General features: G+C 35.7%; 1 protein-coding gene across 1 annotated transcript; it reads left to right on the top strand.

The window, feature by feature from the left end:
• Positions 1-1,374: 1,374 nt before the first annotated feature.
• Positions 1,375-28,874, top strand: LOC129233668 (FAS-associated factor 1-like; the record flags this gene model as incomplete). The annotated part of the gene is made up of 12 exons (XM_054867643.1): positions 1,375-1,461; positions 2,661-2,750; positions 4,254-4,374; positions 5,530-5,593; positions 10,668-10,746; positions 13,759-13,913; positions 14,423-14,559; positions 15,543-15,631; positions 16,931-17,011; positions 22,854-22,964; positions 24,283-24,489; positions 28,521-28,874. Coding segments are annotated over 12 exons (1,302 nt in total), but the record flags the coding sequence as incomplete, so codon positions are not given.
• Positions 28,875-61,140: the final 32,266 nt, after the last annotated feature.

The raw sequence follows: 61,140 nt of genomic DNA, 5'->3' as shown, positions 1-61,140 counted from the left end.
AAAATTAAAATTTTTTTGAAATTAGTCATGTTGCATATCCCATTAAACAGCAACTAATGTACTTTAAAATGCTTTTTACCAAATCTTTCTATCTATATTTGGTGCTGAGTTATCGTCCATTTTATGTTCAAGCATCCATGAAAAAAAGCGGGTTTTTCAAAAAAATCAAAGTGTCATAAATAAAAAAATAACAGAGATAAAATCTAAAAATTTGGACTTTTGATTACCTCAAAGGGTACAATCGATGAGCCAAATTTCAAAGAAATACAAAAGGGTGAGGGAAAAAATTTCCCAAATTTTGGATCACTTGACATGGAATGAAATGACCCTGCTACATATTATAATATACACTAGTAATATGCATATACATTGCATTAAAATAGTTATTTACCAAAAACAGCTGGGGAAATTAAATATTTCTAAACTTGTAGCATTTTCTATACTACGGCTAATGTTAAATCAAGGGGTCATTGAGCACCCTCTTCAAATTTGAGTTAGAAGCTAAAACTTTTACAGCTTTATACTATTAGTAAGTCTTTACAAAAAAGGGGGGGGGGGTCTTGGACTTGTACTCAAAAAACATTTTTGTGAACTACCCTAATGCCCATATAATCATATAATACTTATGCCATCAGATGTAAATTCTGCTAATAAAATGCTAACTTGACATTTTTTTTTTGAGCAATCACGATTGTTTCTTGCTTTCATTTAACTGTTTTGGCGTGCTATCATTTTATTTTCCCGCCAGCACCCTCTGCAGCATCACCGTCGACCGGCCGCCTCACGATGCTGCTCCTCTAGAGAAAACCGTCTCCAGGTTGCGCCCATATAATACACACACGCGCATACATACACGCACGTACACATACATACACCTACGCACACTCAAACACACACACATACATACAGACTCCTACACATATATACACACACACCTACATACACACACACTCGTGATTGCGAAAAACATAATTTGAATTCCAAACGTCAAAATTCAAATTATTATTTTTTTTTTTTTTCCAAATTATAGACCAAGAAGGAAAAACATGTCATCTAGCATTTAAACTATATAAATGCTTAATTTTGATATATTTAATTTTAAAAAAAAAATGTTTTTTAAATATTTTGTCTGTTATTTTTCAAAAAGTTTCCAGTTAAAAACTGTTTTTCCTTCATTTATTTTAAGCAATTAAAAACTTGATTTTCCAAAGCATTCTGTCCATTTTTTTAAAAAAACTTCTTGATGCTTCGGCTCCATTTAGTTCAAGCAGTGATAAGCCCTCAAAATCTGGTTTTAAGTTATGTATTTATTGTTTATTTATCCCCGCTTTAGATATTTTTCTTATTATTATATAATTTATTTTTTCTGTGCAGGTGAAATTAGGCTTACGTGACGTCACAAATATTCCAGTCAGATTCCAGAGGTGGGTAGGTTGGCCAGAATCTCTCAAAGATGAAAATGTGAGTGTATTTTCCTATTTCATTTGCTCATTTTTATCTGTGAAGTATAATAATTAATGATAATCATATATAATGCACTCATGCATACTTATCTTGAAAATCTCTCTATTTCAAAATTCAAATGAGTTTTTATTGGATTACAAATCTGCTTTTTTATTTTTGTTGGCTGATTTGTAAATCAGGATTAAAATTTATGCTTGTATGCTAATCAGGGTCGTAATTAAGGAGTGGGTTTTTTGAGTTCAAACACCTCCAAAAATTTTCAACACTATTCCAAAAAAAGCTTTTCATTGCCCTTTTTTTTTGCTGAAAAGTGAAATTATTATTGTTGAAGAATTCTACAACCTCAGTGTTTTTATTTTTATTGCAGTTATTGTGAACATCATTTTTATAAAACAATACAGCATTTCTTCAGATTTTGAATATCACTAACAAAAACATTTGAAAATGCCAATATCTTAAATAATGTATTTTAAAGGCATTAAAATATGGTTATTCAACAGGTAGTGTATTTGAATGGGTATGCACGAGTAAACACATCTATTCTTTTGAGTTAGAAAAAAAAACATTGAATTTAGCAGGAGTAATACAGTGTACTTATCAGTTTTTTTTTTTTTTTTTTTTTTTTTTTCTGAATTTAATCGATGCATCATCTTATACATTTGCTCATGCTAATGCCCTTAAAACAGGGCCTCATTTTGATAAACTATTGTAACAAAAATCATTAGAAAATTATGTGAATGCAATATAATTTTATTGATTATATCGTTGCCTCAGAGCAAGAGTAGAACATGTGCAAAAAGAGAATTTCTACTAAAATTGATTTGGAGTTATGATGTTTTTTTCAATGCTGAATATTTGAGGTTGTAATTCATTGATTTAAAAAAAAATTAGGAACTCCCCTAGCTTTTACTATGCATTTTAGAAATTTCCTTTTTTTCCCAGGACTGTACCGAATTCACTTAAGTAGTTAACTGTTAGGTTTCTGTTATCATTGCCACTCGTTGTCAACAATTATCGTTTACTTCTATGTGTGAAAAAAATACTGATACATAAGATCATAATTCAGTAACTAGAAAAAAAATCTATCAAACTAACAGTGAACTTCAAAGAAAATTCAGTAATTATGTGTTGAAAGTAAACTTTGTCAAAGTGATTTATTATTATTATTATTTTTTAGTGTATGTTTTTATTTTTAGACAAAACTTGCCGCTTTAGATCTACCCAGTCAATCTCTGGAGCTCATTCTCAGTCGAGAAGAAACGACACCCAAGCCTAAAAAAACACAGGTAAAGTTTCCTTTCCGTTTTGAGTGTTTTGTATAAATCAGAAGTTTAATGACATACATATGACTCATAATATTTACTTTTATTTTATGCAACATAATAATACATTATACATAAATGACTTTTGAGTAGCTTATTGTAGTTAAATATTCAAAAATTTATTGATTAAATTTCTTTACTAATGATCATTCAAGTCAAAAACTTGCATTTAGTGACTGCTGCCCAACCACAAAGCCAGTAAAACAGTCAGGCAGAGCATGTTGACTGCTTGAAATGATTTCACATGACCATACATGATAAGTAAAAAATATACAGTCATACCTGCCAACATGTCTATTTAGAAAACTTTACAACCTCCTGTAGAAAACCTTAAAATGAGAAACTTACAGTAAAACTCCAATTACTCGAATCAATTTCAAAATTTCAGACAAAAAATAGTAATAATAATAAAATAGAATGACACTAAAACAAACTGCTATTCCCAGAATAAAGATTCTGTCTACGTCTGCCTTGCCATTTCATTTGATTATTTGAAAACTCCGTTAAAAAAAGATTTTTTCTCCCAATGGGCAGTGATTAATCACCAAAGTAAACCGCTTTTTCGTAACAATCCAAGTATCTGAAATCTTGATTGTCTAGATGGGGGGCACTCCTAATTGATTCAGATGATTGAGTTCTAAATTAAGGTTTAACAGTTTGAGGTTTTGGAGCAATTTCACACGAAATCGTACAATCCCAGTAGAAACTTACAATTGTACAATTAATACTCAAACCGTAATTTGTAAGGCCAAACCATACAAGTTGGCAGGTATGTACATTTGTTTAAAGTTCAAATAGGAGTGAGTTCTCTGGCGCAAAGCAGATTTTACCTCTGTCAGCTCATTTTTATCACAGACAGCAATATGTTCCCTTTTCGAGGACAAAAATTTGAACTTAGTTGAAGGGAGACTTCTCTCCAAGCGTAATGTATAGAAAGGATCTTGGTACTTTAGCGGAGAAAAAGTCACAGTATTATTTCACTGTTTCAACCTTTTGTGCATTCTCACATTCACCAATTATGCAGTCAGTGTGTTGCTTACTTTTATGGCATGGAAAGTACACAACTTGCCAAAATTTAATTAGTTTGGCCCTGAAATAGCACAACATTGCATCACTGCAAGTAACGTCATGCATTCATCGGTATTGGCTTAAGTGAATCTTCTTCCAGGACAATTTTCAAAGAGTGGAACTGAGAAATTCGGGCAGTATTTCTGCCATCTTGCCCTTAGTTTTAATCTCTGCTTTTAATTTTACAATGAATCCTCTCTATATAACAAGCTTTATTGAACATCCAAAATTTGTTAAAGCAATTCCCTGAGATTGAATGTTGACTAATTAATCTTGGTCATAGTTCCCGGCACTTTCTCTAACAATTTTCGACTCATGACCAAGTTTTTTAAAGAATAAGGGACATATTAGAAATAATAATAGGTGATATATTTAAGATAATTTTTCTCCTCCCATCAGCTTGTGGTGGATCTGACGTCTAGCGAAAGTGAGAATGAGTTTGAGGATGCAGCAGAATGTTTTGGTGTGGACGACGACATGTTCCAAGCCAGTTCCTCTTCACGTAAAATGCAACACCTAAGTAAGTTATCACCTGATGAATGTCATTTACTTAAGAATGTGAATAATAGGAGAGTGGAGTTATGTTTTCAATTACAGTAAAACCCCTTTAATGCGGACACTAATCGGGCAAACGTTTGTGTCTGCAATAGAGGGGTGTCTGCAGGCAAGGGGTTTAATAATATTATTTGCCTTGGAATCGGGGAATTAAAAATTGTTCTCATAAGAGGGGTGTCCGTTAGAAGGGGTTTTACTGTAATTACAAATAATCAACATTTTTTCAAAATGTCTTATATTTATTCTTAAAAATAAAATTATATTTGTTCTTAATGTTTTTCATTAAATGTCAGACTGCAATCTAGACTATTTCATCATACAAACTGCTTCCTACTGCCATTGAATTTGAGTGAGCAAATATTATCAATGCTCTCCTAACTTCCGGTAAGGAGATCACTCTACAGTGGATTCCTAGCCATTGTGACTTATGGGTAGTGAAAATGCGGACAATCTTACAAATGCGGCTTCTCTCTTGACTCCTCCTGCATAACCTGCGAAACATCAAACTTTCCCTCAAGAAAAAAATCGTAAACACCGCACAAACTCCAGTAGGGAAAAAAAGTCTTGGCAAATCTTGCCTGAGACTTACCTAGAGCTAAAGGTATCTCTTCCTATGTCCTGCTGGCAAGACATGGCCTTTCAGGCTCATCTGATCTGCACTCTGAAATGCCCGCAGTTCTTCTTTTTTTCAAGACGTTCCCCCTTCCTGGGAATTCTTCATTTTTGTACTGGACTGCAAGATTGTATGCTCGAAAAGAAAATATATATATATATATATATGTGTGTGTTGCTTTTGCCCAATGTAATCCTGAATGTTGACTTTTTCGGAATTTGACATCCTATTCTTAGTTTTAGTATTAAAATTTTTGTTTTTTTGACCATAGGATGAAGTTTCCACTGCTGAAGAGTACTGGCTTCATCGCTGTCATTTATCTGTGTTGTAACCTTGTTTGTTAATTGTTCTATAGATGTTTATATATATATATATCACTTTTTTTGAGAATTATTTAACCTTGCTGCACAGAAAAACTTTAAGCTGATGAAAGATTTTTCTTTTTCTAATTTAACTTACTGAATGTTAATAACTTTCTGAAAAAAATTTTGCCTATGATTTTTCCAGTGCCTGATGAAGTGGAAGATGAATCAGTCGCCATCAGTCATTTCGAAAAAGAATTCACCAACAGGTAACTGTTTTTATTTAAAAAATATTTTACTTTTTACTTTCTTGTATTGGATTCATACAAATTTTCGAATTTCAATGGATTTGAATGTTTTGAGGTGTGCTGAGTCCATTTCGACCATTTTTGGAAAATGTCTGTCTGTGTTCCTCACGTAAGTGTGACCAGTTTTTTGTGGCCGCTCTGCAGCAAAAACTACCGCTTGAAATCGAACGAAATTTGGTACACATGTGCCCCTATGTGGACTTGTGCCCATTGGTTTTTGGCTCGAATTCTTCCAAGGGGGGTAGAGCAATGGGACATTTCTTTAGTTATTTGTTGTAGAAGTTTGTGTGTTGTTTTTGCATTCGAATAGTGTTGTAATTAATTGTATGTATGCTGCTGTATGCCTGGTTATCAAATGATTCTTTGGGACGTTTTGGTAGCCCAATGATATGTTTTTGGGAGAAAGGTGTTAGCGAATGAACACATGGACGAGTCTATGGGTGATATGAGTTGTGTGTCCTGGTGGTGGAAGCAAAGATTGGGGGACGCTAATACGTTTCTAACTTGAGGAGCATTAAAACTAAAATTATATTTCATGTTAAAAGGAGGAATACTTTAGTTAAAACCTGAGAGGACCTCTTCCCCCATACGTCCACCTTCGACTACACCATTGGGTATTGAAACCTGTAACACGTGTCTGCAGTAATCTGTATATTTGTGCTACAAATGTTGGTTATTTCCTGTTACTTCTTCGCACAAAAATATTTATTTATTTCCTAATAAAGCAAGTAGCTTAGTTCTTGTGTAATTCATTCGCAGGGGGGTGACAGCCAGGAAGGGGGATGGGAGTTAAGATGCAAACTGGGATTGTAATTTTCAGGAGATTTGATCTCTTTTCAGGGTAGTGCTCTTGGAATAGAACTTCCTACGTGCAGGGGTGTGCACAGGGCAAAGGGGAGAAAAGGGACACCTGTTAACCCGAGCCTGAAGGGGGCTCCAAGATTTTTAAAATGAGAGGTGAAATATATTAGGGATGTAGGGGTAAACAATATGGAGGGGCCCCCTCAAAGTCATTTGTGACGAGTCCCGAAATTTCTTTGCACGCCCCTGCATATGTGGTGCGTCATCGCTCTTGGAATTGATGGATTTAGAATTGTTTTAAAATCAAATGATTGTTTCTTGTGTGCTTTATTCTGATGGGTTGTAATTTAATGTTTGGTGCTGAATTTTCGATTATCGAGATATCTCTTTATAATTGAACAACATATTTTCGAACGAAAATTATTAAGGAATTATCATATGAGCGGGTTAAGGGGGGGCATGGTTGTGTGTTCCGTTGGTAATTATTGAAATAATAGGTAGAGAAATGCCTTTTCATATTGTTTTCCACTTGACAGTTATTTAGATCAAAAAAAAAATAATAATAAATTTTAAAAAGTGGAGGATAATGATAATATGGACATGAGTTTGGGCAACACAAACAGGTTTGAACTTGAGAGTTGTTTAAATTAATAATGTATTGAAACTAAAAAGTGGGAACAGTTAAGCTAAAAATGGAGGGAGGACACCTTCCTTCTATGTCCCCCCCTCGAATGTGACTCTGAGTAATTGAACAAACCTCAAGAGGTAAATTTTCAAGTGATTCATTCGCAGAGGGATCATTCTACGTCAAAAATTGCCTAAAATAAATAGTCGGCCGTGTTGTCTCAGACAGTCATGTCTCAGATTTTATCCATTATTTTTTTACAAATAGATATCTATGAGATGAGCTCAAATTATTTTTTTTTAGATTTTTTGAATGAAAATTACGCTATGGAGATTTTTTTTCAAAAATTCGATTTTTGATCTTTTTTGGAGTCACCATTTTGGCATGACTTTAGAAAATCTCTCTAATTTCTTTATTTTTCAACCAATTAAGCTGCATTTGGTATCAATTTCAAGCTAATACAGTAAAATCCCTCTAATGCGGACACTAATGGGACAAATTTTTTTGTCTACAATAGAGAGGTCTCTGCAGGACAGGGGTTTAACAGGGTTTCCGCTACGGTCGCATTTTTCGCAAAATGCGAAAACACTATCTAAATTGCGAAAATTAAGCAATGCATTTTCTCTTTTTTGCTCAAATAAAAAATAAATTATTTTTTTTAAATAAAGAAGAAATGTATGATCCTAGAGAGGAAGCGTGCATGGCGATAATCAACTTAATCTTTTTTAAATCTTAGCTAAGATGTTTAAACTACAATTAAGTTCAATAACTATTAGTCTCATCCAGCATTATGTCCCCCCAATAACTGCTTTATTAGGAGGAGGAGACTGCAACGTTCTAAACACCAATCGTGTTTTCTTTCTTTATTTTATGTTTTAAAAAAAATAGCTGTTGTACTTATTTCTTCAAAGATGTCACAAATGAAATATGAATTTTATTTTCAACTGGAGATGAAACACACTGAGGCATATATAAATATATGAGAATGTGTAACATTTTAGCATTTTGCTAACATTTTCCCATCAATTTTAGCTTTTATGCTAAAGAACTTTTGAACCCAGCTTAAACCCTGGGGTTTAATAATGTTATTTGCATTGGAACTAGGGAATTAAATATTGTCCGCATAAGAGGGGTGTCCATTAGGAGGGGTTCTGCTGTACTTTTCTCTTTCAGTGTGAACGACAGAAAGTATTCTGTGAATAGTTGGATGTTGCTACTTTTTATCTAAAGTCAGTTTGTATGATTTTTCATTTGAAAGATTAAATAAGTTATATCTCCGGAGTACCTACTATGAGCTGCATGAATTTTTTTTATAGCATATTCAAACCATTCTCTTGCTATGTAGAAAAACATAGAAGGGTGTTTTTGGTTGTTTGAAATAAAAAAATAAAGTGTGTTTTGCAGAAAATACAAGTTTCCTATTGCTTTAAATCCTTTTTAAGTTTAAAAAAGCCCAAAAACATTTCAGAATAATTTATACTGGGCTGTCAAAGGATAAAAATTGATTTATATCAATAGTTAATCGCTATAAAGTTGTTCACTTTGGAAAAGAATTTTGCAAAAACCTCAGTTTCAGAGTTCATAAAAAAAAAAAAAAACACTTTTGATTGAAAGTATACTAAATATTAAAAATGATTTGAAGAATATTGTAAAAAATACTTGTAATGGCATAATTTAGCTTTTTTTTTTTTTTTTTTTGACATTAAAAGATGAAAAAAAAATTTACTATTTAAAAGTTTTCAAAGCATAATCTTGTTTGGATTACGTTACACCTGAGGATAATCCTCCACACTTTCAATACTCATGCAGGGCAACTCTAGATTCCTCTGAAGAAGATTATTTTTGCTGATTGAAGTATATTTTAAAATCTCTTTGAAACTTATTGATAGAAATTCTGTTTTTCTCATCTTTTGATACAGAGGAAATAGTAATTTTTTTAATTAAATGTGATCCATACAAGCATGCCTTTCATTTCACGTTTTATAATAGTCGAAAGCTATGTGTCGATTCACTTTCAAAGCGAAAGAAGAATGATGCATATTGCATGAGTGTTTTAAGAGTATGTAAATAGGCGTTGGTTCAATTTTGGCACCAATCGCTCCAAGAGGTGCTGATTTTTTTTTTGGGGGGGGGGGGGGGAGGGGAACAAAAATAGCTATATTAATGCAACAATAAGAAAGATAAATTGCAATAAACTGTCGTCTGTGTATTTCTAGTGATTTTAATTGTATGGAAATGATCGGAAATATTATCTCAAAATGATTTTTAACTGTTGCCATCTTATGTTCGTTAACAAATAAAATATTTGTAATTAATTCAAGCAAGTCTTTTAGAAAAACTTTCAATTTTCGCTCTTTGCTTTGATTATTGTCGTCAAGTTTTTGTATGTGTAATTTTGTTTTTGTTGGGAATATTTCTTCCTCGTCAACCATGGGGAGGAATCAGAATTATAAGAAAGATATAGAAGAAAGTTTCGTGATAGCCTTAACATACTAGTTTTATCTGCTGCAGCTTAGGTGTATTTATTAAAAATCATTTCATTGAAAAAGGACAAATATGTGATATAATATTTTAGTATCATATAATTTATCATTCATTCTACAGTTAGTAGAGTTCATAATGTGGAAATTTCTGTCTCATTTTGTTGTTACAAATTGTTCTTTCAAGAAGTGTTAATATTATTCTCGCAGGGTTTCCACTGCGGTTACAATTTTTGCAAAATGCTATTTAAATTACAAAAATGAATCAAGGCATTTCTGCTTTTTTGCACAAGAGAAAAAAGAAAAAAATAAACAAAAACGATGCACGATTCGAGAGAGGAAGCAAGTATGACAATAGTAAACTTAATCTTATAATAAATTTTAGCTAACATGTTTAAACTACTAAACTTCAACGGTACTTTGTCTAAATGGGTATTATATCCCCAGAATAAATGCATTATTGATGTTTTAAAAATCAAACTTGTGTTCTCTCATTGCTAAATACAATTCTAAATGTTTTATTTCAAAATTGAAAAAAATATTAGCTGCTTTCTTTAAAGATGTTTTGTTTGAATTAAGGATTACACCTTCAACTGGAGATGAAACACATAGAGGCAGATAGATTTGTAAACATATTCTTTAATCATCAACATTTTAACATTTTGCAAAAGCTTTTTTTCCTAATTTTTGCTGAAGAGCTTTTGAACTCAGCTTAAACCTTGCATTGTTGACAAAACTGTGAAGGTATTCGTTGATTGCCTCAAATGAATGAGTCTCATCATTCATTAACACTTTTCAAATTAGACTCTGGTGTTCAGTTCCTTATAATTAAACATTTTAAAGAAATACTGCATAGGTGTCAATTATTATAGTTCTAACTTTTGTGTTCAATCTTAATCACACTTTTTTTTATTTATTTATTTATATTTGGCCTTTTCCGTTCAATTTTGATATTAAAGATTCAGTTCTAAGCATTTACAACACTATTTCAATATTATGTACCCAATCAGATTTTTAAATCTTCTACAAATCTTTGTATTTAAAATATTTGTTTAAGAACTTATAATGCTATGTCCAAGTGCATAATTTGTCTGCTGGCAAAAGGCACTAAGTATAGTTTTTTCTCCAGGTACAGTTCTTGTCATCCCCCTTTTCAAGGCACACTAGCAGAAGCTCTCCAAGCTTCCTGTCACAAGCCAGCAAAAGAGGTAAATTTAAGTTTCTCAAGAAGGCTAGTGGTTTTGTTGTCAATATGTTGAGTAATAAGTGAATTTCGAAAGGGCACTCCTATGCTTTTGTTTTTAAAGAATTTTAAGACACACTGTAAACATGTTTGTAGACACGTGAAATGTTTCTGTCTTGGAACATACATTTCAAAGTATGCATTTGAGTTTCAGAGAATATATTCAGGTATCAGATGATCCTTTTGACTAAAACTTGATATTCGGAGAGCCTAGGGCTGCCAGACCTTTTTATTTATTTTTTGAGTAACTAATTGTATGGGATAGAGTAGAGTTAGGATGCACTTTGAACAAATGCATGCCTGCTGGCTTGGGCCATGGGTCTATTTACAGGTACAAGAGGTTGAATGTGCAAAAAAAAAAAAAATTGAACTTATTTTTACGTATGTTTTACAGAACATTGTCAATAGTTAATAAAAAATACTGTCAGACACATCCCATGGTCGAAAGTTGCTGCCAGACGCTCAAAAGCTCGCATTGATACCATATCTTGCTTATTCCATGTCAAGTGAACTAGTGCTTCCTCGACCGACTATCTCCGATTTGGATACAAAATCATGGTACACAAATTGGCAATAAGTTTCTCTGTTAAATTTCAGAACAAAGTTTTAAAATGTATGCTAATGTCAATAGACTGCTTTTCTTATTCTTCTGCATAAAAGAAAACGCTGTTTTCTCTAAACTCAAAAGCGTACTTGTCAGGGTTTGTACGGGTCATGGAAATCCTGGAAAGTCATGGAAAAAAAATAAGCGAATTTCAGACCTGGAAAAGTCATGGAAAATTGAAATTTTCATTGAAAGTCATGGAAATTTATCTCAAGTCATGGAAAAATGTCCTGGACAAAGAGAAAGTAACAGTAACTAAAGTAGCATTAAAAATCTTGAGTGATTTAACAGTATAGCACATAAAAGCTATTAAAAGTGGAAAATTGAACAATCCCAAAATCAAATCTGAATTTTGAAATCTCATTGCATCCACTTCTTTCGCAGCTGCTTGCCTTTTTTTGCGACGTGATTTTACTGCTTGGACATGACTTAAAAAGCAGTTCAATTGCATCCGAGTAAGAACTTTATTATTAAATTTATCAGAGTTTATCTTAATTTGTTGAAGGTTTTAGAAAATAAAGATCTTTAGTCAGACGAAAGAATACAGAAAAAAGAAAAATTCTAATACTCTAAAACAGTAGTGCCCAACATACGGCCTGCAAAACTAATTATGCGACCCACTGCTATGTTCAATGTCAGGAATCAAACATGTTCTGGAATTTGTGAATCTATCAATTTACACGCATTTGAAAATGTGCAAATAAGTAAGCAAAACAAGTATACTTTTGAATCGGAAGATTGATTCATTACTGAATGGTTCTATCAAAAAAGATCTGGTTTAGAAACATAAAAAACTAAACTATATGCCTTTACTTTAAAGAACCAAAATACTGTCAAGTTACGTGAATGATTAAATGCACTGTTGGATACTAAAAGGCAACTTTTGAAACAAATTTTGAAACGTAGTTGATGACTCATTCAACCTTTGTCCTATTCATTATCATTCTGCCTGTTTATAAAACAAATATCAGACATTTAAGCATCATCATATTCGTTTCACTGCATTTTTATTTTTTACTTTATTTAAATTTATATGTTGAAGACAAATAAGAATAGTTTAGTATTTTAAGTGTACACTTACATTTTGTCCATTACGAGTAAGTGCTTGTAATGAGGCTGTGGCAGTCACGCAAACATTTTGTTAATACTCATTTCCAAAAAATAGCAAGTTTGAGATTAAATAGTGTGTAACGAGGTCATGAAAATTTTTCATTGAAGTAATGAAAAAGTCTTGGAAAAGTCATGGAATTTTTTCATCCAAATGGAGTATGAACCCTGACTTGTGGTTTTCATTTAAATTTTTCTGATTTTAGTCATTTCAATACAAACATATAATTGACTGGAAGGAAATGATTTGCAATATTTCTTGCTAACTTTAAAGAAAAAAAATGTTTTCTTTCGGTCTTCTTTTTTTTTTCTTTTTTTAAGACAGTTATTTGAAAAGTTATCTTGCAAGTTAATCTCTGAAATAAAGCTCATAGAAATGGATGCTTTTGTAATTCAAAATGTAAGGAATAAAAGCTAATTTTAAGTTCTAAACACACGATTGGTTCCCAATAGCTGTTCTCAAAATGATCATGGTTTTAAGCGTTAAACTTCTTCAGTTGGTTTTTAAAAACGTAAAATCTTTCAATGTACTCTTTGCCATTAAATAAAGTAACATCTCAGTAATTCAGCAATTGAAGTCTCTAAAACCTAGAACTACCTTTAGCATTATAAAAAATTCTGAAATACTTAAATAATTTAAAACGTGTTTTCAGGACCAAACAAAAATGCTAATTAAAAACTAATTCTTTTTTAAAATTTTGTTGTATTGAGAGAAATTAGTGCGCTGCAACTGGATTTCAATACAGTTGCACTGAAGTGTGAAATTTATGGTAAATGCTAAAACAATGAATAACAGAAATACACCGCCAGCTCAGTTAATTCCAGCCGATGCAGTCCTTGACTGAAATTGACTGAGCTGGCGGTGTATTTCATGTATGTAATGTCTTCTGCCTTAGCCCTGGCTATAGGGCGGTAACTTACTGAATGAATAACTGATTAAGAAACGAAAAACATATTAGTGAGTTTAAGAATCATAGTTTCATTTTACACTTGTTCTGTAACTTTTTTTAAAGAAGATGCTGATAGATTTTTTTTTTTTTTTTGAAGGCTTGGCGGTCTTTCTGCTATTTGCCACTTTTATGAATGACTTATGCTGTTGATACTTTCATTACACATTTGTAAATCAAGAATCAATAAGAATTTAAGTTTAAAAAGAGTACAATTAATTGATGGTTATTATTGAAATTGGAAAACAAAATTCAAAAATGTGAAATAATTTGTACTACTTTCGTGAAAATGACCTAAACATATCCATCGTGTCCTCAGAGGCGCCCACTGGCCATCTACCTCCACCATGACGCAAGTGTCTTGACGAATGTGTTCTGCACACAGCTTCTCTGCTCAGACACAGCGGCTTCTTACCTGACGTTGAACTTTGTCACCTGGGCATGGGACTTAACCTGCGAGTCCAACAAAACATTGTGAGTATGCCAATGTCACTTTGGTTTCATGATGTCCATGTGATTGATAAATGATAAAATCAGTCAGAAACATTTTACAGCTTCAGAGCTAGAGTTCTTTTGCGTAAAGGTCGATTTTGTGTTCCCTTTTTGCAGGTTTATCCCTTCTTTTTTTTGAGAATAGAAATGCTTTCAAACTTTCAGTGTTGAGCAAGGGTTGTGTTGATTTTATCATTGGTCAGTTTTACACAAAGGTGTATAATTTAATTTGTATGCAAAAAGTAATACATCAGAGATTAACAATCTGTTACAAATAGTTAATTGTAACAAATAATATTTAACTTTTGTGTGTGTATGCTGCTCTCAAACTAAAAAAAGATGGAAATGTTGCTCCCTAAATAAAACGCAATACTAGCAATTCTGCTTCTGTAATAATCTAAATTTGAAAAAATGCATATTCAACATATCTTCTGTTGGTGAAATAATTTCTTTTGTAACTAATTTAGTTAAATTCTTTCATCCCTTTGCAGTTTGTTAGCCATCCTCTCTCAAAATCTGGGAATGGCTGCGGCAAATACGGTGAGGAGCATAGCTCTAAATAACTTACCAGCATTAGTCATCATCACCAAAGTCAGATCCACACCAGAAGTCTTGACGGTAATACCTGGTGAGTTGTTACAGAGACTTTCAAAGCTTTTGTGCAGTATTTTATGATACAACTTCTGTATGGACTCTTATTTTGGGGCTAGAAACTACATTTAAAAAGGAAAATAATTCCTTAACAAGAAAATATCCTTCCTCCAATTTCATCACACTGTTTCTTTTCCACTGTATTGAGGGATCTTGCAGTACAGGGAGGATCTGGAATTGTTGAAGAATTTTATTAGCTGTTAATTTGGTCTAAAAACTGGAAATTCATGAAGAGAGACTTATAAAATGCTCTTCGCATTACAAGCTTCAGTAGTAATGCATTGTCGTGTATTACTTATTTGGTCTTAATAAATTAGACTTGCAATCAGTTTCTTTCAAGAAGAAATCTTTGATTTGGCAGATTTCTCCCTTCTGATTGTTTATGCACTTTTCTCCTAAAAACGAAATCCCGATCAATTATCATGGTATAAGTGCCCCTTTCTTTCTACTCCCTAAAATGTTAATTTATTCTCGCTACTTATTATCTGTTCTTTTCATTGGTATGCTTTTTTTTTTTTTTTTTCAAATTTGTTTTGTTTCATAGATTTGTTACCTTTCTCATTTCCTCTTTTTCTTCCCTGTTTTAAATTGTATAAAAATTAATTACTGTTGTTGATACATGTATTAAAAAAAAAGTTTGAAAACTTATTTTAAAAGTAAAATTAAAACTTCATTCACCAGGGTGTGTTTCGTTTTGTAATTAGACTACCCTTCTACCCGGCAAGATCGACGGTTTTCCTGTACCATTTCCTAATATGAAATTTCAGCTTTTTCCTCTTATTTCTCTCATCTCGATTCCTAACACATTTACTGTGATGCAATATGTTTTTGATGCATTAAGTTTTCTTTCCCATAGTTTAGCACAAATTACAATTTATATTTATTTAATCTGATATTATGTGAATTTTTTTATCCATCATGTGTTGACTATTGACGTAGCACAATTTTCTCTCCCCAAAGGCAACGTCGGTTTAGATGATTTGATGACACGTCTGATTCATGCAGTCGAAGTCTTCAATAGTGAAATGCAGTCAGAAATCTGGGAAGAGGTAATATATTTCTCTTGCTTAAAAAAAATAAATTGAAAAAACACTTTATTTACTTTTGCAAAACTTTTGTTTCACCAGAATTTTCATGCTTAATATATTGTGTGGTGAATTATTTTTTTAAATTTAACTCTCCTTAAGTTGAATCCTTAATAGCCAATCATAGCTTATGAAGCACGAGCATTACTCTTTGAAGGTTACAAAGAATGAAAAAAGGTTGTGCAGTTTTAATTAAGAAGTTTGTGTACGAAAGACCCTTCCAAATGCTGAACTTTTAATTAAATTTTGTAATTATTTATGCATTATTCTTTATTTTTTCCTAAAGTCCTTTTTTGGCAAAAAAATCAAATAGTGTCGTCTCCCCCTCCCCCCTCTTTTTTTCTTTCTTTCCCTTTTTTAATTTTGAAACTGATCATTTCTTATGCTAAGATTTAACATTAAGGAAATCTTTGTTTCAAACTGAAAGAGCTTTTTATTCTTTTTGAAGTTGATATTCCATAATGTTTATAAATTGTATCCTTGTCTACTTTTTCTTTGTTTTCTATTTTATTCATTTCAAAACTGGTTATGTATTTATTTTGATAAAATTTCAACTAAATGCTCTGGGAAATTTCTGGAAAGAAATATGCTTTAAGTGCCCAACTCTTTCTCTGTAAATGCCATTGGTAAAACATTTATCTAGGTGGGGGGGGGGGGTGCCTTTTACGTGTTAACTACTAATTGTTAGAATACATCATGTTCCACAAACTTACTTTTCTTTCTTTTTTACTATATTTAAAACTAATGTACTGAATCTTTGTTAAATTCAAGCACTTCAATTTGTATTGTTCTTCAGGGTTGGTACTTTTTAAAAAAGATGCATCCCTAAACATTTGCATGGCATAGAAACTCGATTATGTCTTGTAAAGATATATTCTATTGTTGGAGCAAACCTAACCTGGCAGCATTGTGAAGGATGTGCAGATCCAAAACACAGCTTTAAGACTCTGCTGGTCAGGTTTGTCCCAGCAAAAGTAAATGTTTTATATCAGATTCAATTACTTTGATTTGCAACCCCCCTCGCCCCAATATCTTTCTTCTGTGTTTTTTGAAATGTGTTTTTAATCTATCTTAAACAGCTTCTTTTTCTTTCTTTTTTTCTGATTCTTTATATTATAAAGAATGGCTACAATATAGCCATGTGTTTTTTGTGTAACAGCTGAAATGTGTTTATTTCATTAATATGTGTGTGTTAGTATTGCAATGTTTATGATGAAACATGAAAATTGTGTTTGATTGTGGAATGTTTTGCTTGCTCTGCAGGAAGAAAGGGAAGCCAGAGAAAATGTTAAAAGAGAACAAGACGCTGCTTACGAAGCTTCACTGCTGGCAGATCGGGCAAAAGTAAGAATCCTTTGCATTCTGTTTAAGGCAGTAAAATGATATTTTCAATGCTTGGGAAGCAATTTACCTTCATGTAGAAAGTTATATTAAACATGGGGATTGTGAGAAAATATTGGGAAAAGGTTATAAAAGGAATTTAGGCCCTTGGATAATCATCAAAGCAGATAACACTCTCCTTGATAATCAGCAGTTAGCTGTATTTCTTTTAAATAATGCAATGATTTTTTTTTTTCACTGATTATCCAAAAAAAAAAACTTTTGCATTCACAAGATCAAGCGCTCCAACTATTACAAAATTTCTGTAGTTTCTGTCAAAGTTCGTCAAATTCAAAATAAATGAATGTTTAAAACAGGGTTGGCAAGGTTTTGGACACTACGGTAAAAACCCTGGTTTTTACTGTCCTATCCAAAACTGTCCGAAAGTGTCCAAAACTATATTTTTAGAGATATTGTATTTTGTGAGAAAACATCAAAAACAGAATAAAATGTATGAATGTTTTTTTTTTTTTTTGAACATTTATTTTATGTGACCATTCAACTTATTTATGCAGCTGATTTTAATCTAGTTTCACAGAAGTTGAATTCCTAATGTAAAATTTCAATTTGTGTGCATGAGTTCAATTTTATTTATTTTCTTTTTGATAATGGTAACCATATTTCCCTATGTTTATGCATGTGTGCAAATGAAAGCAGGGTTGGCAAGTTTTTTACCATCCTGTTCAAAACCCTTGTGTTGAAAACTAGCCGAAAGTGTCCCCAACTGTTATTTGAGAAACGATACTTTATGAGAAAATATCAAAAACAGAACAAAATATGTTAAAATTATTTTATGTATTTTTGACTGTTTAATATATTTACTCAATGTGAACATTCAAGTGTACATATATATCTGATTTTGATCTAGTTACGTAGAAATTAAATTCTTCAATAAAAATTTTAATTTAAACCCATGAGTTAGTTCTTTTGTTTTCCTTACCATAAACCAAATTCTTAGACATTAATGCTTGTGTGCAAAATATAGTGCAATAATTGACTTAAATACAATAAATGACAATCTTTTTAGTTATAGAATATACTATAGTAAAAATATGAACTAAAAAAAAGAATAACACAAGTTTTAAAATAAGAGTGTTTGATCATCAATTTCTTGTTCTTTAATCTATGATTTAAAAAATAATTTTTGCTAAAACATCATGAAAAACTTATTTGCACAAATCATTTTTTTAAAAAAATAAGATTATTTTTTTGCGCCTAAACATGGCACGTTTGATAATATTCCTTTGAGTTATAAATGGAACTGAAATGAGTTGTCTTGGTAGTGTTGTGAAGTACCTTTCATAACTCTACCAACTGTTACATAAAGAAGTTTTTATGTAATAGAGTTATTGGGAGTTATTTAATTTTTTAAAAGTTATTTTTAAATGAAATTTTTGTAGAAAAATATTATCAAATACTTATTAATTAAGCCTCATTAATATCAGTATTTAAGCATCAAGAATATTTCAGTAAATAGGAATTGATTTGATTACACCCTTTTAGCTTTAGCATAGTTTTGGACAGTTTCTGACAGTTTTGGACGGTTAAAACCACCTGTCCTAATTTATACGGACACTAATATTGGAAATTTTATAATACCCATATTTATGTATCTCAAAGCCAAACTAATGTAAGTCACATTATCACTACAGTAGAGAACCAATTATCCGGAAGTTCGGGACCATAGCTATCCCGGATATCTGAATTTCCCGGTTTTCTGGATCGGTAAAAGCGCTATTGTTTATAAAGCTTAAATTACTATAATAAATTGTAATGTATATTCGAATAAGAAGAAAACAGTTCAGAAATGCTTATAAATATCAAAATATTAAAAACTAGTGAGAGAAAAATTTAAACACAAAAACTCTTAAGTTATTCATAAGACTTGAGACCCCTCACAATCAGTTTGAAAAAAAAAAAAAAACACTTTTTGATATTTTAAAATGAAAGAAAATGAAGGGAAGGGCAAGAAACAAGTTTTTGAAGGTAAATGTGCGATTTTTTCTAGCGTATGAAAGAATTTGTTTTCATGAACGCATTTTTTTTTTTTTTTGGAATGTTTTATAAAGATTTTGAGTTTGCGATTAAGATAGTTATTGACAACTATTGCTTTTGCATTAAGTTAATATCAATAGAAATTTGTTTTATGAGTTTTTGCAACCTTATTACAGTCTTGCGTTTAACGATTTTTAGATTCCACGAACAACTATCCGGAAAATTCGCGAATCTGGTTTTCGGTGTATCCCGCACTTTCTCGAAATCACTTACGCACAAAACGGCTTTAATTACAAGCCATTCAATGAAATATCGCATTAGAATGCCACAATATTTATTTCTTTAGTTTTCAGTTGGAATAAAAATCGAAAACTCCAGACTTACAAGTGTGCTTTTTAATTCAAGAAAATATTTCGCAAATTTTGCAAGGCGTAAGGGTTTGAAGTTCGTTTTTGTAAATATTTTCCCGAGTTATAGATGAGTAATATGGTATTTATTAAGAAGCCGCTCATATTCTTTTAGGTATTTCAAAAAATGCTTGTTTTTTCAAAAATTGCCAAAAATGCATATTTTTTTTTTAAATGGCGGGAAAATCGGCAAAAGGTTGCCGGTTTTCTGGTTTCCCGGTTTTCTGGTTCCCGGATAAAATGTTCTACACTGTACTTTGCACGAGAGCGTAAAAATGTTTGCTTGGTGTATCCAAAAATATGTACTTGTGTTCCTTAACACTCTTAAATAATTATAAAGATTTTCTTTAATTTTAATAGCATTATATTGTTATGGCTCGATGGGAAGTAAGATTCTACAATACATACAGTGCAGTAGTAACCTGAAAATTACCAATTTTGATATATGTTAGTCTGATTTTGAGGATCAGATATGTTAAAGTTTTTTTTTTAATTTGTGTTGTGTTTATCTGCCGATGAGTAGATGGCCAATATTGGAGGACATGAAAATTTAAGCCTTGGATAGTTAATGCATGCTGGTTTTAAAAATATTTCTGAAAAGAACAACTGTTCTACCTGTGGAATTATTGTATGGGAGGGTTCGCTATTTTTCTATTTTCTCCAATAAAAATGCACATGAAATATTCGATGGAATCTATCTATTTTGAACCAAATAGAAACTTAATAATTGTGATGAAATAAAAGCCGAAATTCAAATTTTTTAGTGGGAGGGGGACATCTCTTTGTGTTTAAGTGGAAAATATTACAAATTTTTGGGATTGAAGAAAAGAAAAAATATTATTTGACCAATTCAGATTATGAAAGATTGCAGTGATTAGAACATTTACCCCAAACTTTATCAAAGTTCTTTAATGTAGTTTCCTCTCACTTCACTAAATTAGTAAAAAATTTCAAAATTGTATCATTCTCGGCTGAGAGTGGTCAGACAGCAAAAAGGAGGAAATCAAAAAAAAAAAAAATCGTAAAAGGGATGATATCCAAAACCACATCAAAAAAGAACCTGGAAGCCATGATATTCAAAAATTCAACAAAAAATGGCTAACTTATCAGTTTTGAAGGTAATACGCATTAAAATAAGTTATAAGTAATAATTTTGTACAATTTGCTGCATTGTACTCTTTCTTGCAAGAGCGTTTATTCCTAAATAAATCTAAATTTTGAAAAAGAGGCAACAATTTCTAACCCCTAATTCCTTGAACAAAGGGTTGGAGGAGCCAGAGGTCAATCTTGGCTGTTTCATACAATAGTGTCAACTTTTCATTTGTTTTAGAGATATATCATTTTTTTCATTAAAAACATTTGAGTTTATTGTGTTTAACGAGTGAGAACATAAATTTTGAAATTAAGTCTGTTTGTAAAGTAAAAATTTACAACAGAAAAGAGAATCCAAAAAATTTTTATGTGGTAGAACATACTTTTCATCGTAAGAATTGAAAATAAAGAAAAATATATGCATAGAAATATTAGTTACCTTTTTCCTTGCATTGAAACCCAAAATTTGTTTTTAAAAACTTCCTAATGCGATTTCAGAATCAAAAGAACAACTTGCAGCTGCCTCATTTAATCATGAAATTTCAGAACTTTTAACAGACCGTAAAGCATAAACCATTTGAGATTCACCATAGATATTTCTTACACTTTCTCAAATGCACAAAAAAAGTAACCATGCCAAGTTTCAAAAAAAATCGAGACTGTAGGAGATAAGCCACATTTTTTGATTGACTTTTGCATTTTTTCTAAAATAAATTAAAGAAATAAAAATATTATTGAACTGATGAATAAAATAAGCAGATATAAGGTAGCACCTAGTGAAAAACCACTCAACATTAAAAATAATTAAAATACTTGCAGGATGCAAAAAGATTGAAATCTCAAACGAGGCAAGCAACTTTCAGCGCAGCACGTGTTTGACGTCGTTGGCAAGATTCCAAAGCATGCGTTTTTGGCAGACATCTTGGAAGATGAAGATTTGCGAGGAAAAAAAAGAAATCTATGACCGAAAATTTTAAAAAATAGTATTTTTTTCCGATTTTTGAGAAAAATAAGGTTTGAAATGGGCAAAAAAAAGGAGGAAAGGTTTTAAAAACTAACAGAAAAAGCCGGAAAAATCTCATCCTTGATAATTATTTTAAAGGCTAATCAAGCTTAAATTTCAGTAAAATTATATAAATTTTTTAAGTAGAATTGTTTTAAAGTATTAAGCATTTTTAGCTGTTTGTTTCCATGCATCTAATAAAGCACTAAAAAAAAAAAGTTTAATATCAATATCAAATATATTTTTGTGTGCATTTTTTGAAATTAAGGATAAAATATTTGGAAAAAAAAAAAGACATTCTAATTACTTAAAATACACCGCCAGCTCAGTTATTCCAATCGGAGGACTGCAGTTTCACGCTTTTTAGCACTCATCAGTCTGGAATAGAAAGTAACTAAGCTAGAGGCATGATGACTGCTAAAAAGCACGAAACTGCAGTCCTTGTTTGGAATAACTGAGCTGGCGGGGTATTTTATGTACTTCTGCCTTGCCCTAGCTTAGAGCGGTAACTTACTACAAAAATTAATTCTTGTTAAAGATACAAAAATACTGACCATTTCACTTCATATGTGGTGGCAACGATGGACTAGAAAAAAGTTGAAGGGAAATAAATTTTTATATAAGATTTATTTATTTATTTATTTTTTGGGCAATCACAAATTGTTAATTGTTTTCATTTGACCACTGAATGACGTCCATGTCCTGTCTTCTGATTTTTGGACAGGGGCACCACCATTGACCCTTCCTCCTGGTGCTAGTTCTCCACCAGCAGCGCTGTTCACAGGAATCCACTCTTCCTGGGCAGTTGCTTCCATATCCTACGTGCACACACTCACACATGCGCACTGGTAATTGAGAAAAACTTGAATTCAAGATGTCAAAATTCAAATTATTTATTTATTTATTTTCCAGAGACATATAATCTGTCATTTGCCAAAATTCTAAAAATACACTTCATAACTTTTTCTTTTTCCAAATAGTGACATAGTTTTATACACAAGTCTAAAAAAAGCAGATTTCTGCGTCTTTGCTGGAAATCACTTTCACTGGAAACTTTCACAGACTCTTCTGCCAAAATAATATTCAGGAGTAGAATCTAAGAAATTTCAGCTCAAATCCAGAAATTTCAGTTTTAAGCGTTCATTTAGTGACTTTCAATAACCCGAAAACACGACTGCCACGTTATTAGAAGTTTTGATTATCTTGTTTCTTCACATATTATCTTTAAAAAAGTAAATGTTTTGCCTTGAACACAGTTAGTTTATGTGCATGTTTGTATCTACTTCATGTATTTGCATTTTTTTTTTAGGAGGAAGCAAGACGCCAAGAGTTTGAAGAGCAGCAAAAGAAGGAGGAGGAAGAGCAACAAAAAAAGCATAAAGAAGAAGAAATGCGACAGCAGGAAGAAGCTTTCAAAGATGTAAGCACATTTTCTGCATAAGTACAGAACCGTTTGGCAGTGGATTCAGTTTTCGTTTACCAAATATTTAATAGTACTTGTTTTTCACTTTTTGTTAAGCTTACCTCAGTTTCTTTAATTACTGTATTGCGCTGCATCAGCCAGCATTCCTGAAATAAGTGAGGTTGACTAACATGCCAGGCAGGAAGTGCAATTCATGAGGGCAAGGGGGGAAACTGTCCCCCCCCCCCCCCACTTTTTATGGCTCATTTATTTTATTTTCCAATTTAGGAACTAAAACTAGAAATTATTTTTAAAAAAAGCAGAAATGTCAAAACTTTATATCATAATTACTTGTTTTACTTTGTATCTCTGTTTAGGAAACATTATTTAGCACAAACAGCAACTTTTAGCTTATGCATTGAGTGTTTAGATATTAGTAAATCAATTGTTTTACTTAAACAAGCCATACTTGCTTAATGAAATGACTACCAAGTGTTTGTGACATCTCGAAATACTTTGGGGTAAATAATGTAAGTCTAATTCATGTCTGAGTGTTTCTTTGGAGAAAGTTATTGTGTACATAATTCATCAAAATCTTAGGAAAAATGTGAGTTAAGCTGTTAGATTTACATCAATTACCTTATCTCATAGGTTTTAACTTAAAAACCTAATGAATGGGGTGGTTTCCTCCAGTCAAAAGTACTACTTTTAGTCATTGAAATGGATAGAATGAGCAAAAAAAAAATTACATGGACCCAGAAAATACTTTGATTTTCCCAACAGTTTTTGTTTAATTAATTTTTTAAAATGTCCGATTTTTCAAACAGGGCGTGGTCTTTATGACGTCACAAATGATGCAATTTGGCGCATCTTTCTAATACGTTTCCATGTTATGATAATCAAGCAGCAAATTAAAATTGCGCTCTACGCTTGCTATCAACCATATCATTGCCAATCCATGTGAGTAAAGATGCAAATTAAATATTTTGTTCTGTGAATGGCAACATTGAATGGCATTTCATCATTTGTGATGTCACGCAACAAAAGTGTGCTCACCGATTTAAGTATTTTTTTAAAAATATTAAACTTAAAGAAATTATTTAAAAAATGGTCAGATCCTATGTTTTTAAGCATGTTCTTTCAGAAAAAAATACTTTTAAAATTTTGGAAACGACCCCATTACAATCCAATTTTGGCTGCCAGACGACCACTTGATTTTATTTATTCCATAAAAGGCCCATTAAAAAATTTCTATCTCAGTCTGTGTTATCAGAACCAAATTCAAGTTATTGGTTGTTCTCACCTGTATACTCTATTGTGTTTCCTTTATTTCCAGGCTGTGCGCAGGTCGCTGGCCGAGCAGCTGCCCCCAGAGCCCGGGGATGGGCCTGTGAGCCAGATCCGGGTTCGCCTGCCAACCGGGGACACGATAGGGCGGAGCTTCTCCCTGGAAACGCCCCTTTCCTTGCTGCTCACCTATATCGCCTCCCAAGGGTACCCGCCCGAGGAGTACAAGGTGCTCGCCTCGTGGCCCAGGAGAGATGTGAGTACTCACTTTGCGACAAAGACTCCAGATCGTCAGCACCGTGCCAAACTAACGAAGGTGAAAAATCGCGGATCACATTTTCCAAATTCGATGGCTTGCCGTAGTACTCAAAATGGGCTACCTACTGGTTACAACTACTTTAAGAGACACGTGAAATACACCGCCAGCTCAGTCATTTCCAGCCGAGGACTGCACAGGGTTCGTACGGGTCATGGAAATCCTGGAAAGTCATGGAAAAAAAATAAGCGAATTTCAGACCTGGAAAAGTCACGGAAAATTGAAATTTTCTTTCAAAGTCATGGAAATTTTTTTCAAGTCATGGAAAAATGTCCTTGACAAAGAGAAAGTTACAGTAACTAAAAGAGCATTAGAAATCTTAAGTGATTTAATAGTATAGCACATAAAAGTTATTAAAAGTGGAAAATTGAACGATCCAAAAATCAGATCTGAATTTTGAAATCTCATTGCATCCACTCCTGTCACAACCACTCTCCTTTTTTAGTGATGTGATTTTACTGCTTGGGCATCACTCATTTTGTATTAACTATCATTTTCAACACTTCTTATGTTTTATATTCTGTAGTAGCAAACTTGCAAGTTCTTGGTTTTGCCACGCCCACTCTTAAAACGCAATTCAATTGCGTCCGAGTTGGTTTCCATCACTCGTAATAACTTTAGTATAAAGATCTTTAATCAGGTGATAAAATACAGAAAAAGGGGAATTCTAATACTCTAAAACAGTAGTGCCATACATACGGCCCGCGAAACTAATCCATGCGGCTCACTGCTACGATCAATGTCGGGAATCACACATTATGTGCTGAAATTTCTGAATTTGTTAATTTATATGCATTTGAAAATGCAAATAAGTAAGCAAAACAAGTACTTTTGAATCGGAAGATTTATTCACTACTGAATGGTTTTTTTATATAATTACCTGGATTAGAAACACAAACTAAATATGTGGCTTTACTTAAAAAAAAACCAAAATACTGTCAAGTTATGTGGATGATTAAATGCATTGTAGACACTAAAAAGAAACTTTTTAAGCAAATTTATTGAAACTTAGTGATGACTCATTAACCTTTCTCCCATTGGTTATCATTCTGCCTGTTTATAAAAAAATATATTAGATATTCACGCATCATTATATTCCATTTACTGCAATTTTACTTTACTTAAACTTATATGATGAAGACAAATAAGAATAGTTTAGTTTTTTAAGTGTACACTGATATTTTTTCCCATTACGAGTAAGTGCATCAATGAAGTACTGGTAGTCATGTAGAAGCTTTTGCTAATGCTCATTTCTAAAAATTGGCAAATTAAATAGTGCTATTCCTGTTAGATATTAAATAATGCTGTAACAAGGTCATGAAATTTTTTATTGAAGTCATGAAAAAGTCTTGGAAAAGTCATGGAATTTTTTCATCCATATAGAGTATGAACCCTGACTGCAGTTTCGTGCTTATTAGCGCTCATAGGAAAGTGACTGAGCTGGAGATGGAAAACCTCTTAAGGAAGCCTAGAGTGCGAAACAAACTGGTAGCTAATATAGAATTAGCAGACCAGACGAGTGACCGAAGCAATGGTTCGGTTCAACTCGAAGATTGAACGCAAGGCAGGGTATATTCAGTAAATTACCGCCCATTAGCCAGGGCTAAAGCAGAAATAGGTGAAATACACCACCAGCTCAGTCATTTCCAGCCGAGGTCTCAGTCACTTTCCTATGCAGGGCTGATGAGTGCTAACAAGCATGGAACTGCAGTCCTCGGCTGGAAATGACTGAGCTGGCGGTGTATTTCACCTATTTCTGCTTTAGCCCTGGCTAATGGGCGGTAATTTACTGAATATACCCTGCCTTGCCTTCAATATTCGAGTTGAACCGAACCATTGTTTCGTTCACTCGTCTGATCTACTAATTCTATATTAGCTACCAGTTTGTTTCGCACTCTTGGCTTCCTTAAGAGGTTTTCCATCTCCAGCTCAGCCACTTTCCTATGCCGGGCTGATGAGTGCTAATAAGCACGAAACTGCAGTCCTCGGCTGGAATTGACTGAGCTGGCGGTGTATTTCACGTATTTCTTTTTTAGCCCTGGCTAATGGGCGGTAATTTACTGAATATACTTTAAGAGATAGTTTCATTCTTGAAATTATCTATCAGGGCTCGAAAATTATATTGCCCGACATGCCCGGGGCATGTAAAAATTCCGATCGGGCATGAGTCTTTTACCCTTACATATCCAGCTGGGCATGTAATTATTACAATTTTTAAATTAAGTATTTTTAATTTTAATGACTTATTATGTACTTTTTTTTTTTAACTTTTTTTGTGTTGTATATTGAAATAATTCTTAATTCAGATATAAAGCTGTGAAATTATTTTTTGTGTGATTAATGCTATACAACAAACTCAAATACTTTTATTATTATACAATTTTAAAAAAAACCTGGGCATGTAAAAGTTTATTCGGACATGTAAAATTTTTAAAAATTTTCTAGCCCTGTTATCTATATAAATTAAGACATTGAAAATAGCTAAACGCGTCATTTGGAAAAAAAATATTGTTTTGGCTCTCCTGAAATGTGCCAATTTTCATAGTCATTAGTTTAGCATGGTGCCGACAAAATGTTGGATTCTTGTTTCATTGCATGAATGTTATGAAGAACCAACACCCTAATGGGCAGTAACTGAAAATTTTTCTTTGTTTTTTTCTTTCATTTTCATCATCCATTGTATGTTAGCTTTGTTGTACGAACTTGTTTATTTGGTTTCCACTAAAAATTCCAACATTTCCCTGTTGTTAGCATTGAATCCAAAATGCAGTTATTCAAATATTTGGAAAACTCATTTCTTCAAATACTGTGCTTTACTTCTACACAATGCAATTAAATTTTGAAGATTCCCAGAAACAATTCTTCTATCATACTCTTTGGCTCTGTAACGAACGTATCTTATGAGGCATGTCCATTACTGATCAAAAACGAATATTCAAATTTTGTCTAAGGAAATCTTCATAAATTACTTGCATAATATAGAAGCAGAGTCTATGTTGTTCATGCTCATGCAATGAAATGAGAATTGAATATATTTGTTTTCTTTATAAGGTATGTCGTGCAACTATTGATATGTATGTTACAGGATTTTTGATAACCTCTCATAGCAGGGGTTTGTCCAGGATTTTTCACAGGGTCTTATTTTTATGGATTTGAAAAACATTTTTAAGGAAATATGAAAAGGTTTTGTGAAAATTCAAAATCTAAGCCAAAAGTAATGTATCAATATGTTAAAGTGTGAGCTTTTAAAAGAGCTCAGCTTATTAACTTTTAGTGGAAGCTCAACCAGGACGTGTGATAGTTCTTGAAAAAACATATTTATCCTGTGCAACATCAAGAAGAGCCAAAGTTAAAAGTAACTTGTTTATGATGGCTATGATATATACAATGAGGTGTTAAACGAAATATTGAGAATCGCTCTTTACAATATTCATTAGCTCATTATACTTTAAATGACTTCTGAAGCCAACATTCTAAGTCAAAGTATGAAACGTTAATCATATTGAGCTATGATATTCATGTCAAAAACAGTAAGCCGAAGCTATCGGCAAAAACGGACAGACTCAACTGAGCTGCCGAAAAAAAACAACCAAGTCTGACTTGGGTTGAAATTGAAAGGGAATGAGGCAAAGTGCCGGGAGCTTAAATGCTACTGACAGTTTGCATATTCTGCTGACACAACCTTGTTGCAAGAAGGAAAGAACGAATGAGAAAAAACTAATGCAAATTAAGGTTGCCAACACTTTTTGGAAAATAATTTACCTCCATTAGTTACACAATATATGCTAGATTTTTTATTTGAGTAGTTAATAATTAAAAAATGAGTTTGTAAAAAGTTCGACATGGTCTATCGGAAGTTTGAAGGGTCCCCCTTAATGTGTTGCAATTTTGTGAACGGTTCTTAAACAGACCCAAATTTCCTCTAGTCTGACCCTTGCACAGTAACCTAATGTTGTTTTTCCTCCTTGCAGCTCACCAGCCTAGAAGAGCACAAGACTTTAGAAGAACTGAAACTATATCCCAAAGAGACACTGACCCTGGAGGCCAGATGAAGCGCCTCCTCTGAGAGAGAAGCTAAGTTATACATAAATATATATACCTGTGATACCCGCTCTGCGACACGGCATTCACTTCCACCGAGGTCTTCGGATTCTGACTTCGAGTTTAAATTATTATTCTGCATGAATTAGTTCAAAAAAAAAGCGTACTGTTTGCATTACTTTTTAAAATATTAACCATGCATCATTTAATAAAAAATTCTTCATAGCTGTTTCTTTTGAATCTGTTGTAAAGTGCAATGCTGACGTAATAAAATGGAAATATATTCTGTCATTTCAGAAACTCTTCAGTTTGTTTGTTTTCAGTGCAATGTCACTTTTACAAGCAAGATGCTCGGCGAAAACCTTTTCCATGGAACGGTTACATTTTTGCAGATTGATTTATTGCTATGTGTGTATCTATCAGAGCTGCAAAGTCAGTGGGAAAACTATCGACTCTGGAAATTTCAGAACCTCTTCTACTCCGACTCCTTTACCCCAAGATCAGTCCAACTCTGCAAGTACTGACTTGAACTGCAATCTTTGCAGGAAAATGACCAACTCCGGCTCCTTTAACCCAAAATCAGTCCAACTCCGACTCTGACTCCATGCATGAGCGGTTGACAGCAAATGTAGTGCACGTCAATTTTTTTTATAATGGGCATTTACAATATCAGAAATTAATCTTGACCTTTTCATGAGAAAGTGGTGTTAGTCTCGGTTCAGCTATCTAGGTTTGCCAATGGACAGTAATCGTAAAACGGAACAGCATTAGTATTTTGTGCAACATTGGCAACTAAACTCAGTGCCACAATGGGGGGGGGGGGGGGGGCTTACTGTGCCCATATCAGTTTTTATGACTGAAGGCAAAAGTGGCCAAAATTAGAGAATGTTGGCATTCAGTGGTTAATGTGCAAAAATGTAAGTAAGTATTCAGTCTTTCACTGATGTATTTCTTTTGCAGTTGATGACAATCACTGGGGAATGTTGACATTTACCAGATTTAGGTCTTTTAGCAGAACCTATACAGTCGAACCTTGTTATCATGTTACCCTTTGGACTGTCTGCAAAGTGGCGTTATAACCAGAGCGACGTTTTATCCGGAACAGTTCAAGATACATAATTGAGAAATATTTTTTTATAAAATCTTGAATTTAATAAATTGATTGCTAATTTGATGCTCTCAACTAGATTCAACTAACATAATTTTTAATTATTGAACAACAAGACTTAACGTCACACCAAAAACTTTTTTTTTTTCACCCTAAAATGCTTCCCAGTAGGGTTTGCTTACTTTCTGAGCAACATTTTTAACAACCCTACTTCCTAGAAAGTTGATTTTCAGGTGCAAGATATTCTTTTGCAGTGCATTACCAGCTGGAAATAAGCTAATTGAAGAACTCTCTTTTGGCAGCATGTCACTGGTCCGACAGCTATTTTCCACTTTTGGAAAATGAACGTACTCTATCTAAATTTGTATATACTTTGAGGGTTATGTCTTCCTTTTCAATCTAAGAGGTCAAGTTTATTTTTGTTTTCACTCATGTAAAAATGCTTTCAGTGAACATTCAAATACGGTTGTGTAGCTATAGTGTTTCACAGTTCTGCTGTTTTCAGTGCCTCCTTGAGTAAATGCTAGACTCAATTCTGTTTTTGTGTAGTGGATAGGTATTGCATAAAAAACGCTGCTCAAAACTAACCAGTAGCTATTAAAAATAGTTTTTGCAGCACAGTTTTTTAAAAAATTATGCAGTGGATAGGGACGCATAAAGAAGTGTCTCACATAGATAATAGCTCAAAAACCTTAAGAAATAACTTAGAATTTTGCTTTTTAAAATGAAATCAAGTTATGAAACTTGCTTGGAATCTCACCAAACAGTTTAAAATCTGATTTTAAATACACTTGTGAATGTTTTTAAATATTTTACTTCCAATTGTGCTTATTTTACTCGTACAAAAATTCTCAAAACCCGTAACTTATCCGACGTAATCTGCAATATATAAACTTCCTTGTAGTGAAATCGTTCAAAATCCCTTTCAGGAATTTAAGATACTAACTCGCACTCATTTTATCGATAACTTCGTCAATTATGTTCCAACTTGATTGAAATATTCATACACTGCACTAAAACAGGTTTGAGTGTACAACGGAAATTTACCATGCTTCTATGGTGCCCATCTAAAGCTAAGCACTTCAAATAAAATTACAACACCTCTTTGCTTTCTTTTCTATTGCCTCTCATATCAAAGGCTAAACTTGTCACTTTCAGAACTCATGTACACACCCCAGCATTAGTTTTGAAGGGCATCCAGAAGCTGTAATAGCAAGAGTTGTGGTAACCAGAGCTTCACAATGAATTTCTGTAATGAAATTCAGAGCCACTTAACATTAAGATTAACATAAAATCGAGACTTAGTAACTTTACTTATTTAAGTCACTTTTTCCTATCTCTTAACTCATAGCAGTCTAGTGAAACAGCTGACCCGTAAGCACAGGAAAACAAAAATAAGATTCATTGCTGCTGGTGTTGAAAAAAAGAAAGAAAAGAACTACAAAATTTGGTGTACATTTTTCATACAAAAGAACTCCCAGTCTGCCACCTGATAAATAAATTATAGAAACAACTGGATCTAAAGACTTTTGGGCCCAATCAAAGCCAAACTGACAGGATGCAAAAACCTGCCTATGCTACTATTCTATGATATCTGTTATGTGGAATATACTGAAAACTTGAGTGTATAACACAAACATGATAGTTGTGCAAGTATTTCAGATGGACTGTTCCCTCCAGGGTTTCAAGACAGCAAACCAGGGCCTATTACGTAGTCTACTCGGCTCATAGCTGCCAACAGAGCTCTTTGCTTGCACTTTAGTATCTCGAAGCCTTATGATATTTCATACTGTTCATAATATGAAATGATAAGCCCGGGTGATTTGCCTAAAGAAATGACCTGGATATGCAAAGGGATCTAGACAGGTGAATAATATGGCCATCCATAAAATTCACAACATTGCAATCACAGAATAGCAACTGACAAAATCCAAGATATCAAAACATTGTTATGAAAATTAGTAGCAAAAATATGCCACAACTCAAAGAATAAATAAAGTTTAATAAGTTTGAAAGTTTAAGGTTTAAAAAATAAAATTCAGGTCTAAGGAACTCTACAATCTGTTCGACTTGGTTCTCAACCAATATCGGCGAACCTTGAAGTGTCTTTGATAAAAGAAAAGAAACTGAAATAAACTAAATATCAGAAACAATTTTTGAATCTACAGTCTGCTTTACAATTACTATGCCACTTGTGAAACGAATAGAAATACTACTTCAATAGCACAGAAGCAGCAAATGTCTTCGCATTTCTGACAAAGGAAGGAATTATACCACATACCTCAAATTTTTTTTTGCAAATTAAATACCACTAATGCACCTTTTCTGCGCTACCCATAATCGAAAAGAGAAAAGTACTTTTTTTACTAATTTTGCTAAAAACAGCATTTGGTTGAAACTTCAACCCAATTGCGGCATGCCAAGAAATTGTCCAAATAATTTCAAATTTTTGTGTGCTCTTTGCTTCACTAATGGCCCTTTTCCACCCTAACCATAATCAAAATTACAAAGAAATGTTTTTCGACCCACCCTACTGAATATATTGTCGGCACCATGCTGACAAATGTGAAAATCCGCGTTTTGCAAATTTTATGTTTGCCGCAGTACTCAAATAGGACTATCTACTGGTTATTACTCCTTCAAGCGATAGTTTTTGCACTCTTAAAGTTATCTGTAAAAATTAAAACACTGAAAATAATTGAATGCGTCAGGTGGAACAAAAATTGGGCTCTCCTGAAAAGTGCCGATTTTCACATTTGTTAGTTATGGTGCCAGTGATAGATACATTAGTTAAATCCTCCTTCAATGAAGGATGATTTAATTAAGGTTCTTGAAAAGCATTGATGCTCGACTGTGTTTTAATGGATTTCCCTTGAGGGAGAATTATAACTCCTTCATGTTGCATTTATCTACACCATTGTAAAAAGATAAATGTATGGAGAGGCTCCGAAAAATATTTTAGGCTGAAGAAAAAGGACAGAAGCATGATGATAGGAAAGAGTCTTCTTAATTTTCCTAAATTTCCTAATTTTTTAAAAATTGCCCTAAAATTTTGAACATTGCCCTAACCAGTGGCAACTCGCAAAAAGGACCCGGGGGCCCTCATTTTTTTTCAGACAATTTTTAACTTTTTATTTTCCTTTTTTTTTTTTTTGTGCAAGCGTGCTTGAAATTAAAGAAAACTGGATTGTATGTGCGGAAGAGGGGGGGGGGGGGGCAGGAAATATTTTCAAAAATTGACTTTGTCCCCCTGAAATGTATCCTAATGTTCTTAACTTTTCCTTCAAGAAAGGTCAGTGCGAAGCAGGCCAATCACTAATGTTATCCGCAGCGTCATATAATCCACAGGTCTTGAAGGCGGCCTGAATAAGAAAAAAAATATCTTTGTATGATCCACGGATAATATGATGCAAAAACCGAAGTTTTGATTAACATACAATTTTAACAACTAAATTAAAAACGTGAAGTAGTAACTTTTTAGGTATATTCAAAACTAATATAAAAAATAATGATTTCTTCTCAAAATTGTCATTATAGTACGCTAATTACTTGAAAACAAAGTGTCGAGACAGGAACAAACGGTCTAATCTTGTGCAAATGAAGGCTTCTTCTTTTACTGTATGTTTATTTTGCATTGCCTGAATCGCGTAAAAAGATCATTCAAGCTATGCAAAATAAGCAACATACAGGCAGGGTAACGGTCTCGGCAAATCCTGCTGTCAATATTGAGGTTCAATGCGTTGGTGTTGAGAAAAAAATAACAGATAATAAGCACCTCATTAATAACAGATAATCCGCAGATCATATGCAGGAAAATACTAATACGACATTTGTCCCAGGGCCTGTTAGTCCATTTTCCCTTTTTCTCCAGAACATCGTTAGGAAGTATTCACCCAACAGAACTTCCTTGGTAGATCAGAGATGATTGTTTTATGTCCTTTAGAACTTCCTCTTCCAAGAAAAAAAAAAGAAAAGTGTGTTTTCAGTCTCCAGTTATAAAAGTTTAACGCATAAAGTCGTGTTCGTTACCATTTGAAGCTTTGAATTTGAACAAGTTTGGACCCTTTAACTCAGATTTATGAATACTGTTTCCATTAGCATACAAATACTTTTACTTGGTAAGTTAAATTTTTTAAATAACTAAAAACTCGAAAAACAAAAATCAAAAAGCACCTTTAAAACTCGATAAAGGTCTAATTTTGAAGGCCATCTTGTCTTTTTTCAAAAAGAACATTTGGCATGTTTTACTCTTCTTTCCGAGCTTTTAGAAGTCTTTTTATGCATTCTGCAACATCTGTTGCTTTTTGAAACTTCTAAAAATGTATCTGAGAAACACAATAGGGCAAAAGAGATTTTAATTCTGAAAAAATAACGATGTTAGGATAAATCTTAATTTCTTTTAAAAATAAATCTTTGAATTAAAAATTTTCAATAGTTACAGCTGGTTGTCCCCCGCTCCATTACGGAATATCTCAACTTTCATTTCCAGATCTTCAGTTTCGCAAAATGTCCAGGGAAAGCCTTCGAATATCTTACAACATCGTTTAAAATTGTGTTTTTGGAGTTTTCAAAAAATTGCTGTCATTAATGTTACCGAATGTGGTCCTAGAATCGGGGTTTTAAGACTCATTTTCAAAAAATATTCTGGCGAGGACCCCCGAACCACCTTCTTTTAATATCATCAAAAAATAGGTTTTTTAAACAGACACACTTATGAAAAATTGAAGTGGAATAGTCTCTGAACCCTTTCTCATAATATCGTAGAATATTTGTGTTTAAGTTTTAGGACTTCAATTTTGAAAAAAATTCCATTGAAGAGCTTCAGAACCCTTCCACTCAAAAGATATTCAAAGTTTGTCTTGTTGCGTTTTTGGAACTACAATTTCGAAAAATTGGAGAGGGAGAGGTGAAATTTCTATTTATTTAAAAAACGATCGGGGAGAGTCCCGGAGCTTCATCCTTTACTCTAATGTCAATAAATATCCTTCCGTACTCATCCTTCAGTAACAAAAAAATTATGTTTTTAATAAACTTGGAAGCAAATTGATGTACTAAGCATGCATACCAGGGCTGCGGAGTCGGAAGAAAAGTGACTGACTCCTGGATTTTGAAATCTCCAACTCAAACTCCAGCATTTTTTATTTATTTATTGATTTTTTTTTTAAATTTTCCCTCTCATGAGAAGGGGGAAAATGAACAGGATTAATTTTCTGCTCTTCAATGTTTAACAAAAATAGATGTTGTTCAAATTGTGTACTTTCAATTTTTGAAAACTGTATCTTGAGAGAACAAAAGCTTTTTCGCCAAGTCGAAAAACCTTTTTGAGAAGGGGCGGTCTGCCCGGGGCGATACCCTTCTGATGAGTATAACTAAGGGACAACTATTACCGAAAGTTCGATAAACAATCAAATTGCGAATGACAATAATTTTTTTATTAGTAGGCCTTTATACATATGTAATCAAACCAATTTGTAGTCCTTTAAAAAAAAAAAAAGCAAGGCGAGTCTGAAAATTAAAGAAAAAAAAAAGAAACCTTGATTTGGGTCGGCCTGTTTTCTAAGGACTTCGACTCCTTTTACCTCAAAATCAGTCCGACTCTGACTCTACAGCCCTGATGCATACATAGCAATATGTAAATCAGCCAAAAATCTTATGAATTTTATGAGTACTGTCAAAAACTTTTTTTTTTCAAGCAGTTGAACTGAATTAACTCATTTTAATAATGCTGTTTCAAGTGCAAGTGAATTATTAAAAGTACAGGGGAAATTAAGATAAAACCTGTGAATTAAGTTTTACAAATAATTCTAAAGCCTGATTAAGAATTCTTAATATTTTTAGAGTTTTGCAACCTTAAATATTTCATATAAATGTACTAAAATAAAACAACACTGGCATTTCATAGTCAAATATAAAATTAAATAAAAAGCAGAAAATAATAAGCAACTTGCCCAAACACTATTAAATACGATGTGTTTTTTTCCCCCCAAGGATCAATCGATCGTGAAATGAAGACCACAAAGACAGTAAAAACTTTTTTATTTGGAATATTTACAGACCCCTTCCAATTACTTCTCGACATTGTCGCCGTTTCAATTAAGACATTTGTCGTAGCGTGGTCGCAATTTTTCGATACCCTCGTCATATAGAAGGCAGCCGCCTGTGCTTTCAGCCAATTCTGTACGCTGGTCTGCAGCCAAACGTCTGTCCACCTAGCCAGTGTTTCATATGACCAAAGAAATGGTAATCGGAAGGAATGAAGTCTGTGTTGTCTGGGGTACACGCACTTCTTTCCCTGGCCTCCTGCATCATGAACGTCCGTACGGCCTGCTTCAAAGTTTCTGTACCATTAACGCACTTTGGTGGCACTCATGAAAGTTGGACCGTATACATTAATCATTCGTCGATGAATTTCAGCTACATTGCACCCTTCAGCATTCAGAAATCGAATTAAAGCACACACTTCAGACTTAGCGGGAGACGCAATTGTTCGAGGCATGTTACCTCGTTTACAGATGCGTGCTCCGAAATAACCACAGCGACCTGATGCACTGCACAATCTTACTTGAGAGACTGGGCAACAAATTTACGTACAGCGTCATTGGCTTGACTTTCTGGTTTTCATCGGATTCGATCGGATCTTGAGAAAAAAAAAATAATAATAATCCTCGTATTACCAGCCATAACGAGTAGCGAAGAACGAAAAAATGAGCTATGCTTGCTAAAAACAAAAACAAAGAATAGCGAACAGATGGCGGTTCCATCATGGTGCGGGATATTCTTCTGACTCGCGTGTAGTTCATCGCCAGAAAACGGAGACATCACGAGGCGAGGCACCACACGCCAAGGGAAGAGCTGCATGTAGAGGAGGCGACTATTAACTGTGGACTTTTTCAGCAAACTTTGCATCGCTTACACGCTTTCAAGGGCGCCCATATAGGGGCAAGGGGGGGGGGGGACTCAAGCCCCCCTTAAAAATTAGAACTTCCTTGCTTTTAGTACTTTTTTCTTTGCAAAAATGTAAAAACATTTCCTCTTCAGCCATTAATGAATAATTTATTCAAAATGTCAAAATTTAACAACTCTAATTTGTACTGAAATCGGTGTCAGTGGGGAAAATATCCTGCTACACCATAGGGAAAATATCTGAGCCCCCCCCCTCCCCCCGTAAAATTTTGCATATGGGCGCCCATGCACGCTTTGAACGAAAGATAATAATTAAAAAAAAAAACATGGGCCACAGCTCCAAGGGCGTCACGAAGCACGGTCCAGAGAGTGCTCACTTTGATTCAGGATCTAATCTCCCCTCTCGCCTTACCTATAACACAACGTGTGCTATGATATCAATATATTATTCAATTATTATCAAGTATTAATTGATTACAACAGCAAACTTTTATAGATCGCTTCAAACGCAAAAAAAAAGAAAAAAAAACACGAAGGTGCACATGCACAAACAGGAGGGTGTAAGAACAAGTGAGCCGGAATGCGCTCACTCTGTCCCAAGTTCGACCCCCGGGTGTTCGGGTTTGACGTTTAAAAAGAAAAGCGTATGACAAATCTAGTGTAAGACGTTCTCTCCACTTTGACACATCCTTCTTGGTTTGTGGGTGCATGAGGGCTGCTGGAATTGGGAAATTATATATCTATCTTAAAATAAAACAATTCGTGACTTCTGCTGTTTATCAATAGGCTTGCCAGACGTCCCGGTTTGACCGGGACAGTCCCGGTTTTCAGGCAAAATCCCAGCGTCCCGGCCGGTTTGCTTCATGTCCCGGAAAAAGATAAATTTGATTAGATGACCAAAAAAAGTCTAAAAATAATTGATTGTTAAATATTATTTTGGAAAATTATTTTGTCATTTGAAACATAGACTTGTTAACATTTATTATATTAATTTAACATCTATGTTTAAATTTATCTGCTTGGGTCATTCATTGTTACCCCTGGTTTAGGCTCATAATTAGTCATTATTCATAGCATTGAGAATGAACTACTCTCTAAAACAGGGCTTCGCAACCGGTGTGCCGCGGCACATTGGTGCGCCGCGATACGGTGTGCCGCGGCACATTGGTGCGCCGCGATACGGTGTGCCGCAGTATTTTCGTAGTTATATAAAAAGAAAGAGCTAAAAAGGTGTTTTTTATTTTAAAGTTATGACCGAATAGCGTTTGTATCGTTCTGTAACTTCTCAACTCATCTTGTCCATGATGTGATATCAGACATATCCAACAAGGGCAGAGGCGAGATTTGCTGCCCCACCTCTTTAAAATTTCTTATGATCCTATTACTTTCAGTTTTTGAAAACGGATTCTAATTTCCACGAAGTCAACAATCTTTTTCTAAATCATTCGCAAAAGGGAGTATCGCCCCCTCCCCCAGGCAGGGATCATGCCCTCCCGCCCAGAATTTTAGCCCCAGCTTTCATTTTTTGTTTTCCTCTTTTCCAGTTCCGATACTAATTTAATTTTATGGTAATTTCGCAACTCGGTTCGTCGATTCTGAAACTTAGCAAAATAAAAATTAAAAAAAAAAAAATCAAACTGAAAAATAAAATCTAGGATGAGTGAATATTTTCGGTGATTCCTGTTTAAACAATTCTGAGAGTAAAGTAAAGTGTGCAACTGCCTTTACTTTTACTGTTGCATACGTTGGCGACAACGATCACACATGTATTGCTTTTGAAGATTTTTTTTTTTTTGTTGATCTATAAAAAGCAAATCAGCAAAAAAAGAAATTTTTTTCCAAACTTGTGTTTGCTATTGGTTTTATTATTATTATTATTTATTCGGCTTATTTTAGACACAAATTATTCACGCTCAATTCACCAACAATGACATTCTGGCTTATCTGCATACGATCAGTGTGTTATTCGGATTGGCGCAAAACATCCGCTTCAATTACGATTGTGATATGGAAAAATTCTCGGTTAGAGAAGGCTCATCAGTTGCTAAGTCGGAGATGTAAAATCACAAGATCTGAGTGATTCATTTGCAGGGTGAAACTTTCAAATGAAGCGATGATCCCTAGCAAATTAAAACGTCACCTGTCTACTAAACATCCTTTTTACCTAGGAACCTAGGCAAAGACATCGGTTACTTCAAGCGATTGCAGGAAAAGAACTCGAAGCAAAGTTCCTTCATGAAAGCCAGTGCAAAAGTTTCTGAAAGAGCTCCAGAATGTTGCACGGTTAGTTGCCAACACGAAAAATCCGCACATTATCGGTGAAACGCTTATTTTACCAGCGTGCAAAGAAATTGTACGGGGAATGCTAGAACCCGGAGCAGAGAAGGAGGTAGTCCGAAGTGCCACTTTCTGACGACACTATCAGGAGACGAATTGATGACATGTCGGGTGACATAGAAGCAACATCAATTGAGAAATTACGAGTAGTTGCATTTCAAGTTCATGAATCAACAGACATTGGAAGCTGCGCAGAACTCATAGCTATTGTGTGCTTTGTTGATGAGGGACGCATTAAAGACCATTATCTTTTCTTCAAAGAACTTCCTCAACGTGCAATCGGTGAAGATATTCCACTTTACAGATGAATATCTGAAAAGCAACGGGATCCTTTGGCAAAACTGCACAAGTGTTTGCACTGACGGAGCTGCTGCAATGACAGGACCTATCATAGGGTTCCTGTCGAATGTGAAAAGTCGGCTTTGGCTGAAGTCATGAAAATCGTGAATTTCATCAGGGTTGGCAAGTTTCTGCCGAGGTGGTTAAAACCACTGGTAGAAACCGGTTAAAACCGGCATGGCAAAAACCCCTCTGCCACATTTGTAGCAGAAACTGGCAAAAACTCAAAAAATGACATAAAAGAAATCTTTAATACCCAATAGGAATTTAGCACAGGAAAATAATGAAATGTTAGCCAAAGCACAATTTAATTACAATATCATTAAAAATCAAACATTATGTTTTTTGCACTTTGCAGCTGTCTCTAAGAAAAGGTGGATTGAAAATATAAATGATTTCTTAATTTAATATGAATAGAGGAGATAATAGAATACTTTCGCAACAGAAGAACTAGATGTCAATGTCATCAAGGATCAAGCAAAGATTCATGAAACTTTCATCAATCTTACTACTATTATATATGCGAAAGTTTGTCTGTATGGATGTATGGATGTATGGATGTTTGACTCTTTCACGCAAAAACTACTGAACGGATTTTGGTGAAACTTTGCAATAATATAGCTTATGCATCAGAATAACACATAGGGTAGTTTTCGTCCCGTTATGGGGGGCAAAACCCCCCTTAGGGGAGCAATAAAATACAATTTTCGTATAAATTCTCTAATATAGGGATGAAAAAATACTTGCACATATTTACATTATATGTCCATCGAAAGCTCTGATTTTTCTGCTGAAGATGGCACTTATTCGAAATTTCTAAGTAGAATAAAAAACGAGTTATGAGTTTTTTAGTTCCATGTTCGAAGGCTTTCCTAAACTCAATACACTATTTAGTGTATCATCTCAACTCCCTGTCGATAGCGACTATTGTTGTATTTTGTTGACTATCTTTGCTTTTCGTGACTGTTCAAGGCTTTTCTCAAGTCAAATCTTGAAGTAAGATTTTTGCACAAGATTGGCAAATAATACATGAGTTGGCTGATCATTTTCCATTTAAACGGAACTTTAACGTAATTAATGGTTTTTATTATTATTTATGCTGATTGAACACTTACTCATTATCCAATCAACCAGCAGATCGCCAAAATTTTTGCGGAAATATTTCCGTAGCTGATGCATTTGGCAGTTTTTTTCAATGTCGCTGTTTTTGAAGCCGAAGACTACGTCATAATGTTTCTCAGTTTTCACCATGTAAACAAAATATCGCCAATCAAAGAATCTTTAAAAAAACTTTTTTTACTGTGTTAAATAATCCAGCAACTAAATTAGGCAAATCCATAAACAGCACAAAAACTTCCATTAATTTTTCCTTTTTGCACAATTTCAAACAATCGCCAAATTTTACTACTTATTTTGGAAACATTTCGGATGAAACTCTTTAGCGCCAATTTATGGTGACCAAAAGTATCTCAGCACCTGGCGATAATATCTTTGTAACGAAAATTAATAGATCGTTTTACAAAGTAAGGAAAGAAGGAGGGAGCATCATCGAAGGTATCCCAAAACGATTCCCGCAAATTCGGTAAAATCGCACCAAGAGCCCACAATGATTGAAATTTCCCAAAATAACTAAAGCAAGTATAAGGGGATTACGAGCAACGTCAATAGCAATACAGAGAAGGTTTTAGACTCCATGTTAAAAAAAAAGAGTATCAACAGATTAATCTTTTTAAACATGAGAAGAATAATTTCATGTTTTGGAAATTTGTATATGCTTAAATATAGTGCTTTCGTTTCTAAATCAATACTATTTTGTTCTTTATACTTATTGCTATTTTACTTTTATGGGTAAGGAAGAAACTCTACTTTTAATCATGTCAAAAAGATGTGTCTTAAATTCTTTCACTTAAACCAGAAAAAAAAAGCAAGTAACGATTTTTTCTCATAATTATTACTGACCCAGGCAACGCCGGGTATTTTTTGCTAGTTGTATATATTTTTTAAACTGGTCCACTATATAGTAACTGGGGTGGTTTTAAAACTTGACTGGAAAAATAAGTTTTGGGAAATAGGGTCAATTTGTTTTGTAAAGCTGTGATGTTAGGTATAAAATCGAGGTTACTATCGGCAAGTAAAATTCTGGCACTTTCTTCTTGAGCACATGATAATTTTAATCCCCAGCATTTTAGATGACGCGTATAAGCTAGCAAATGACAACCAGTAACTACCTGTTTAAATCTGTAACTTCTTTTTCTTAAGTGTCCTTAAGATTCTCGTCCTTCAGATTAATCCAAATGTTACGAGCATCTGCAGTTAAACAGTTCTCTTTCTGATCAAACGAAATCAAGGGCAATGAGTTTTATTTTTTACAATGATGAAATGGAATTACATTTTTTAGTTTACTTAAACAAATATCATTTTGTAATTACTTGAACTAATAAAGTAGCTTTTTAATTTTTGCCAGTTTCTGCCGGTTTTTACCGGTTATAACCAGTTTCTGCCACCGGCAGGGCAAAAACCAGTTTCTGCCGGCAGAAAGCCAACCCTGAATTTCATACAATCGAGGCCGCTTAATTCTCGCCTTTTCTCATTACTTTGTGGAGAAAAGGGGAGCAGATCACCACTCTACTTCTTCATGCATATTGTAACGGATTCGGTGCGACTTCCACTTTCTTGAAATGAAGACACGGTTCTTGATAAAAACACAGGAAATTTATTTACACTATGTACAGGAAAGATCTTCAACAACTGCTAAGTTATTCATCAGCAATTAAGCAATTATCACACAACACCGTAAACTCAACGTTTACACACGTATTTACTTCCAAATACGAAAACAACACAGCGAAATGCCTCGCTATAAACAGAGCAAAATGCTCTCGCTCAGTTCGAAATCCTCAATCGAAACTGACTGTTTATCCATCGCTAACGGCTTAAATACACCGAAAAGAATTTTCCACAACATTCTACACGTTTCCTTCGGCTTCCCGAAATGCGTAGACCGTTATCAATGAAAAGAAAAAATAAAATAGGGGTCGTATATTTTAGCCATATGAAAAAGGGGTTGTATATTCATTACGGGAAACTATTTACAGGTTACGTTCCTACAATAATTACTATTTACAGAATTTGTAACATTGCCCCCTTCCTAAGGACTGCACGTCCCGGGCAGTACAATCCCCAGAAAGGGTGCCAAACCTCTATCACAAGTTCACAATTACACACATTAAATTATAACTAACAGATACAGAAAACACAATAATAACAAGAAATATTACTAAACATTAAAAGCAAAAATTATCTACAACTTTTATGTTATCAACCATGGTTGTTTACGTAATACTCATGAACTATGGCCATAGTATGGGGCTAACCGATCATAATGTACAACCCTAGGTTTTGCATTAGGTGATTTTTGGATCCTCACTACGACGTCATTTAGTCGGTTAACGACTTTGTAGGGTCCATCCCAATGCGACTGCAATTTGGGTGACAGACCTTTCCGTCGGATGGGATTCCATAACCAAACCTTGTCGCCTTCGTTGAATTCATGTCCAGTAGACCTTGTGTCGTATCGGGTCTTCATCTTCTCCGCCGCGATGTTGATTCGCTCTCGTGCGAAGTTATGAACGTCTTCCAACCGGGCCTGGAGATCCTGGATGTACTCCTCAGGCGATGAAGGCGCATCCGGAGGACGACCGAAGACGAGATCACAAGGTAGCCGAAGCTCTCGTCCGAAGAGCATCTGAGATGGGGCAAATCCGGTAGTCTCGTGGACAGCACTGCGGTAGGCCAGCAGGAACAAAGGTAACTTCTTGTCCCAATCCTGTTGATTTCTGGATACCATAAGCGAGAGATTATTTAGGATTGTGCGGTTAAATCTCTCCACCATGCCGTCCGATTGTGGGTGTAGTGGTGTTGTCCTAGTTTTCTCAATTCCGAAAATTTGACATAGGCCCTTAAACACAGCAGAGATGAAATTCCTCCCTTGATCGGAATGAATCTGCAAAGGTGTTCCGTATCTCGAGATCCAATGTTGGACTAGAGTCTCTGCTACGGTAGTAGCCTCTTGATCTGGAATGGGATATGCTTCCGGCCATTTGGTGAAGTAGTCGATGGAAACAAGAATGTATTTGTTCCCATCAGCAGTTCTTGGTGGAGGACCCAGGATGTCGATCCCAATTCGTTCGAAAGGAGCTCCAACGTTGTACAGATGTAGCTTCCCTCTGCTTCTCTTCTTCGGTCCTTTACGAGCAGCACAGGCGTCACAAGAATGGCACCACTTCTCCACGTCATCCTTCGCCTTGCTCCAGAAGAAGCGCTCCCGAACTTTATTGAGAGTTTTCAAGACACCAAAATGTCCTCCAGTCGCACTACTATGTATTTCTTTCAGAACATCTGAAATCCTGGATCGAGGAAGTAGTAACTGCCACCTAGATGTCTTGCCGTCGTCAGATTCCCATTTCCGGTGTAGCACGCCGTTCCGTAAATGGAGTGAGTTCCATAAAGCCCAGTATCTTTTTGTTGCAGGACTGAAGATGGAAACGTCCTGCCAGCTAGGGCGTCGACTGTCACTTTCCATGAACTCTAAAATTGGTTTTATGTCGGGGTCTTCAAGTTGATCTTTTCGAACTTGGTCATCACTCCATGGATCAGGTTCTGATGATGTTGGAGTCACTGTCACCTGATAGGCGGTAGGGCTAGTCGTTCCATACTGTTTCTCGATTCGGGAACAATAGTGGCAGTTCTCAGGACAGGGTCTCCTTGATAAAGCGTCAGCATTACCGTGAGATAACCCTTTTCGATGCTTGATCTCCATGTCATATTCCTGGAGCCGCTGTATCCATCTGGCTATCTGGCCTTCTGGATTCTTGAAGTTCAAAAGCCAAGTTAACGAGGCATGATCTGTCCGAAGCAGAAATTTTCGGCCGTAGAGGTAATGATGGAAGTGTTCTACAGCTTTCACTATGGCCAGTAACTCCTTTCTGGTGACGCAGTAATTTCGCTCCGACTTTGATAAGCATTTGCTCCAGTAAGCGATGACATGTTCATTTCCGTCAATTTCTTGGGATAAAACAGCTCCAATTCCCTCGTTGCTCGCATCAGTGTCCAGGATGAAGGATTTTTCAGGCTGAGGATAGGCGAGGATAGGCGTTGATGTTAAAGCCTCCTTCAGTCGTAGAAATGCATCTTCGCATTCTTTGGACCATTCAAACTTTTGCTTGCTCTCCGTCAGCTTATGCAAAGGTCGTGCAATGTTGGAAAAACCCTTCACAAACTTCCTGTAGTACGTGCAGAGCCCCAGGAAACTTCGCAACTGATGGATGTTTTCGGGACGACTCCAACTCCTGACCGCAGATACCTTCTCTGGATCGGTTTGCACACCCTCAGAAGAGATGATGTGACCAAGGTAGTTCACTTCCCGGCGGAACAAATTACATTTGGACGGGCTTAACTTCAGATTGGCTTCCTTAAGCTTTTGCAGCACCTTCCTAAGATTTGCCAGATGTTCTTCGAAGCTGCGTCCCACGATGATGATATCGTCTAAGTAGACCAGACAGGATTCGTAAGAGAGTCCTCTTAACACTGTCTCCATAAGACGCTCGAACGTAGCTGGTGCATTGCAGAGGCCGAAGGGCATCACTTTGAACTGCCATAAGCCTTGTCCAGTTGTAAACGCTGTCTTCTCTCGGTCATCAGGGTGTATCTCAACCTGCCAGTAGCCGCTCTTCAAGTCCAGGGTCGAAAACCACTTGTGTCCGGAAAGAGTGTCCAAGGTGTCGTCTATCCGTGGAAGAGGGTAACTGTCTTTCTTGGTGATTTCATTCAGTCGTCGGTAATCAACACAAAATCTGGTGGAGCCATCTTTCTTTCGGACCAAGACGATGGGAGAGGCCCAAGGACTGGATGACGGTTCGATTACATCATTCTCCTTCATCTCTTTCAGGAGGGTCTCAACCTCTTCCTTCTTGGCGAACGGTAGTCGTCTTGGATGCTGTTTAATAGGGAGGTGTTCTCCAGTGTAAATCCTATGCTGCGTTAAATTCGTACGGCCAACATCCTCCGATGTAGATGAAAACAGATGCTTGAAGTCGTCCACCAATTGTTCCGCAGCAGTTCTTTGATCTTTCGATAATGGCGCACTCCCAATTAACTTCGACGTCAAGGACTCAGAAGACACAGTCTCAGGGGAATTGATTCTTCTAATGATGCAGTTTACTGGAGTACAAGTTGCTAACACTTCACCTTTCCGGATATTCCTTGGCCTTTCACTCACGTTGGCGACTCTCACGGGAATTACATCCTTAGAAAGGTCCACAAGCGTAGATGCTACCAGCACTCCTTTTAGGCTATTGCTTAGGTTAGGGTATTCAATGAGTCCAAATCGAAAACTATTGGTTTCTTCAATGGAGCCGGGTATTAATGATTCTGACCTTGAGGGAATCGATAAATCTGTTCGGGCTATTATTTGATGAGCGGATTTTACATCACTTTCTGCGGGGAAAACGGCTATGTCTTCTCTCATCGAGTGCAGCTCATTAGTCTTGAAGTCGAGAGTGAAGTCATATTTCTTCAAAAAGTCCAATCCGAGAATGAAGGGGTCCGTGATATTAGCAACGAATGCCGTATGATGGTAGGTGGCATTCCCAAACACTATTTCCAAGTCCACTTTACCGTCAATCTCAATTTTGTCACCTGTCACAGTCTGGAGACTTACGCATGGCGAGGTCCACAGCAGTTTCAATCCAAATTCACGAGCCACATCTGTCCTAATGATTGTCACATTGGCTCCAGTGTCAACAATCAGTCTGCAGGGGTTCCCATTTACATGTGCGTAAATGAAAAGTCCATCACTGCCACTACTAGAAGAGGAAATCTGCAGAGCTTTAGTGGTGGTGATTTCCTTCCCTCGCGTAGCTTGGCGAGCCGGACAACTCCTTCGCAGGTGTCCTTCACTACCGCATTTCCAGCACTTCTGCTCTTGTTTCTTTTGGGCTGTTATGTTGCTCAAATGTCTTGTCAAGTCACCGAGTTGTCTCTCAAGTTCAGCGAGGTGGGACGACCTGGAATCAGATTCATCAGCTTCCTGAGTCCGGATTCGATGGCGATCCACACGGGTTGCTTCTTGGGCGGCCTCGTATCTCATCGCATACACAACGGCAGAATTCAGGTCTTTGACATCCGCCATCCGTAGAGCTTTCTGGATTTCCGGATCTCGAACCCCGTCGATGTAGTAGTTGAGTGCCAGGTTGTCTCGAACGTCCGCAGGACAGTCACAAAAAGCAAGATGAGACAATCTCTCGACGTCCGCCGCTAGCTCTTGCAGGGTTTCCCCGGTTTTCTGGAAACGGGACTTCAACTGGAGTCGGCTGAAATCTTTCTGGCACTTCTCACCGAAGCGAAGCTCCAACGCAGATGTGAGGGCGGCGAAATCCAGGCGCTGGCTGTCCGGAAGGGTCTGGAGAATGTCCGCTGCGTCACCTCTCAGGGATGCTGCAAGATGACAGGCCTTGGTAGCAGAGTCCCATCCGTTCGCTTCCGCCACTATCATGAATTGAGTTTTGTAAACCTGCCACGAAGTTTTCCCATCAAATGTGGCAAGTTTAATGGACGGTCGAGCAACCGATGTGGGAGCGCCAAACTGTACAGAGCTGCTTTCCGCGGTCGCCAATCTCCTTTCCACGTCCTTAAAGATCTCTTCTCTTTTAGTAGATGAAATCTTCTATCTTCATCTTCAAATTTATTTTCTACAGCATTGAATCGGCTTTCAACGGTATTAAATTTTTCTTCAATAGCATCAACTCGATGCTCTATGTCATTAAATTTATTTTCCATCACAGTCTTTACCGAAATAAGGTCGTTTTTAATTTCTTCTTGGTTAGACGTTAAGTCCTTTTTCAGCACCGTTAAATCGCTTTTTAACTGGTCTTGATTTGCCAACATACTTGCAGTCAGATCACTTTTTAATTGTTCTTGATTAGCCGCCATATCATTTTTTAATTGTTCTTGATTAGCCGCCATATCACTCTTCACAGAGGTGATTGCGTCAAGAAGTTGTTTTAATTGTTCATCCATTGCGCGAGTAATCACCATAAAAATAAAGTCCTAATTCAAAAAAAGTCTTTATGAAAAAATGTCCAAAGTCACTTACTCCAAGAAAGTCCAGAAGAAGCCCCACGTTGGGCGCCAAATTGTAACGGATTCGGTGCGACTTCCACTTTCTTGAAATGAAGACACGGTTCTTGATAAAAACACAGGAAATTTATTTACACTATGTACAGGAAAGATCTTCAACAACTGCTAAGTTATTCATCAGCAATTAAGCAATTATCACACAACACCGTAAACTCAACGTTTACACACGTATTTACTTCCAAATACGAAAACAACACAGCGAAATGCCTCGCTATAAACAGAGCAAAATGCTCTCGCTCAGTTCGAAATCCTCAATCGAAACTGACTGTTTATCCATCGCTAACGGCTTAAATACACCGAAAAGAATTTTCCACAACATTCTACACGTTTCCTTCGGCTTCCCGAAATGCGTAGACCGTTATCAATGAAAAGAAAAAATAAAATAGGGGTCGTATATTTTAGCCATATGAAAAAGGGGTTGTATATTCATTACGGGAAACTATTTACAGGTTACGTTCCTACAATAATTACTATTTACAGAATTTGTAACAATATATTCACTGACTTTCACGTGGTAAGGTACTATTAAGAATTTTTGAATTAAGGGACGAGGTACGACAATTTTTGGTTTTAAAAAACGAAATGCAATACGCCAGTTTGTTGCAAGACAAATATTAACTGGCAAAACTAGTGAACATGGATGACATTTTTGAACATCTTAACGAATTGAATCGAGAAATGCAAATGCAAGGAGAGAATTTGGTTACATGTGTGGACAAGCTAAACGGGTTCAAATCAAAAATTCCGCTGTGCAGAGAAGAAGTAGATCGTGGTTCATTGGACATGTTCAAACGGACCATCAACATGGTATGTGAAGGAAAAGCTGCTGAATATGGTGGCAGAACATTTAGTCATACTTCAAGACAAGTGTAAACACTACTATTTCAAGAATACTAACATAGAACAGTGTGACTGGATTCGTGACCCATTCTCTTCATCTGCGGAGGAATCAGTTAAAGACCTTTCTTTGAAGGCGCAAGAAGAATTTATGGACCTCAAAAGCAACCGTACTCTAACTGGTCGTACGGGTTTTGCTATTGATGTACTACTACCATTTTCAGCTGCATATCTTTGCGAACTCTGCTTCTCAGTTCTCACACTTACAAAAAACAGCAAGAGATCATCTCTAAAGAGCCTGGATCAAGAACTTCTTGTAGCTCTTTCCAGCATAGAACCGAACATCAAACGTTTTTGCTCCTCAAGGCAATCTAAAGAGTCTCATTAGTGTCAATCGGAAGTTAGGTGCTTGGTTTTAATTTCTTGCTTAGTTCTTTCTTGAAACATTTTTGATAAATCGTTTAACTGCATTGTGCACTTTAATGACATGTTTGACAGAAATGCTTTGAAACACATCAAGCATAATTTTCTGTAAAGTCTGATATAGATAGTTTTGGTTATTATCAACCTTAATACATTCGAAATAGTTCTACTTTCTAAATATATTTAAATACACTACGCTATATTCAGTAAATTACCGCACATTAGCAAGGGCTAAAGCAGAAATACATGAAATTCACCGCCAGCTCAGTCATTTCCAGCGGAGGACTGCAGTTTCGTGCTTATTAGCACTCATCAGCCCGGCATAGGAAAGTGACTGTGCTGAAGATGGGAAACCTCTTAAGGAAGCCAAGAGTGCCAAACAAACTGGTAGTTAATATAGAATTAGCACAGACCCGACGAGTGACCAAAGCAATGGTTCGGTTCAACTTGAAGATTGAAGGCAAGGCATGGTATATTCAGTAAATTACCGGCCCATTAGCAAGGGCTAAAGCAGAAATACATGAAATTCACCGCCAGCTCAGTCATTTCCAGCCGAGGACTGCAGTTTGGTGCTTATTAGCACTCATCAGCCAGGCATAGGAAAGTGACTGAGCTGGAGATGGAAAACCTCTTAAGGAAGCCAAGAGTGCCAAACAAACTGGTAGTTAATATAGAATTAGCACAGACCAGACGAGTGAGCAAAGCAATGGTTCGGTTCAACTCGAAGATTGAAGGCAAGGCAAGGTATATTCAGTAAATTACCGCCCATTAGCAAGGGCTAAAACAGAAATAGATGAAATTCACCACCAGCTCAGTCATTTCCAGCCGAGGACGTTATAATTGTTTTATTATTCATATTTAAGAAGTCCCCCTCCCCCACAGTCTTTTTACTAGTGAATGATAAAAACATTTCTATATTACTATTGCGAAATTAAGTTCAGTGTGCCCTGTTGATCTAGAAATTTCTTAAGTGTGCCGTAAAATAAAAAAGGTTGAGAAGCACTGCTGTAAAACACGCTAAAAACTAAAAAATTAACCAAGACTGTGTTCCCTTCAAGTGTGTATGGGATCCGAAATTTCCAAAAAAATTTGATCTGGCAACACATTCTAAATTTAGTTTGCATATTGCAAAAAGTTTTACGAGGGGGGGGGGGGGTGAGTTCTTCGTAGTTTCGGAAAATTTCAGTCTTCAGAAAATTTTACTTTGAGTCTACCATCTCCCCCCTGGTTCCCTTTTGAATACTCACGACGAGGGGGGTTGGGAGGGGAGGGATATCCGTGTCCCGGTTGAACATTTCAGAAATCTGGCAAGCCTATTTATCAATAATACTGCATGATACTTCATCTGAGGCACAGCAGATACACATTTAGTGACACATTTTATCTTTTAGCACAATTCTACTCTGTGTCATGTCTCTAAATCGACTCATAGATTTTAAACAGAAAGTGGAATTTTGGTATTAAACTGGGCAAACAACTTTACCAATCTCAATACAAACAAGAATTTGTGGTACCGTCAAATCTAAAGAAAGCGGTTCAAGACCTGGTGCCGCCAACAAAATTGAGCTCGTTGCCGCATTTAAGAGGGCATGGAAACAGTGTCAGAAACGATTAATGTAAACAGGTAGTAGAATCTCTGTGTGAAAGGATTAAAGCATTGAATTCAGCAAAAAATGACACATTCTAGTGTTGATATTTTTTTTAAAGCGTTTTCCCCCTTATAATTTGAATATTCTAATTTTTTGACACAATGTAAATCTTCATCACTATTAACTTTTGGATTATTCTGTCTCAGATTATTTTTAATTGAGTATATTTGAAATGAAATGCACACTTTAAGGTCTAAGAAAGGTGGCACGTTCATTTAAATACTAATTTACACGTATATTTGATTAGAATAAACTTTTTTTCCAAAAAGTTGGAAGTATTCTATTATTTTGAATTTGAGTTGCATTATTTTTTTCTTTTTTTCCGTCTAATATTTTTCTCAAAAGAATTGTCCTGTCCTGCTCTTCCTTTTTTCTTACACTTCTGATTTAAATTTAATTCACACATTTACTTTGCTTTACATTTCACTGCTTTAGTGTACATTTAAGTTCTAGTACTTTGATACCTATTTTTAAAATTTGTTTGCTTCATAAAACTCAAAAACATACTCAAAAAGGCTAAAAAAATCTTTAAAAAAGAAGAAGAAAGAAAGAAAGAAAGCAAAAAAGAATGGTTTAAGTTTAAAACTTTACCTCAGCAAGTTGAAAGTGAGTTTTAAAGAGCTATTGAATTTTTTTTTTTTTAGTGTGTGTTAATTAAAACCCATTATTACCACATTAAAACCCATTTATTTTTAACTTTTTAATTTAATTACAAAATTAATAACGAAATTACAAAGAAAAAAAATGATTTTGAGAAATGACGTCACAAGAAAAGGAATTTAAAAATACATGTGAAAAAAAATATTAAATATGTGAAGAAAAAATAAATAAATAAATAAGTTTAGAGACAGGCGAAGAGTATGGAAAAAATGCCTGAATCTGAGAAACTTGAAATATCTGCATATTTATTACCAGAGCATTAGAATTCCCAAATTTTTGTTATCTTAAGTGTCTCCAACCAAAATTAGAGATCAATTTCCTGTCCTAAAATCTAAAGAAACCCAAGATTGAAAACTGGTGAACAATATTGTTTTTTACAGATGGCATTCGCTTAATTCAATTTGGATGCAATTGAATTGAAATTTCAGAGTGGGGCGTGGCCAGAAGACGAACTTCTAAAAACAAAAAATATGAATGGTTGAAAATAATGGTCAATGCAAAATATTTCAAGTCAATGGAACAGAATCACATAATAAATTAAAACGATTGAGTTTTTCAAAAGCGGATGCAATCGGATTTTATGCGCAAAAAATCGGGACTAGATCAAAAAAATCGTAAAAACAAGTTTCAAATGCATTTCCTTGATGATAATCTGCAAACTGCCAAATATGTTGAAGGAACTGCAACATTACATGCAAAATCTCACTTTTGGCGCAAGTTTGGCCGATTTTGGCGAAGTAAAGTCCATTTAGCGATCTTTTGGTGGAGCAGTTTAGCGCAGGATCGGCGACAGCTGGCACATCCCTAGCATCCGTTATCCTCATGCTCCCATATCTATGACTGCAGATAACTTGTCTCCATCTCACTCAACTCAACGTGTCTCTTTTCGGCATAATATATATTTTTTAAAATAATTTTGCTTTATTCACCTTTAAAGCTGAAAGCTTTCATTCGTTCGGTTCCCATCGATGCATCCGTACCACTTCCTTAAAGTTGTTGGACGAGGAAGGTTGCAATAGAACATTTTCCTTACATAACAGTAAGCCTTCGCCGAGTAAAAATATACCCGAGCAAAGGCCCTTTTAACTTCGGATGATATTTCTCCCTTGAGCTGCTACTTTTGATTCTTCGCAAAAGATGTTTTGTGGAACTCAGCAATGATAGCTGGAAAAAAAAATCAATATAGTAACTTTTTACTGGTAAGACTGCAGGGGGTGCCCACCTAGACCACCACCTCCTAAATAGAAAGCCCAATCACTAGTTTTGTCACGTGACCGAAAGAGGCTGACTCGGAGAAAATTTCCCGATAAAAATCGTTAATTTATGTCTCTTAACATACGAAAGCTATTATTTTGAGATCAGTAGTTCACCAAACATATTGTAACGGATCCGGTGCGACTTCCAACTTTCCTAAAAGGACGACATAGTTCTTGAGAAAAACACAGGAAATTTATTTACACTATGAACAGGAAAGATCGTCAACAACTGCTAAATTAATCATCAGCAATTAAACTAATATCACTCAACACCGTAAACTCAACGGTTACACACGTATTTACTTCCAAATACGCAAAAATACAGCTCAAAAGGCTTCACAAAACAGAGCAATAACTGCTTTCCAGCGTTCCGCTGCAACGATTCACTAGCAAAAACTAATTCGAAAACTGACTTTTTATCATGCGGACCGCTATTTATACATATCGAAAGAGAATTCTCAAATATTCCACAAGATTCCCGAAAATCGTAGACCGTTATTTTATTTCTTTCATTCACAAATTTTCTCATTCAGAAATGAGGGGATCGTATACTTCAACCGAATGTACGGGGGCTGTATATTCATTACAAGAAATTATTTACAGGTTACGTTGCTACAATAATTTTAGATGAAAGATAATTTAATAAACACCAAATTTAGACAAATTAATCACAAAAATAATTACTATCTACAGAATTTGTAACATTGCCCCCTTCCTAAGGACTGCACGTTCCGGGCAGTACAATTCCCAGAAAGGGTGCCAAACTTCTATCACAAGTTTTCAATATACACATTAATTAATAACTAACAGATACAGAAAACACAATAATAACAAGAAATATTACTAAACATTAAAAGCAAAAATTATCTACAACTTTTATGTTATCAACCATGGTTGCTTACGTAATAGTCATGAACCATGACCATGGTATGGAGCTAACCGATCATAATGTGGGCAGTTCTCAAAAGGTGGGAACAAACACAGACCTCAACTTTGAAGCTTCAACACCAAATAACTTTCATTTTAATTAACTCAAAATTTTTTGAGTTAAACTATAATACTGTATAGAGACAAGAATTGACATAAATTATGGAAAAAATGCTCTTCAAATGCCCTTAAAAAAATATTTTCTTTGCTAAAAGGCACAATTTTGGACATACCAAAACGTTAACTGAGCAAATGTACCATTAAAAAAAAATTTTTTTAAATTATTTCCATACGTTTCAAAAAAAAATTAAAGGTATGAATCTTACACTGAATAACTTTTTGTTAATATTTTACACAGATAACAAAAATAAAGATAGATTATTTACTTTGTAAACGATTTAAAAAAAACGTAACTTTGAAATTTGATGTATGTCCAAAAGTTGCGATCTTTAAAATGCTATTATTTGAGAACTAAGTATATGATGTTTTTGTTTTAAAGGTATTTATCGATCCTCAGAATCAATTTTTAATTGTTTAAAAGTGTTTTCATAAGCTTTTATGCAGTATCTTAGAAGAAAAATGATTTTTCTTAAACATACATGTGAGATGTCCAAATGGCGTTACGATCTTGATGCCGATAATTCTGTCCGTTTATTCATAATTTTTGATGATCCACTGTCTTCTAACCTCAATAAAAAAGGTTATTATAATGTTATCTTTTTTAATCCATTGGTATTTTGCATAATTAATACGTTACACATTGAACAATGCATAAATTACAGTAGTAACATGGCTTTCTATGATCGAACGAAAGCCATTTTGCGCTAACATCGCCAAGCAAACTTCCGCTGGCGACATTGGCGACAACACAGTATATGATACGCTAAAGGTTACCAGAGGGGAATTCCAGTCTGACAAATGTAGTTTATCGTCAGCTGTACCACTTTTGGCGAATTTATCACCTGCGCTAGCAATTTTTTTTTTTTTTTTTTTCCGCTTTTATTATTTTAGAATTCTTTTTCTCTTCTTTCTTTTGGAAACATAATTTAACGATCTCCAAATAGAAATACGAATTTCTTTCTTCAATAATTTTTTTAGACATCATTTTAATTCTTATGACATTAGAAAAAATATTCATTATTAAAACTGATGTCACTTTTTACAATTGTATTATTTTTAATTTGAAGCTTTTTTTTAACTTTGCGTCAATTTCTTCAAAATCATTCCAAAACTTTATTAAATGTAAGGAGCAGCATGTATAGCCATTCAAGTATTTCATTAATATCCTCTTTATTATTAAATTGCAAAATTTAAAAAGTAATAAATAAAATTTTCTTCGGAAAAGTTAAAAATTAGATTAACAATTGTCAAAAATGATGAAACTTACGTTATGATGATGTCCAAAATCCGTTACCTACAGGAAAGCAATGTCCAAAATCTGTTACCTACAGATTGCTGATTTAATTTGCTAATTAACAATTTTTACAAATACCTGCTGTCTTTTCATGTTCATATATTGTGTTCTAGGTATGCATACTATAGAATAAAATCAAAATTGATGTCAAATTCGAAAATTTTTTAAAATTGCTCAAAGTTAACTTTTTTGTTCCCACCTTTTGAGAACTGCCCATGTACAACCCTAGGTTTTGAATTAGGTGATTTTTGGATCCTCACTACGACGTCATTCAGTCGGTTAAGGACTTTATAGGGTCCATCCCAATGCGATTGCAATTTGAGTGAAAGACCTTTCCGTCGGATGGGATCGGTGCTTGATCTCCATAACCAAACCTTGTCGCCTTCGTTGAATTCATGTCCAGTAGACCTTGTGTCGTATCGGGTCTTCATCTTCTCCGCCGCGATGTTGATTCGCTCTCGTGCGAAGTTATGAACGTCTTCCAATCGGTTCTGGAGATCCTGCATGTACTCCTCAGGCGATGCAGGCGCATCCGGAGGACGACCGAAGACGAGATCACAAGGTAGCCGAAGCTCTCGTCCGAAGAGCATCTGAGAAGCAAATCCAGTAGTCTCGTGGACAGCACTGCGGTAGGCCAGCAGGAACAAAGGTAGATTCTTGTCCCAATCCTGTTGATTTCTGGATACCATAAGCGAGAGATTATTCAGGATTGTGCGGTTAAATCTCTCCACCATGCCGTCCGATTGTGGGTGTAGTGGTGTTGTCCTAGTTTTCTCAATTCCGAAAATTTGACATAGGCCCTTAAACACAGCAGAGACGAAATTCCTCCCTTGATCGGAATGAATCTGCAAAGGTGTTCCATATCTCGAGATCCAATGTTGGACTAGAGTCTCTGCTACGGTGGTAGCTTCTTGATCTGGAATGGGATACGCTTCGGGCCATTTGGTGAAATAGTCGATGGAAACAAGAATGTATTTGTTCCCATCAGCAGTTCTTGGTAGAGGACCCAGGATGTCGATCCCAATTCGTTCGAAAGGAGCTCCAACGTTGTACAGATGTAGCTTCCCTCTGCTTCTTTTCTTCGGTCCTTTACGAGCAGCACAGGCGTCACAAGAATGGCACCACTTCTCCACGTCATCCTTCGCCTTGCTCCAGAAGAAGCGCTCCCGAACTTTATTGAGGGTTTTCAAGACACCAAAATGTCCTCCAGTCGCACTACTATGTATTTCTTTCAGAACATCTGAAATCCTTGATCGGGGAAGTAGTAACTGCCACCTAGATGTTTTGCCGTCATCAGATTCCCATTTTCGGTACAGTACGCCGTTCCGTAAATGGAGTGAGTTCCATAAAGCCCAGCATCTTTTTGTTGCAGGACTGAAGATGGAAACGTCCTGCCAGCTAGGGCGTCGACTGTCACTTTCCATGAACTCCAAAATTGGTTTTATGTCGGGGTCTTCAAGTTGATCTTTTCGAACTTGGTCATCACTCCATGGATCAGGTTCTGATGATGTTGGAGTCACTGTCACCTGATAGGGCGGCAGGGCTAGTCGTTCCATACTGTTTCTCGATTCGGGAACAATAGTGGCAGTTGTCAGGACACGGTCTCCTTGATAAAGCGTCAGCATTACCGTGAGATAACCCATTTCGGTGTTTGATCTCCATGTCATATTCCTGGAGTCGCTGTATCCACCTGGCTATCTGGCCTTCCGGATTTTTGAAGTTCAAAAGCCAAGTTAACGAGGCATGATCTGTCCGAAGCAGAAACTTTCGGCCGTAGAGGTAATGATGGAAGTGTTCTACAGTTTTCACTATGGCCAGTAACTCTTTTCTGGTGACGCAGTAATTTCGCTCCGACTTTGATAAGCATTTGCTCCAGTAAGCGATGACATGTTCATCATCATCATCATAGTTGGCTCGACAGCCCAGGGTGGGCCAAGGCCTTCCTTTGGAGAATCTTCCAAGACGTCCTACTTTTTGCCTGGGTTTTCCAATTTTTAACTTTGAGAATATCGAAGTCAGATTCAACAGAATCCAACCATCTCATTTTTGGTCGTCCCCTTCCTCGAATTGTCACAGGTTTTGCAGCAAAAACCTTTTTTACTGGGTTTTCTTCGTTCATTCGAGAGACTGGGCCGCCCAGTTCATTCTCCTAATTTTTATGCTTTTTATTATGTCAGGTTCTCTAAACAATCTGTAAATTTCAAAATTGAATCGTCGTCTCCAGACACCGTTCTCATTGATGCCTCCAAAAATGCTTCTTAAAACCTTTCTCTCAAAAATTAATATCTTGTGCTCTCCGGTTTTAGTCAAAGGCCATGTTTCAGAAGCATAACTTAGAACTGACCTAATAAGAGTCTTATAAACCAAGATCTTTGTTTTTCTTGAAATCAAAGACGATCTGAAGATGGGGCGTAGTCCAAAAAAAGCCTTGTTTGCCAACGTTATTCGGTTCTGTATTTCTGAGATTGTGTCATTTTTGTTGTTAACACAGGACCCAAGGTACGTAAAACTGCTAACGATTTCAAATGAATGAGTACCAATTTCTAAACATGTGTTCCTGTCATTTGGCGGAATTTTTTGTACAGGCATATACTTGGTCTTGGAGTCGTTTATTTTTAGTCCTATTCGACCAGCAGCTATCTCCAAAGATGAAAAAGCCTCTTTCAAGGCTGGTACAGTCCTAGCAACTATATCAATATCATCAGCATGATGACATGTTCATTGCCGTCAATTTCTTGGGATAAAACAGCTCCAATGCCCTCGTTGCTCGTATCAGTGTCCAGGATGAAGGATTTTTCAGGCTGAGGATAGGCGAGGATAGGCGTTGATGTTAAAGCTTCCTTCAGTCGTAGAAATGCATCTTCGCATTCTTTGGACCATTCAAACTTTTGCTTGCTCTCCGTCAGCTTATGTAAAGGTCGTGCAATGTTGGAAAAACCCTTCACAAACTTCCTGTAGTACGTGCAGAGCCCCAGGAAACTTCGCAGCTGATGGATGTTTTCGGGACGACTCCAACTCTTGACCGCAGATACCTTCTCTGGATCGGTTTTTACACCCTCAGAAGAGATGATGTGACCAAGGTAGTCCACTTCCCGGCCGAACAAATTACATTTGGACGGGCTTCAGATTGGCTTCCTTAAGCTTTTGCAGCACTTTCCTAAGATTAGCCAGATGTTCTTCGAAGATGCGTCCCACGATCATGATATCGTCAAAATAGACCAGACAGGATTCGTAGGAGAGTCCTCTTAACACTGTCTCCATAAGACGCTCGAACGTAGCTGGTGCATTGCAGAGGCCACAGGGCATCACTTTAAACTGCCATAAGCCTTGTCCAGTTGTAAACGCTGTCTTCTCTCGGTAATCAGGGTGTATCTCAACCTGCCAGTAGCCGCACTTCAAGTCCAGGGTCGAAAACCACTTGTGTCCGGAAAGAGTGTCAAAGGTGTCGTCTATCCGTGGAAGAGTGTAACTGTCTTTCTTGGTGATTTCATTCAGCCGTCGGTAATCGATACAAAATCTGGTGGAGCCATCTTTCTTTCGGACCAAGACGATGGGAGAGGTCCAAGGACTGGATGAAGGTTCGATTACATCATTCTCCTTCATCTCTTTCAGGAGGGTCTCAACCTTTTCCTTCTTGGCGAACGGTAGTCGTCTTGGATGCTGTTTAATAAGAGGGTGTTCTCCAGTGTAAATCCTATGCTGCGTTAAAGTCGTACGGCCAACATCCTCCGGTGTAGATGAAAACAGATGCTTGAAGTCGTCTACCAATTGTTCTGCAGCAGTTCTTTGATCTTTCGATAATGGCGCATTCCCAATTAACTTCGATGTCAAGGACTCAGAAGACACAGTCTCGGGGGAATTGATTCTTCTAATGATGCAGTTTACTGGAGTACAAGTTGCCAACACTTCACCTTTCCGGATATTCCTTGGTCTCTCACTCACATTGGCGACTCTCACAGGAATTACATCCTTAGAAAGGTCCACAAGCGTAGATGCTACCAGCACTCCTTTTGGGTTATTGCTTAAGTTGGGATATTCAATGAGTCCAAATCGAAAACTATTGCTTACTTCAATGGAGTCAGGTATTAATGATTCTGACCTTGAGGGAATCGATAAATCTGTTTGTGCTATTATTTGATGAGCGGATTTTACATCATTTTCTGCGTTGAAGATGGCTATGTCTTCTCTCATAGAGTGCAGTTCATTAGTCTTGAAGTCGAGGTTGAAGTCATATTTCTTTAAAAAGTCCAATCTGAGAATGAAAGGGTCCGCGATATCAGCAACGAATGTCGTATAATGGTAAGTGGCATTTCCAAACACAATTTCCAAGTCCACTTTACCTTCAATCTCGATTTTGTCACCTGTCACAGTCGGGAGTCTTACGCGTGGCGATGTCCACAACAGTTTTAATCCAAATTCACGAGCCATATCTGTCCTAACGATTGTCACATTGGCTCCAGTGTCGACAATCAGTTTGCAAGGATTCCCTTTTACATGTGCGTAAATGAAAAGTCCATCACTGCCACTACTAGAAGAGGAAATCTGCAGAGCTCTGGTGGTGGTGATTTCCTTCCCTCGCGTAGCTTGGCGAGCCGGACAACTCCTTTGCAGGTGCCCTTCACTACCGCATTTAAAGCACTTCTGCTCTTGTTTCTTTTGGGCTGTTATGCTGTTCAGATGTCTTGCCAAGTCACCGAGTTGTCTCTCAAGTTCAGCGAGGTGGGATGACCTGGAATCAGACTCATCAGCTTCCTGAGTCCGGATTAGATGGTGATCCACACGGGTTGCTTGCTGGGCGGCCTCCAACTTCATCGCATACACAACAGCAGAATTCAGGTCTTTGACATCCGCCATCCGTAGAGCTTTCTGGATTTCCGGATCTCGAACCCCGTCGATGTAGTAGTTGAGTGCCAGGTTGTCTCGAACATCCGCAGGACAGTCGCAAAAAGCAAGATGAGACAGTCTCTCGACGTCCGCCGCTAGCTCTTACGGGGTTTCTCCGGTTTTCTGGAAACAGGACTTCAACTGGAGTCGGCTGAAATCTTTCTGGCACTTCTCACCGAAGCGAAGCTCCAACGCAGATGTGAGGGCGGCAAAATCCAGGCGCTGGCTGTCCGGAAGGGTCGGAAGAATGTCCGCTGCGTCACCTCTCAGGGATGCTGCAAGATTGGTAAACGAGTCCCATTCATTTGCTTCGGAAACTATCAGGAACTGGGTTTTATACACTTGCCATGAAGATTTACCGTCAAATGTGGCGAGCTTAATTGACGGTCGTGTAGCCTAATGCACAACGTCAGCAGCACCGCTTCCAAGCGTCACCAATTTCCTTTCCAGGTCTTTAAAGATGTTTTCTTTAAGTTGATGAATTTTTCTATCTTCTTCTTCCAATTTATTTTCTACAGCATTGCATCGGCCTTCAACGGTACTCAATTTTTCTTCAAATTTCTCTTCGATTTTATATTCCACTGCGATGAATCGGCCTTCAACTGCCTCAAACTTTCCTTCAATAGCATCAACTCGATGCTCTATCTCATTAAATTTATTTTCCATCAGTCTTTACCGAAGTAAGATCGTTTTTAATTTTCTCTTGGTTAGAAGCTAGGTCATTTTTCAGCACCGTTAAATCACTTTTCAATTGTTCTTGATTAGCCGTAAAATTTGCAATCAATTCATTTTTTAATTGGTCTTGATTTGCTGTAAAACTTGCAGTCAAATCACTTTTTAATTGATCTTGATTACCCGCCATATCATTTTTTAATTGTTCTTGATTAGCCGCCAAACTTTCAGTCAAGTCACTTTTCACAGCATGAATTGCTTCCAGAAGTTGTTTTAATTGATTATCCATTGCGCGAGTGATTACCATAAAAATAAAGTCAAAATTCAAACAGTCTTTTTGAAAAAATGTCCAAAGTCACACTTACTCCAAGAAAGTCCTGAAGAAGCCCCAAGTTGGGCGCCAAAATTGTAACGGATCCGGTGCGACTTCCAACTTTCTTGAAAGGACGACACAGTTCTTGAGAAAAACACAGGAAATTTATTTCCACTATGTACAGGAAAGATCGTCAACAACTGATAAATTAATCATCAGCAATTAACCAAATATCACTCAACACCATAAACTCAACGGTTACACACGTATTTACTTCCAAATACGCAAAAATACAGCTCAAAAGGCTTCACAAAACAGAGCAATAAATGCTCTCCAGCGTTCCGCTGCAACGATTCACAAGCAAAAACTAATTCGAAAACTGACTTTTTATCATGCGGACCACTATTTATACACATCGAAAGAGAATTCTCAAATATTCCACAAGATTCCCGAAAATCGTAGATCGTTTTTTTCTTTCTTTCATTCACAAATTTTATCATTCAGAAATGAGGGGATCGTATACTTCAGCCGAATGTACGGGGGCTGTATATTCATTACAAGAAACTATTTACAGGTTACATTGCTACAATAATTTTAGATGAAAGATAATTTAATAAACGCCAAATTTAGAC

This window comes from Uloborus diversus, unplaced genomic scaffold (assembly GCF_026930045.1).
Source record: "Uloborus diversus isolate 005 unplaced genomic scaffold, Udiv.v.3.1 scaffold_605, whole genome shotgun sequence".
Classification (NCBI taxonomy): Eukaryota; Metazoa; Arthropoda; class Arachnida; order Araneae; family Uloboridae; genus Uloborus; species Uloborus diversus.
This window is presented reverse-complemented; position numbering and strand designations above follow the sequence as displayed.